The sequence below is a fragment of the Bidens hawaiensis genome, unplaced genomic scaffold (genome assembly GCF_021521415.1).
Source record: "Bidens hawaiensis isolate Kalapana, Puna unplaced genomic scaffold, B.hawaiensis_p1.1 tig00000142_1, whole genome shotgun sequence".
NCBI classification, from domain to species: Eukaryota; Viridiplantae; Streptophyta; class Magnoliopsida; order Asterales; family Asteraceae; genus Bidens; species Bidens hawaiensis.
The window spans coordinates 4,917,025-4,989,113 of NW_027491019.1; positions in this window are offsets into that span (position 1 = coordinate 4,917,025).

Sequence of the window (72,089 nt, forward strand, 5' to 3'; positions counted from 1 at the left end):
CGGAAACTGATTCCGAGTACACCTCTATGTTTACCAAGTCTGAAGGAAGGCCGAGTACACTGCGTACTCGGAGACTGAAGTTTAATGAAAAGCCTACCCGGAAGACCTGTTTTACACATTGTATAATTTTTGAATATGTAAATTGAATATGTACTATCGGATAGGGTTTCTAGAAGGAATGACAGCTGTCCTAGGTTGGCAGGCCTATAAATAGAATAATTAGGGCACGCCGCCAGAAGAAGGCAATATGAGAGACAGAGAGGATAAGACCGACACAATGATTAAGAGAATATTTTGTGTGTGACGGATGTCCTAGGATTCCTCCTAAACCCTAATCGATTATCCTTTTGTATGATTAACGTTATATAAATGGAAATATTTTGAGTGAATCCTTCGTGTGTCTTCGTATTTTTAATATTCATTGCAACCGTATGTTTGTTATTGATTCCGCCTTTAACAAACGGTCATCTTTCTAAACATAGTAACCCGTCATTAACTCGCTTGTCAACACGATTATTTTTGTGTGAGTTATGACATGATTGATTAAGATCCGATCCTGACAAGTGGTATCAGAGCCTATTGCTGCTATTTTTGAAAAGATTGTTGCTGATTAAGTTTTGAAGAAGAATGACGTAAGCAGAGCACTGTTCGATTGATTTGTGACGTCAGAAGCTCTGTTCTTCATTTTTCTTCCAGATCTACAAGTTTTAGGTGTTTTCTTTTCCTTATTTCACTTAAAGCTTTGATTTTTATTGTTGAATCTTGTTCTATTCATATCAGACACCTCAGATCTAAGAATTTATTCTCAGATCTGATTGTTTTAATCTACTTTTGATAAGATCTTAACTTTTGTTTTAAGAAAATGTCTGGATATGAGGAACAAGAGGTGTCTACTAATAAGATACCTAGATTGTATGGTCAGGAGAACTTTACCAAGTGGAAAGTGCTTTTTGAGGATGCTGTTTGTTATAATGATGTGGATATGTGGAATTCTATCAAGAATGGACCACAAGCTGCTGTTGAAGAAGGTGCTAATGCAAATGCTATTGCTGCCATTAGAGAGAGAATGAGAAAGGTTGATGATAGGGCATTGGCTATGCTCAAACTTGGTCTGTCTTGGGAAATCCTCACAAAGGTTGCACATCATCAAAGTGCTAAGGCAATGTATGATGCAATCCTTGAGATGTATGAAGGGAACACTGAATTGAAGAACATTAAGAAGCAAAGACTAAAGCAACAGTTAGAAAGATTCAAGTATAGAGATGGTGAAAGGTTGAAGTCAATACTAGATCGTTTTCTGAGTATTGTGAATGAGTTGAGAACAACTGACTATGTAATGACTGACTTTGATTTAAATACAAAGTTGCTCAACTCAATGCCAAAAGAATGGTATACTGCTTGCAAATTCATCCTTCAAAAGCAAAATTTCAATGAATTGAAATTGGATGATGTAGTATGTTTTCTTCAAGCTGCTGAAAAAGGAAGAAAATATAGAAAGCCTGAATCTGTTGATCAACTTCCAAAGTATCCTCCAGTTACACATAAAATGAAAAGAATGAATAAGCAAATGAAAAGAGAACATGTTTCTTTTGACATTGGTGAAAAGAAGAATGTGTGTTACAATGCTGTCAGACCTCCAAGCAAAAAGTTTTTGAAAAAATTAGAAAAGAACAAGAAAAGGAAGGTAAATAAGGAAGAAATTGATATAGAATATATTACTCCTATTTATCCTATCTTTTCAAGTGTTGAAGACTTTGATATGGGAGAGGTAGAAACTGTTGAGGAATATGAAAGAAGGAAGTCAAGATATAGAGAGAATGAAGATGATCAACCACTGAACTTGAAAAAGGTTGTCTTTGTTAAAGGAAATGTGGAAAGAAGTGACATTAGAATGGCTGAGTTTGTACCATTCTCAATTGATTTTGACAATCTGAAAAACAAAAAGACAATTGGTGTAAGAGAGCCCAAACCAAGTGAAAGATTCAGGAGACCAAAATAACATGAAATGTTCAAAAGAAAGGTGTGGTGTAGAAAGTGTGATGAATATGGACACCATACTGATTCATGTAATGAGAGACTCAAGTTTCAGCCATTTCATGTCCCAAATGGAACAAAGTTTGGTCAAGACTTTGTTCTGTACAAAGAGAAGTATGCCATGTATTTGGGAAAGGGAAATGTGAATAGCATAGAGACAAGAGTTGAAGTGAAGGCTGAGACCAAGAAGAAGAAGCAAATGACTGAGAATGTGAAAAGAAGTAAATCACCTCAGAAGCAAAAGCAGGTGATAATGAGGAACCAGTCATTGAAATTTACCAAAAATACTCATTCAGTCAAGTCTGATGAGTCACAAGAATCATCAGGCAGTGAGAAATCAAAAATAAAAACTGTATATCAAAGAAAGAAACAAGCTGTACTCACTGGTGATGAAAAGTTCTTGTTAAAACATGGATATGAACCACAAGGTTTCACATGGAAACCTAGAACTGAAGCTAAAATTGAAGCTGTGACTGATGTAAGAGACTTCTCAGAATCTAAGGACTATGTCTTACAAGAAAAGAGAACTGCCTCAGTTGAGCTTGACAATTCAGCTTCACTTGTCAAGACACCAAGAGCGTGTGGTTATGAAACTGACCATTCAGACAACTTGGAGATCACTCATGAAGATCCTGAACCTACTACACTCACTTCCCAAGCTGCCACTAAAATTGACACTGATAAGTTGCAAGTTGAAGAAGCTTGCATCTCATCACTGAACTAATCAAATTTCTCTTTGTGCAGGAACAGGCCTCTCCATTGAATGATATATGGTATATGGATAGTGGTTGTTCTAGGCACATGACTTGTGACAAGAGGTCACTTGTGAATTATGTAGAGAAGTATGAGGGTCCAGTTGCCTTTGGGAGTGATGAAAATGGAGGAAATATTGTGGGTAAAGGGATATTGACAAATGGGAAGGTGTCTTTTGACAATGTCTTTCATGTTGAGGGACTACAATACAATTTGTTGAGTATATCTCAAATGTGTGATAAGGGTTACAAAGTCAGTTTTGATGATTCTCATTGTTTCATCTTAAAACCTAAGTTTGTGATCCCACCTGAAATGATTATGATGATGGCACCAAGAAATGGCAACTTGTATGAGTTGAATATGAAAGATGCTATTTCAAGAGGTGGTGCATGTTTTGTTTCCAAAGCCACTGAAAATGAATCTAAATTGTGGCATAGGAAGTTGTGTCATGTGAACTTAAAGAATATGAATAGACTGGTCAAGGGTGAATATGTGATCGGTTTACCTACAAGAGAATTTAAGTCAGATGATCATTGTGACTCATGTCAGAAGGGAAAACAACACAAGTCTACTCATAAGACAAAGCTCATCAACTCAATTGATCAACCACTTGAGTTACTTCACATGGATCTTTTTGGTCCTGTGAGTGTACCAAGTATTGGAAAGAAAAGATACTGTTTGGTGATCATTGATGACTATTCAAGATATACTTGGGTTTATTTCCTAAGTACCAAAGATGAGACTGCTGAGTTGATTAAGGGTTGTGTCACAATGATTGAAAACAAGCTGAATAAGAAAGTGAAGATGCTGAGAAGTGACAATGGTACTGAGTTCAAGAATGGTGTTATGGAAGAATTTTGTGCTATGAAAGGAATACTGCAACAATTTTCAGCTCCAAGAACTCCTGAACAAAATGGTGTTGCAGAAAGGAGAAACAGGACATTAATAGAAGCTGCAAGAACCATGCTGGCTGATGCTAACTTACCTGTCACATTCTGGGCTGAAGCAATCAACACTGCTTGTTATGTTCAGAACAGAGTGCTTGTGAACAAAAGGCATGATAAAACTCCATATGAGATTTTCAACAATAGAAAGCCTTACATCAAATTCTTCAAGCCCTTTGGATGCAAATGTTTCTTATTGAACACTAGAGACTATTTGAACAAGTTTCAAACTAAGTCACTAGACTGTTTCTTTGTTGGATATTCTACTCACTCAAAGGCTTACAGAGTTTATGTGAAAGATCACATGAGTGTGATAGAGTCATCTGACATTATTTTTAATGAGAATCAATTCAACACAGTCAGTGGTGCAACATGGCTATTTGATCATGAAAAATTGATAAAGTCATTCAAGATTTATTCTGAAGACTTTGATGATACATTCTACAAGACCAGTGTACTTGAAGAAAATAAGAAGAAAGAACTGAACTTAGAAGAATTGTGGAAAAAGGTTGCCAGGAAAGAAAAGGAATACACTTTTGTGAATAGCTCCTCAAAGAATGACATTGAACAAGATCAGGAAATGACAAGTCAAAATAGTACTGATGTACAAAATGATCATGTTCATAATGGGAGTGACACAGGCAACAAATCAAATGAAGATGAAGCTGCAACAACTGCAAGATTTCAAGACTTGTTTCAAAGTTTGAATCTGGGAAACAATGGTGCATCCACTTCAAGACAAACCAATGATGAAGCACCAGAGTTTCATGATGCAGAAGCTGATTTGATCATTGAAGAACCTGAAATCAATGAAACAAATCTTGACACAAATTTGTCTACTAATATGATAATACAAACTCCTACTATTGAAAAGAATCATCCTGCTGAAAATATCATTGGTGACCTGTATGAAAGAGTAACAAGGAGTCATTCTAAGATAGCTAACATCTGTCTGTACTCTTGCTTTCTATCCCAATTAGAACCAAAGAATATTTCTCAAGCTTTAAAAGACAATAGTTGGGTAGAGGCAATGCAAGAGGAATTGGCCCAGTTTAGAGATTTACATGTATGGGATCTTGTAGACAAGCCACATGACAGATATGCAATAGGAACCAAATGGGTGTTCAGAAACAAAAGGGATGAAAGGGGTTTAGTGATTAAGAACAAAACTAGACTTGTAGCACTGGGATGTCTTCAGAAGGAAGGGATAGACTTTGAGGAAGTGTTTGCACCAGTTGTAAGACTGGAAGCCATAAGGATTTTTCTTGCATATGCTGCCTCAAAGAACATTAAAGTATTCGAGCTTGATGTCAAATCTGCATTCCTTAATGGAAAGATTGATGAAGAAGTGTATGTGATTCAACCACCAGGTTTTGAGGATCCCATGTATCCAAACAGGGCGTATAAGCTAAACAAAGCCCTTTATGGTTTACATCAGGCTCCTAGAGCATGGTATGATGAGTTATCAACTCATTTACTTGAAAATGGCTTCACAAGGGGAGCCATTGACAAGACACTCTTCTACAAAAGACAAGGGTCAGATTTGCTGCTTGTACAAGTCTATGTTGATGATATCATCTTTGGATCTACAAATGAAAATATGTGTTTGGAGTTTGAAGAGGTGATGAAGTCCAAGTACAGCATGAGTTCCATGGGTGAAATGAATTTCTTTTTGGGACTGCAATTTCAACAAAAGGATGAAGGGATCTTCATTTACCAAGCTAAGTATGTGCAGGACATTCTGAATAAGTTCAACTGTCATGACTACAAGGCTGCCTCAACTCCAATGGACACCAAAGAAAAGATGATAGCTGATGAAAAGGGGGAGTCAGTTGATGAACATGAATACAGAGCAAAGATTGGATCTCTGATGTATCTGACTGCAACAAGACCAGATATCATGTTTGCTGTGTGTGTATGTGCTAGGTTCCAATCAAATCCAAAAGTCTCCCACATGAATGCTGTGAAAAGAATATTCATATATTTGAAGGGAAGGCCAGACTTAGGGATTTGGTATCCAAAGAACCAATCCTTTGATCTGATTGCATATACAGACAGTGATTATGATGGATGCAATATGAGTAGAAAGTCAACATCAGGGGGATGCCAGTTTTTGGGTGAAAGGCTAGTGTCATGGCAATGTAAGAAACAGACCACAGTGTCAATCTCCACTGCAGAAGCTGAATATGTTGCTGCATCTGCATGCTGTGCACAAGTTCTCTGGATTCAGAATCAGATGCTGGACTATGGTTTGAACTTTCTAAACACCCCTATTCTGATTGATAATACTGCTGCATATTTTACTGTTAAGAATCCTGTGCAACATTCTAAGACTAAGCATATTGAAATCAGACATCACTTCATCAGAGTTTGTAGTGAAAAAGGTTTGATTGAAATGCAAAGAGTTGATACAAGTGATAATCTGCTGACCTATTCACCAAACCACTTGATAGAACCAGGTTCAACATTCTTTTGAAAGCCCTGGGAATGATCAACTCTGATGAAATCTGATTAAGGATGTATGCTTAGTTGTGTACCTCTATGTGCTACTTGAATATTTAAGAAGAGGTTATACAAGTTGAATATGTTGCTGAATATGCTGCTGAATATGTTTTTTAAAATGCTTTGATTATGTCACTGTTTTGATGTTAACTGATAGGTGTTTGGGTAACTATTTGTGCAATTTGGTTGAATTTGATGATAATCCTTGACTATCTTATTAACTGATCTGATGTTATGATAAGTAATTTGATTTAGGTGAGATTAATTGCTTCTATAATGTCATGAGTAATCACATGTTTATGGTTACTTGAATATGTTCTTAATCTGATCTTCTAAATTTGTTATGGTAGAATAGACATTGAATGAATTACAGTCTGTTTTTCTTGATGATGTAAGAATGATTAAGATTTGAGTATGTGATGCAACTGTTTATGTCAAAAAGTGTTTTTATGTCAAAATTAAGTGATTTAATGAAATTGATAATGAATTTTGCATAAATACTATATTTTGGTCAAAACATGAGCAAGTTGATTAATGGTGTAGAGATATGATAAGATTATTCAGTTCAAGCTTTTAAGAAGCTTAAAAGAAGGATTTTTTAAAAGGGAAAGATCTCAAACAGTTGTTTTTGCTGAAAATTATGTCATTTGCCCAGTTGGAAGGACATGCACTTGTGTATGTTTGGTCCTTAAATCTCTATAGATTCAAAGGATAGCCATTGACCTGAAAACTGAATGCATTTGGGGCAATTATGACTTGTTTCTTATTCCTTCACTTAAAACTATGTCAATAACTCTGACTTTGAAAGGACATATATTCACATGTATGTTTGGTCCTGTTTGACCACTTTTGGTTAAAACAGGATAGCCATTAACCTGACAATGAAGAGAAATTTGGGTGATTGAATATTAAACTGTATTTATTGGGAAATGATAGTACATTGACTACTTAGCTGATCATATGGAATTATTAGGCTAAAAAGGCCTTAGTATAGTCATTAACATGTATGGTTGCTTTCCCATGATGATGTAAAATTTAAGGTGATATAAACCTATTGAATATGCTAATCTTTATGTGGAGATGCATAGTTGTTTTGTATGTCTCAAGATAGATCTCTCCGAATGATATGGCTGAAAAGTGATTACCCAGTCATACACAAGCCTGTTGTTATTTGGTCAACCAAAATGAAACATTTTTTATATGACAAAGAACATGTTTTTAGAAAATTTGAGAAAATATCAAAAAAAAAAAAAACAAGGGGAAGAATGAATAAATCAACCAAAAGTTGATAAGTGTTTTAAATATTTTATCAAACAAGAGGGTTACAACAAGAACTACAAAGATGTTGACAAAATCTGTCTCATCTTGAATGAAAGGCATGTTGCTAACTGTAAGACCAACGTTCAACCTCTATACATGTTTGAATATCAAAAGTCCAAAAATACAATAAGTTCTGTCATACAAAAACTATTTTTGACAAAATACAGGAGGTTGGAGTCAAATTGGGGTGATCTGGGGAAAGCCAAATAAGCTTTGAGAAGAGATATGAGGCATCATAGCACAGTGTTGACCATTATTGCATTATGCTCAAATTGAACCTTAATCATATCACCAAAGAGATGAAAATCATGCTAAGTTTATACCTGCTGTTAACCTATTTAAGTTGTCATAATAATGCTGAGAGTGAAGTAATGAGATAGCTACTTAGTCAATATGATCCCATTCCTGAGATCTTTTCAGTGTATAAAAGAAATTATTTTGAAATGAAGTATAACTGAAATTTGATCTCTAAATGCACCATTTGCTCTTAAACTATGTTCTGAAATGATACATAACTTAGAAATTTCTTTGAAAAGCGGTTTAAGTCAAAAAGTGTTGCATTTTTCCTAAAATATTCTGAATATGTAAGTTCGAGTAAGGTTTGATGATTTCTAACCTTCTCAAGCACAAACTGTTTAAATATGTATTTTTGGGTAAGGTTATTGAATTATAACCTTTCCAAGTACAGAATAGTTGATTATGTTTGAATATGTAAGTTCGAGTAAGGTTTGATGATTTCTAACCTTCTCGAGCACAAACTGTTTGAATATGTATTTTCGGGTAAGGTTATTGAATTATAACCTTTCCGAGTACAAAACAGTTGATTATGTGTAAATATGTTGTTTCGGGTAAGGTTTGACAATTTTCAACCTTTCCGAGTAAGCTTAGTCATTTCTGACTAACTTTATGATTTTCGAGCATGCTTTGAAGTGTTTACACTTTATGGGTAGAGTACACTGTTGTACTCACTTCCCGAGCAAGCTTGAAGTCTTGAGATGATTATGTGTTGAAATAGCTAACTGTTAACAAGAAACTCTTGTTTCGAGTAAGCTATGCACGTTATATGTTAGCTTCGAGTAAGCTATGCATATCATATGCTGATTGTGTTTTCAAGCAAACTTTGTGAACTGAAGTAAGTACACCGAGTAAGCTTTGTGTGAATATGTTGTTAGGAAAGGTTTGTTAATCTTTCCGGGCACGCTTAGATGTTACTGTTTAAGTTTGTCATTTTTCGGGTATGGTTTGATATGATAAGTTCCCTCGAACAAGGGCATACCTGATTATTGAATGTGTGTATCCTAGCAAGCTTAGTGCTGACTTAGGATTTTTGAGCAAGCTCTATGAAATTTTAGACTATAGCACACTTAAATGTTTATGTGTTTAATTTCATTCCGAGCATGCTATGTGATATATGTGTTTATGATCTCTTTGAAATTATAAGTGTTTTCGGGCAAACTTTGTTTTCCGAGCACACTTTATATTTTGGGTACACTTGTGTTCCTTAAATATACTTGGTAATTTTCAAAATTTAACTTTTCGAGTACATTGTCTGCTAGAATTTAGTTTCGAGCACACTCTGTATTATATGAAAGTTATTCGGGTATACTTTGCATAAGATTGTTGTCCGAGCACACTTTACATTTGAAAGAGTGCTCGAGCACAATCTTCATACAAGTATACTTGAATGAATGCATTGATTGAATATGTGAGTTAGTATGATGAAATTGTTTAGACTCATACTTGAATGAATACGTTGTTTGAATATGTTAGTGATTATGATTTTTAGGGTTCATGCTAGATAAGTTTTAATTTGAATTTGAGAAATTTTTGGGAGGATCTTAATTGATTCTTAGTAAGAATGTTTATTTGATAAATATATTTGATTATTTGTCTTGTGATTTATTTCTCAAGAAATCAAGTATTTCGGGTAAGCTTTATTCATTATGTCTTAACTTTAAATTAATTTTCTTGATCGAGCATGGTTTAAAAAAAAAGTATTCAGGCAAACTTTATATTCAAAATGAAAATCTTTTCGAGTAATGTTTGACCGAGTAAGGTTTGTTAGTGGAAGAAGATCGAGTAGACTTTGGATAAATTAATTCTTCGAGTAAGGTCTTATGATTTTAAATGAGATTAAATGTTTTTAATATATCAAGTGGATAACGTTACTGGTTGACAGCTAGTAATTCACAAGAAGACAAAAAGCATTTAAAACTCACTTTCAAAATGTATAAAAGAGGGACTTAGGCAAATTTCCTCTACATTATTTCCCTCTATCTCTCTCCTTCCACTGCAAATCTCTCTTACTAAGAAAAATAACCGACTTATCGAATTCAAGTTTAATCCAAACCCTAATTTTTATCAGCCACTAATTTCCGACTCGGTAAGCATAAAATTTTATGTTTTCCGATCACGATTAGATTATTATTGTGACTTGATTATGTATTCGAGTACTAACACTCTGTTTATGTGTTTAGGTTATTAATTTGTCGAAGAACAGGTTCTTGAAGATTTCTATCTTTCTTCTTCATTTTTATAACTTGAAATTGTCAAAAGTTTTAAACTTTATGTCTAATTTCACTTTGAATATGTTTGTTTATGTTTTACAGATATGGCAGATAACGAGCCAAAGTATGTGTTTGAGCCAAAGCACAACATGTGCGCACTACTACATGTAACACCAGAGAATGAACCGATGGCTCGGATGATCGTATGGATGGCACGGTCAAACATTAGCTTTGCACTCACTGAATGCCCGATTATCTACAGAAATCACTCTTTGGATTTCTGGAGATCAGCAGAGCTTATTGAAGACGGTAATGAAAGACGAATCGAGGCAACCGTGGCCAGACAAGAGATACAGATCACTGAAAGAGTGATCAGAAGATGTTTAAGACTGAATGACGATGATCACAATCACATCAGCTTCGATACAAAGCATCTGTTGAAGATTTTCAGAGAAACTATGGGGTATCAAGGAAATGTCCATGAGGGACAATTTCAGAAGGGCTTATTTCCAATGTTGTACAGATTTCTGATTCATCAGATCATACATGGATTTGCTCCGAGAAAGGGATCATGGACTCTGATGAGTCTTGATCTAGCAAATGCCACCGTTGGAACAATCTATGATCTGCCATTTAATTTTTCCAAGATGATCTTTGATGGGCTAGTGGGGAATCTAAAGAAACCGGAAAGAAAAAGATTTTTACAGTACCCGAGATTCCTGCAGATCATATTCAATAGCACACTACAAGATTTACCAACAATTGGAACCACCCATAAACTGCAAGATCCCGATGCCTACAAGAGAATAAAGAATCCTGGTGTCTCTAACAATTTTGATGCAAGTATTCCATTTGAAATTCTGCCATGGTTATTAAACCATGATCTGGCTGTTATGCCTGTGCCTGAGCTGAGCTCAGAGGAGGAAGAAGGGAGTGATGATGAGAGTGCTGGAGGAGACTCTGATGATGATGGAAATGATGGGGGAGATGGTTTGGAGATGGAGATGATGGCACCAGTACAGGGGGAGCAACATGAAGAACTTGAACAACCTATCCCAACACTACCACACTCACCACCACCAACCTCACCACATCAAACACCACCTCAATCATTCAACTTAGACCAACCTGAAACCTCCACACTGTTGGGTTTTATACAAGTTTATCAAAGTCAAGTTAACCATATTTAACTAGAAAACGCAACGGAAGCTTAGATTTTAAATCTAGTTATGAACATACCATTATGTTAAAATCAAAACCCAATGAACAAGGATCAAAATTACAAGAACAATATGCTCACAAAATGTAAATGTACCTTCTTCTACCTTTAGAAGAATAAGTAAGATATTGAAGATGATGGTGGATGAATGGCAAGCCTCCAAAGAAGAAGACCTCAAGATAGTGATACCCCAAGCTATTTGTGACAACACCAATTTGATTGCTAGGATTTATGAACACTTAAACAAGCTCACCAAGCTCTCCCAAAATCCCCTCTTTGGCCGTGAGTTTTGGAGGAGGAATAGAGAGTTTTTGTTATTTTTCTTTCAACTCACTTTAATTCAAAATAACAAAAGGAGGATACATTTGCATGTCTTTTGATTGGAGGTCTATATGGAGGTTGTCAACACAAAAGGACAAAATATGTTTGGACAAAACTACCACCCACATGGGTGGCCGGTTTTACCTTTTTTTTTCCTTTTTTTTTTTTTTTGTGTTTTTGTTTTAACCATTTAAAACATCTCCTAATTATTTTATAAAACTTATTTTATAAAATGTACATGCATTTACATAATTATTTAACCAATTAAATAATTAATTTATATAAACAAATTACCCAGATAATTTATTTAAATCCTCAACTGTGTTTGTTTAGAAAACCAATTTTCTAAACACGTAGTGTTCGGTATTCATTTAAATGACCAACTCATTAAAAGAATACATTTGGTGTCGTCTAGCTTGTTATTGGGTATGACCCGACTTGGATCAAACACAGTTAGCCACATTAGTATAAGTATGTGTCTCGGGCATACGTAATTCCAACAATCTCCCACTTGCACGAGATACATAGAAAATTAATGCAAGTGGTGAATACCGCCTAACAACAGTTCACCACCCCTAATGTGTTTGACGAAGTGCCATTCAATAACATCATCCCTTCAAGTCCCTTACTTGATATGATTTAGGTGAATCTATCATTATATCCCTTTGTTACTAGATGTCATGTTGAATCTAAGAGACATAGGTGATCATTCTCTTTACAATTCAACTTTATCAGGCCTTAGACATCTAAACTCTCAACACATAAGAGGAACAAATTCCGTCTTGACTGTATACGCCTCTCACTATCACTTTATACTCCACCTGAGCTCATCCTTATGTACCATCTTTTACGAATAGCGAAGGGGAGAGTCAAAGTGTAATACTCGGTGAAAATCAAGACCCAATATACATCTCAGGTCTAAGGATAATATGAAATTCTCCTTTACTCAAGGTTACTAATGATCAAGTCAATCGACTCCATGTAGTAATATTGAGAGCGGGTCAGTCCAATATTTGTATCCCACAAATATCTATGAACTTTGGTAGCAATCCTATGCTCCATATTCATTCCTTATGAATATCTACCAATCCTAGTTCATAATAGTCTTGCTTCATATTTGTTCCCACAAATGTGATCGACTACGGACTTTTAGAATAAGATAACTTATTCATGGATTAAACATGCAAAATTAGAATTTAACTCAAGATTCCATAATCATATAAAAGAGTTAAATTACAAAAGTCTTTTAAACTTTAATACAAAATAGATCAAATCCAATTACTAGAATATCGAAGTCCTAAGCCACTCGCATGACGTTCATGTTTCGGTCTTTCTAGGAGCTTCGTGAATGGATCCGCAAGATTTTGATCAGTTCCAACTTTGCGAATACATATCTTTCCCTTTTCAACTTCATCCCTTATGTAGTTGAATCTCCGCTCTATGTGTCTAGTCTTTTGGTGCGAACGAGGTTCCTTGATTTGTGCAATCGCACCCTCGTTGTCACAAAAGATTTCTAGAGGGTCTTGAATGGAAGAGACCACCCCTAGATCAGTAATGAATTTCTTCAACCATGCAGCTTCCTGAGCTGCCAATGAAGCGGCGATGTATTCTGATTCTGTAGTGGACAATGCTACCACTTCCTGTTTTGAGCTCTTCCAAGAGACAGCTCCTCCATTAAGAGTGAACACATACCCAGATTGTGATCGAGAATCATCTCGATCAGTTTGGAAGCTCGCATCCGTGTAACCTTTTATAGCGAGTTCCTCCTCACCAGATCCATATATCAGAAACATATCCTTAGTTCTCCTAAGGTATTTCAATATGCTCTTAACAGCCATCCAATGACTGTCTCCTGGATTCTGTTGGTATCTGCTTGTCATGCTCAAAGCGCATGACACATCCGGTCTAGTACATATCATCGCATACATGATGGATCCTATAGCAGAAGCATATGGGATTTGTTTCATCATGTTTTGCTCACCCTTTGAGCTTGGACATTGAGCTGAACTCAATATGGTCCCTCTTTGAATAGGTACAAAACCTTTCTTGGAGTTTTCCATCTTGAACCTTTTCAAGATTTTATCAATGTATGTACTTTGGTTCAAACCTATCAAGCGCCTTGACCTATCCCTATAGATCTTTATTCCCAAAATATAGGCAGCTTCACCAAGATCCTTGATGGAAAATCTACTTCCAAGCCAAGCCTTAACGCTTTCCATGGTTGGAATGTCATTTCCAAATAGTAGAATGTCATCGACATACAATACTAAGAAGGTAATTATACTCCCACTAGCCTTTTTATACACACAAGCCTCATCAGCGTTCTTGATGAATCCAAAATTTTTGATTTCTTCATCAAAACGATGATTCCAAGTTCTAGATGCTTGTTTCAATCCATAGATTGATTTCTTTAACTTGCATACCTTTTTAGGATGTTTCGGATCGACAAAACCCTCAGGCTGAACCATATAGACATCTTCCTCAAGATATCCATTTAGGAAAGCGGTCTTGACATCCATTTGCCAAATTTCATAATCATAATGTGCAGCTATGGCAAATAATATCCTAATAGACTTAAGCATTGCCACAGGCGAAAAAGTTTCATCATAATCAACCCCTTGAGTTTGAGTGAAACCCTTAGCTACAAGTCTTGCTTTATAAGTATCCAAGTTTCCATGCATATCAGTTTTCCTTTTGAAAACCCACTTACTTCCAACAGCTTTGGAGTTGAGTGGTGGTTCAACCAATTCCCAAACTTGGTTGTCATACATGGATTGCATCTCAACGTTCATGGCTTCAAGCCATTTGTCACAATCATTCTTGGACATTGCATCACGGTATGTGGTCGGTTCATCCGAATCTACCACGTAGCAACCTTCTACAAAAAATCCATATTTTTCAGGTGGATTGCTAATTCTACCAGATCTGCGAACGTTTTGTGTGTTTTGATCAACCACTTGATCACTTTCAACAACCTCTTGTTGAGTGCTAGTATCAACCAATTGTGTATCATCTTGTGATTCTTGATCCTCATCAAATTTCACTGTTCTACTATTAGTTCCTTCCTCAAGGAACTTAGTTTCCAAGAACTTACCCTTTCGAGCAATAATAACATTTTGCTCACTAGGATCGTAAAAGTAATATCCTAAATCATCTTTAGGATAACCTATAAAGATACACTTAGTGGATCGGACTTCTAATTTGTTTGGGGTGTATTGCTTTACATAAGCTTCACAACCCCAAACTTTTAAGAATGATAGCGATGGAGCCTTTCCATGCCATACTTCAAAAGGTGTCTTCTCCACTTTCTTGGTTGGAGCCATATTCAATATGCGAACAGCGGAAAGTAAAGCATAGCCCCAAAATGATAGAGGTAAAGTGCTTCTAGCCATCATCGATCGAACCATATCTAATAGGGTACGATTTCTCCTTTCAGACACACCATTATGTTGTGGTGTTCCAGGTGGAGTAAGTTGTGAAATAATTCCACAACTCTTAAGATGATCTTGAAAAACACTACTTAGGTATTCACCTCCTCTATCACTACGAAGTACTTTGATTGTGGTTTTGAGTTGTCTTTCTACTTCAGCTTTGAAGTCTTTGAACATTTCAAAAGCTTCATCTTTGTGTTTCATTAAGTACACATAACCATATCGACTATAATCGTCAATAAATGTAATGAAGTATCTTTCACCATTCCTAGTCATTGGTCTAAAAGGACCACATACATCCGAATGTATGATACCCAATAATTCTTTTGACCTTTCAAAAGTCTTATTAAAGGGTTGCTTTGTCATTTTGCCTTGTAAACAAGATTCACATACATCAAATGAATCAAACTCATTGGTTTCTAGAATACCACTCTTGCGAAGAGTTTGCATGCGATTCTTGCTTATATGTCCAAGGCGACAATGCCAAAGATAGGAATCACCCAAGTCCTTCTTGAGTTTCTTGGTGTTGACATTATACATTGAACTACTATGTGACATACCACTTTGATCTATTTCATATATACCATTCATGGGTATAGCTTTAAAATAAAATATGCCATTCATCAAAACATGAATATCATAATCAATAAACTTAAGATCAAAGCCACATTGTTTTAAAAGGGACACGGAAATAATGTTTCTCCTTAACTTAGGAGCATACAAAACATTTTTCAAAATTACTTCCAAACCACTTGGAAGCTTTAACATGTAGTCTCCTTGAGCTTGGACTTCAACTCTTGCTCCATTGCCCATAAAGAGACTAATGTCCCCTTTGTTGAGTTGCTTACTTCTTTTGAACCCCTGCAACAAATTGCAAATGTGAGTTCCACATCCGGTATCAAGTACCCATGTATTTGAAGAAATAACATTTAGTTCAACATATATAGTAAAGATAATACCTGAGGTTTGCTCCGCATCCCTCTTATCTTTTAACGCTTTGAGATAGGTCGGACAATTTCTTTTCCAATGACCTATCTCTCCACACTCAAAGCATGGATCTTGCGTCGCAACCTTTTGCTTCTTTTCCTTCGGTTTGTAGGGCGTGATGGCTTTCCTCTTTCCCTTTCCTTGGACGTGGCCCTTGCCCTTAGCAACACTTGCTTTGGGGTTGGAGTTATGTCCCCTTTTGCCTTCATTGATTGTTAGAACGGGTAAAACCCTTTTACCCATTCCCGCTTCGGCTGTTCTTAGCATTGCGTGAAGCTCACCAATGCTTTTGTCCCACCCGTTCATGTTATAGTTCATGACAAAGGTTTCAAACCTTTTGGTCAAAGAGTTGAGGATCAAATCCGTAGCCAACTCATTAGAGACGGGACAATTCAACCTACGAAGCTTTTCAATGTAGCTTTTCATCTTTAGGACATAAGATGAGACGCTTTGTGTTTCCTCCATACGACATGCATGAAACGCTCGAACCGTTTCGAAACGTTCCGCTCTAGCTTGTTGAAGGAACATTTCCTTCAATTGAGTTATCATGTCGTATGCCCCATGATGCTCGAAATCCTTTTGGATTTCGGGAATCATAGTTCCCAACATGAGGCAAGAGGCTTGCACCGAATCTTTGGTGTACTTAACCCAATCGTAATAAGCCTCCTCATCTTCCACGTTAGGCTCGTCGGGAATGGGATCGTCTAAGACATATGATATCTCTTCTTGTTTGAGAACTATTCTCAAGTTGCGATACCAATCCATAAAATTATTATGGTTTAGACGATCCTTTTCAAGGATGGTTCTTAAGGATAGGTTACGGGTGTTATGGGTAGAGGTGTTTGCATTGTTAGCGGCCATCTACAAGATTTAACAAAGTTTTATTTTAGTATTATAAACAATTTAATTATTAATACCCTTTTATTCCAAATTTTAAAATAATAATTAAATTCTAGAATCCAACGATAAATCAAATTTCGGTTAGGTGACCTTTATCCCGTTATTTGATTTAACAAGGTAGTCAACCTTGACAATTGCAACCCTTTGCAACTTCTAGAGGTATGGGACCATTCGAAATCCTTATTTCGTGTTGGCATGTTTATCCCATCAACACCATTGGACCCCATGCTTAGGTGACCTTTATCACATGGTTTCCAATTCAAGTCGTCCTACTTGTATAAACATGTAAGATTAACATACAAGTGGTTAGGTGACCTTTATCCCACAATTATGTTAATATTACCTTAAGTATATTAGTTTGCTCTAAAATGGTTAGGTGACCTTTATCCCATTTAAAGTTTCCTAATACGTTAAGTGTCTTACAAAAGGGTGGTGTTAGACTTGTTTCCTTGGTAATTATGAAAAAGGGATTTTTAAGTTTTCCAATATTCTAGTTTGAAAAACATTATGCCATATCCTAACATGCATTTAGTAATATGGCGATTTTGAAAACCAATTTTCAAGGTTCTAGTTATAATAAAACCAATTTTATTATATGTGAGTAATCGCTTAGTTTTAATAAACCCATTTTATTAACTAATTGACGCGATATTACCAAATATATATTAGAACCCGTTTTATGCTAGTTGTCGTTCCTATGTGACGGTTTGGATATCCTAATATCTATCAACCACACATTACATAAAGTAAAACAAACAACCAAGCATACATGCAAAATATAGTCATAACCGAGAACCGCTAAGTTTGACCATACTTGTTAGCCGAAACAAGTATAGGTCATAAGTCTCACCTAAGGGACAAAACATGACACAAGGATGGAATGTTGACTCCCACTTGACCTTGCATCCAAATGCTTCAAGTATCCTTTCCAAGTTGTTGTGTTCTTGTTGGGCTTGTAAATGGGCTCCAAACTTCCAAAAGTCTTCTTGGGCCCAAGAGTGAAATTTATGGGCCTAATGGGCTTGAATCCCATGATGGGCCGGTGAGGCCCAACAAGCCCAAAATTTCGGTCCAAGGCCCAAATCCACCAATTCTTGCATCTTCAATTTTTTACAAAATGTATCCTAATACATATTTTTCTAAAAAAAAAGAAAATGCAACTAATCTATTTATTACATACCAACTTATGAATAAATAAATTACATAAGCCTAAGATTATGAATTATTACAACCATATTGAATAATAAACATAATCAACATACACAAACAACAATCAACACATCCAAGGTCTCGGTTTCGGTTATGACACAATCAAACATACCAAATGTTCTAAGCATGCAACCTAAGCAACCAATGCCCAAAATCACCAAAAGGAATCGGCCCCCCCCCCCCAAGAGGCTACGGCCCATCCCCCCCCCCCAAAATTTTTGCAATTTTGATATTTCAACATCCAAATGTTAAATGGTTTCCTAAGATCTTTGCATGCATGTCAAGATCTTACAAAACCATGAGGGGTAAAATCCACCAAAATTTCGGACCCCTTTTTCACCCATGAAAAACCCGAAATCTATGAACATGCAAGGAGCATAAGTCCTTGTAACCGGCTCTGATACCATTGTTGGGTTTTATACAAGTTTATCAAAGTCAAGTTAACCATATTTAACTAGAAAACGCAACGGAAGCTTAGATTTTAAATCTAGTTATGAACATACCATTATGTTAAAATCAAAACCCAATGAACAAGGATCAAAATTACAAGAACAATATGCTCACAAAATGTAAATGTACCTTCTTCTACCTTTAGAAGAATAAGTAAGATATTGAAGATGATGGTGGATGAATGGCAAGCCTCCAAAGAAGAAGACCTCAAGATAGTGATACCCCAAGCTATTTGTGACAACACCAATTTGATTGCTAGGATTTATGAACACTTAAACAAGCTCACCAAGCTCTCCCAAAATCCCCTCTTTGGCCGTGAGTTTTGGAGGAGGAATAGAGAGTTTTTGTTATTTTTCTTTCAACTCACTTTAATTCAAAATAACAAAAGGAGGATACATTTGCATGTCTTTTGATTGGAGGTCTATATGGAGGTTGTCAACACAAAAGGACAAAATATGTTTGGACAAAACTACCACCCACATGGGTGGCCGGTTTTACCTTTTTTTTTCCTTTTTTTTTTTTTTTGTGTTTTTGTTTTAACCATTTAAAACATCTCCTAATTATTTTATAAAACTTATTTTATAAAATGTACATGCATTTACATAATTATTTAACCAATTAAATAATTAATTTATATAAACAAATTACCCAGATAATTTATTTAAATCCTCAACTGTGTTTGTTTAGAAAACCAATTTTCTAAACACGTAGTGTTCGGTATTCATTTAAATGACCAACTCATTAAAAGAATACATTTGGTGTCGTCTAGCTTGTTATTGGGTATGACCCGACTTGGATCAAACACAGTTAGCCACATTAGTATAAGTATGTGTCTCGGGCATACGTAATTCCAACACACACAACACACACAGTCCCCATCCATCACTGAACAACTCACTTATGAACCATCCCTACAACCCCACCCTCAAGCCAACAAGATAACACACTTCAAAGAAATATTGAACTAATGTTGGAGAATGATGAATTAAAGAGGAGAGTTGAGGAGGTTAGGGATGAAAATGTTGAGTTGAGAAAAAAGAATGACGAGCTAACAAGTGAAAATGAAATATTGTTGAAAAAGTTAGCTGATGCTGAATTAATGATTCGAACCCTGGTGCAGGAGGTTGAGAAGACCTCAGCTGCCCCAAAACAGGGGGAGAATATGGATCAAAATGAGATGACTAATGCTGAAAGTGCTGAGAAGATTGATGGTTTGAAACTGATTATGAATGATTATGATGTTAGTGATGAGAATGAAGAAGAGGTGTGTGAAGAGGAAACAAACAAAAATGTAAAATCAAATGATGATGAGAATGTGATTACAGAAGAGTTGACTGATATTGTGGATGAGGAGATGACTGTAGCGAATGTGAATGAGAATGCTACTACTGAGGAACTGATAAACACTGAACCTGAAGATGATCAAGAAGTTAGTTCCAAGAAGGCAGAGCATGATTCGGAATTAGATCAACTGTTCAAAGAAATTGATGAATATGAAACTAGTGATGAACAAGAGAATGAAGAGCAGTTGAGAAAAAGGAAAGAAAAAGGCAAAGGGATAGCAACAGAGGATGAGCCTGCTGTATATGTTGAGAAAGATGTATCCTTTGTGGATATTGCTGCTGCTGCTGCTCTTGCTGAGAGAGAAAGACTTATTAAAGAATCAATGGAAAGGGAAGCAATTGCCCATTCCTTGACTGAAGAAGAGTTGGCACAGTAGGACTTATTGATCAGACAAGCCAACATTGAAAAAGAACTGACTGAAGATGAGGCTGATCAAGAAGTTATTGAAGTATTGATTAAGATGAAGAGGGTTGAGGAAATGGACAACTCCTTGGGCACAGTGGTCAGCATGTTCCAATCCAAAAGTCAAACATCAGAAACTGCTGCTGAACCAACTACTGATATAATTCCTGAAGAAGAAATTGGTGAGTCAATTGCAACTATGGCTGCCAAGAAATGGGTTGAACAAGTAAAAGAAGACATGAAAAAGAACCCTACTGGTAACTGGGGAGAAAGAAGATTTGAAAAGACTTATCAAAGAAGAAAGAGATCTGCTGAGCAGACTAATGATGAACCAATCAGGGCAATCCCCTTGAAAACACTGAAACCAGGAGAAAAACTACCAGGGGTCCCTGATGTTGATGTTACTGAACCAGAGCATCCTGCCTCTGATGAACCAAAAATAGATGCCATGAATGATCTATCAGATGATGAGGAGGATGACTCTGAGGAGTCTGATGGAAAGGGTGATGACAACCCTGATCAAGGAGGTGAAAAAGTTGGCACAAGCTCTACTGCTGAGACCCCTCAAGCTGAAATGACTTATATTCAAAGGGGCATAATTGAAATAAATGCAGAAGAAGTCTTAAAGAAGGTTGAGAAAAGAAAGAAAAACACTGTGCAATATAAAACTTTTTTGAAAGTCAGAGGCTATCCTGAAGCTGCATTGGAAAAGTACACTGCTGAACAAATTCAAGATCTTTATAATAGTGAGAAAGAGATAGTTGCAGAAAAGTTTGTGAAACAAAATGATAAGATGGAATTGGAAGAATTAAAAAAGAAATATGATGGCATGTGTGGGTATTTGATTGAGAAAGGCATGAAGCCTGAGGTTGTGAGAAATCTGAGCAAGGAGGCAGTATTTGACCAGTATTCCAAATGAAAAGAGAAAGAGTTAAAAAGGGTCTATACTGAGAGCTCAATTATGAAAGAAACTGATGGTGAGCCACCTGTGAAGAGAAGAAGAATCAGGACTGTGAGGGAGAAAGAGAAGGAACTAGAAAAAATTGATGAAACTCCTATCCCTCAGCCAGAACAGCCTGAGCCTGAGTCTGATGAAGAGAAGTTCTTGCCATGGGAGAATGAGTAAATGATAAACATCCTCAGGAACATAATGATACATCAAAGAGGCATGACTGAAGCTGATTTCAATGCCCTGGAAAAGGTTGATCTGAAAGACTTATTTTATATCCAGAAGGCAGAATGGGAAAAGGCCTTAAGGGAGGGTGAAAACCCTAGGTATTATGCAGATGGCAGGTTTGTACCAGCCAGATCTGCAAATACAGTGGGAATGGCAAAGATGTTGAATGAGCTTCACAAGCATGGGGTGAATGTGAGAGAGCTTGAAAATTTACCAACTGAAATGGTGGAGGCCACATACAGAAAATTCTTTAATTTGGGTCCTGAAAAGCCAAGAAAGTCCATTTCTATTAGACCTCCATTTCATCAGAGATTCCCTAGAGGAAGAGGTCATGGTGGAAGAGGTGAGTCAAGTAGCTCTGCACAACAAAGATCATATGGACCACAGTCTGGTGTGGATCTACCAAGAGTGCTTTACTATGACTCAGTTACTGATTCTTTGAAAGTCATAATGGAAAGTAGGCAGTTACGGGAGATTGTTGTAAGAAATGACTTCAGAGAATACAACGAAGAACAACTAAGAAGAATGGAGTCACTTCACTTATATGATTTCAGGGACAGAGACAGATCAGCAGGAAGACAAATGAATGACTTATCTAAGTATCTGCAAGAACAGGCTGCTGATGGGTTCAAATTTTTGAAAGAAAAGAGAAGTTGGAGACTGATCCAACTTCACAAGTCAAAGAAGTCAGAAAAACTGAAGAAAATGGACAGGGCTGAACTGAACTACCAGATGAGAGTCCGAGATCAAAATCCTCTGTCCAACATGGAGACTTGTATAAGCTTGGGAAGAAGGATGAGAAGGCCAAATTACACAGTACAGAAGAACGGTGTCATTACAGAAGTTGAATACAAAGAAGACACTGGCTACTATGTGCTGAGGAACTCAGATGGGAAGGCCTTGGCGACAATAAAGAAGGATGCAGATCTGACATGCCTACATAATGATGATCTTACTGATATAAGAGACTTGGTGATACCAGAAGGACACACTCACTACCAAGTGCTCAATATATTCAGAGAAAGAGCAGCATCTGTGATCCAGTTGAGAAGACAAGCAGCCTACAATGAGAGGAAAAGACAAATGAGATAGACTAGGCTTTGCTTTGTAATGTCTTCGGACAAATCTTTGATTATGTAATTTTTACTTATGTAATTCAATTATGAAATTTGATGTGTATTTTGCTAAGTGTAAGTAACCATAGAGTGTTTTGGGTCAGCTGAGGTGTTCCAATCTAGGGGGAGATTGTTGGGTCAAGAGTTTGACCCAAATGAGGAGATTTGACTAAAATGAAGAATATGGAAGATTGAAATCTTCTCAACCTCCTCAGAAACTGCTAAGTATTGAACCCGGGTACACCTTGGACCTTCGAGTAAGCTTTTACTTAGCCGAGTACGAGATTTTGCCTTCCGGGCACGGTTTACTTCAAATAATCTTCTTAAGTGGATATCCGAGCAAGGTATGCTTTTTAGTGATTTCCGAGTTAGGTTCATTAATTTGGCATATCCGAGTAAGGTTCACTTTGTCAAGCAGGGTTGTTCTTCAAGACCAAGTATTTTACTCTTCCGAGTAAGGTTTGGTCAAACCAAGTCCAAGAAGCCAAGTAAATGGAAGACCGGGCAAGGTATTCTTTAATAATTATGGTCCGAGTACACTTGATGAGTTGATGGAATATCTCTAAGTTATATCGAGTAAGGTTCTGCTCAAGCAAGGTATGTACTCCCGAGTACGCCTTATCAATAAGTTATTCAACTGACAATGAGCCGAACAGGATCATAGAAGAACAAGGTTGCTCGTAAGGATTTGTCGAGTAAAGTTTGATAAGTCCAAGAAGATTGAAGTCTACTCGGTGAATATTTTACTTGGTAAAATATTTGTTAAGTAAAGTCTACCCGGAAACTGATTCCGAGTACACCTCTATCTTTACCAAGTCTGAAGGATGGCCGAGTACACTGCGTACTCGGAGACTGAAGTTTAATGAAAAGCCTACCCGGAAGACTTGTTTTACACTTTGTATAATTTTTGAATATGTAAATTGAATATGTACTATCGGATAGGGTTTCTAGAAGGAATGACAGCTGTCCTAGGTTGGCAGGCCTATAAATAGAATAATTAGGGCACGCCGCCAGAAGAAGGCAATACGAGAGACAGAGAGGATAAGACCGACACATTGATTAAAAGAATATTTTGTGTGTGACGGATGTCCTAGGATTCCTCCTAAACCCTAATCGATTATCCTTTTGTATGATTAACGTTATATAAATGGAAATATTTTGAGGGAATCCTTCGTGTGTCTTCGTATTTTGAATATTCATTGCAACCGTATGTTTGTTATTGATTCCGCCTTTAACAAACGGTCATCTTTCTAAACATAGTAACCCGTCATTAACTCGCTTGTCAACACGATTAATTTTGTGTGAGTTATGACATGATTGATTAAGATCCGATCCAAAACGACCTGACATCTCATCAACATGAATCACTTTGCGTGGATTCACATTTGAAAACATGATGTGTGTCTCATCATCACAAGGCATGGGTCTTTTCAGAATTTCTTTAATCACAGGAACAGGTTTGACTTGTTCCTTGATAAACGGATGAAGATTTTATGATTTCTTCATTCCATAATTTCTTACAACATGACCTTGTTCACCACATAGAAAACATGTTCTCTTGTCGACACACTCACGTTGTGGTTTGGCAGAAACTTGTGCGATAGATGATTTATGAAACACACCAGGAATAGGTCCTTTGTTCAAACCATCAAACGTAGCAGATTTCTTTTTCATGTAAAAATCAAGATTTGAACAGTTAGAAAAACTCTGTAAAGTGTCAGTTCTAGTTGAATTAATAAATTGAACTTTCTTATCAGATTTTAACAATTGTTTGGCTTTGACCAAAGGATCTGTTATGTTTGATGTTTTGGAATTAACAAATGCAAGTTCAAGATCTTGTATCTTGGAAGTTTCATTTTGAAAGACGCTTTCTATCAATTCGGGTTTGATAAGATTAAGCGGAATGTCTTTCTCAGTGAATACTTTGCTAATACCTTTCAGTTTAAACACTCGACCAGTGTTGTCTTCGAAGGAACATGATTGATGAAACACAACAAATCCTTAACAGAAATCTTTGGTTTTGCTGATTTCTTAACATTAACCTTTGCCGATTTTTCTTTGTTCACTTTAGATTTATTTAAACCATACACATCCTCCTCAAATTCATGAGGTTCACACAAAATGTGTTTAGAACGTGGAATGTTCTGGTTTTTGTGTATGATTTCAGGTTTAATTACATCATCAATGATTACCTTATCATCATTCTCAACAAAGACCTTGTTACTTTGAGTATGAGATTTCTGAGTTGAAGATCGATCAATGATGTTGTCTTTTTAACGAATTTGGGTTTTTCCTCAATGATGGCTGGTTTCGAAACAATTTCTTCCTTTCCCGCAAACGGATTTGAAGAATAGTCATCATGAAATGGTGGAGGAATTTCAACAAAACCCAAACAATTCTTTGAACCTTTTTGCTTACTAGATACTTCAATGATTTCATTTAATAAAAATAAATAATTTCGAAACATGTCTATTTTACTTTTCAAATCAAGAACCTCATTTTCAAGTTCAGTTATCTTAGTACTATGTTTAAGAATCTCTTGAAATTGTTTATCATTAATGGTCACTTTTACTGATAATTCTGCTTCAAATCATGATTACTTATAGACAGACCCTCAATTTTCTCCCTAGCTCTTTCATTAGTGAATCATTATTAGCATTAAGTAGTCAATTCTAGACTTAATAGTTTCATATTTAGAACATATCACATTTTCAGATAATTTAGTAGAAGAAGAACTAACCTTGTCAATTTAGCAATGCATGAAAAAGAAGATGGTTGCATATTTCAAGAATCATCTGAATACGATTTTGTCTTATTGTTAAAAGACAATTTGTTCCCATAAGAATCTTGAAAACTTTCAGTCTGCTCAACGTAGCCAGATTTGCTTGATTACCATTACACAGAAATCTTTGAGTCCAGTCAGTTCCTTCAACCGTGAGAAGAACTTATGACCCTGAAGCTTTAGACGAACTCTCTCTAGAAGTCTTTTCAGGAGAATCATTGACCTTCTTTCCAGAATTTCTATCTTGATTTCGAGGACCATTATACTCCTTCTTTGGCTTATCACATTCCTTGGCAAAATGACCAAACTCTTGGCAACTGTAACATTTGACTTTCAGTTTATCAAAACCAACTCGTTTGTTCAGAGATGGTAAATATTTACAAGTTCGTTGCATAAAATTCTTCACCTTCCTAACAATCATGGCCATATTCTATTTGAGATCCATTAAATCTAGATCATCAGGATCCATCTGATCATAGTCTTCATCAGTCAATTCACTTGTAGCAATCTTGCTACCCACCAAATTTTCATATGATGTCATGAAAGCACTAAGGAAAGAAAAATTTTATTCAACTTCCTTCATGTTAACACTAGGTGGTGTAGTGAAGCTATTAGAAGTAGTTGACCCCCCATAATTGTTATTAAACCCAGAAGCCATGAAGCATACATTAGGATCACTATAAGAAGATGACCCCTCTTGTGAAGTTTGAATGAGAAATGCAGTGATTGGAGGTACAGAACTACTCAAAGGCAAACAACTTCCATACAATGTCGGTTCTTGAGTTTCTTTTGATGATTTTTGACATTTCAAGTCATACTCTCTATCTTCAATCTTTTGCATAAATTCCATTGCCGTGAGATCATCATTCTTAAAGAAACTATTCTCTTTTAGTACCATGAGAAACGTTGAGTAGGAACTTGGAAGCGCATTTTTCACAGTATCAATCTTAGCACTTTCATTTGGTTCCATTTTTAACTTATTCATTTCAGCAATCAAATGATTAAAACGAGTTAACATTTTCTCAACAATCTCCCCTTTCAATAGATTAAAGTTTCGGAATTAGAATTTCAACATCACCTTTTTAATCTCTTTACTATTACCCATACTTCTCATTCTGATATGTTGAAACAGAGATGCACAAATTTTAATACTTCCCACTTGATGAAAAATATTGTCAGGTAATGCAATCGTTAAAGTGGAATATGAGTTAGTATCAATCTCTAAATCTTTCTTCTCCTCTTGAGAGTATAAAGTAAATGCTTTCGATGTAAATCCAGTAGTCTCATTACCAACCATAGGAACAATGTACACATTGTCAAGACAACGTAAACAACCAGGGTATACATACCCTAAATGTGCTCTAAAACGTGGTTCCCATTTAGCAAATTCACTAAATTTCATCAAACGTGGACATTTCGAATGAGATCCAATTTCAGCATCAAGATGTAGAATTTGTTGCATCAACACGTTCTGAGAAGCCAGTGCATAATAACCAGTCATCTTACACAAATAAAAGTTTAAACCTTGACAAAATTCAAACTTAAGAACTTAAATGAAAATTTGGTAACGAATGAGAATGCGAATGAAGATGAGTGATGACGAATGATGAATAGTAGCGAATGACAAATAAAAAGTGACGAATGATGAGTACTAAAAGCTTTAACGAATGACTGATAAATGAGTTAATGAATGAAGTAGAGAATGAAGTAGCGAATGGTTTAATGAATGAAGTAACAGATGCTAACGAATGATGTTCACGAATGGTTGACGAATGTGGTTGAAGAATTGTCACACCCCGACTAGGTAGTTGCGGAAGCGTAATACGGGAATGTAACAGATAACACTGGTATCAACAACATTGTTTATAAGGAAATTCATAGCTAATTTACATCATAATACATGGGTTGGTACTAAGTTTACAAACTAGATGTGAAAAACACATAACCGGTTTACGAGCTTCTTATATAGTATTACATCTGCGTCTATTCACAGCTATTCAACTTTCTTCCTAACACCAAGCATGTAAGCAAATCATTCCACTTTTGCTTTACCTGAAAAGCATGTTAAAACGGGTCAACTACGTCTAGTTGGTGCAAGTTTCACGAGTATCAATGAAATCAGTTCACGAGTTTGTAAAGTTTACAGTGTGAATGTATGTATGTCTGTGTATGATGCATTATACTAAGCCACAAGTGAAACCGAAACGAGCTATACTGCATGGCCTCTCCTGCCCATGCACTCCTGTTGGCATTTAACAGCCAATTTGCCCCATGTATGTACTATGTCTAACACCACATAGCAGTATGTAAATATATAATGACAATGTGCAACTGGTTTTTACATATGTTCCGGCTTACCCCACCGGCTCTGTCACAGTTGGGTTTGTCAAACCGATAGTACTATCCACACGCCACCGGCACAAAGTTAATCACTTGTGTTTGTGGGGACTTGTCAAGTGTTAGTACTTAGATAATCCACATCATCACACGTTTTCAAGTATAACAGTTTATGTAAACATGCTTTTCACCCCAAAAGTTCGTAACACAGTTTAGAAAGTGGGGGTCGTGAAACTCACCTTATCGTAGTTCGCACAGAAATCACGTATCAAATAGTCAGATGTCTCGTTTATAGCCTGATTCCTATAAACGGTATCGTATTGTTATTACTAGTACAGTGTTTAAGCTAAGTCGGGCTGTATAGATAATCTGGGTATAGCTGTTAGGCCCAGAACATGACCATAGTCTTAGATTGTGACGTTGTATACTATGAAATGTTTAAAACTGGATTTGGCTCAGTTTCACCGTTTTCCGAGCCTAGCTCAGTTAATCGTTTATACGTTTCGGGATTAGGTAAGATCACATCAAACTTAAGTAAATATATTGATTGATAAAACAATTTGATTTATGAAAGAATTTTAAGGTTTCGGTGTCTGGTTTGATTGCAGGGTTCGTTTCCGTTTTTACACGGGTTTGATTATACAAAACGCGTACAATCCACCCGAATTGTCCGGAATTCTCGTAAAAAGTTTGTTTTTATCAATATCATTCAAAAATATGATCTTTAACCACTTTTGACATTTTGACATACCAGTCAGTCCGTTAAACACAAAACTGCCGGTTTCGTTAAAACAATTATAATTTAAATCTTTGATAAATCATAATTAAATATGTAATTATATATAAATTATGTAAATTTTTGTAAAAATACATTAAGACATGGAGAATTTTATAAAAATATTTCCAGAAATTTTATGATTAATTATTTATTTATAAAAATTCATTTAATAGGTTATAATCGTGTAATAAATGGCCCGTTTATATCAAACGACCTCCGAAAAATCCGATAATTTTTACCAATGGCCTTAATGTGATTACATAGCCCCTGCAAAATTTCCAGAACCTAACTCTTTTGACAAAATGCCTTTTTGTGCGTTTTTCGGCTGTTAAAATTTGGTTAAGCCATGATCACACAAACCATACTTAGACATTTCCAATGATTCCCAAACTTTACCAGTGATCTTACCATCACATATTAAACTCCAAAACCAAGTTTCATAATTTTTCAATATGTTTAGCTATTTTTCCCAAATAAACGCTCATAAACGGGAATAAATTCACCAAATATTCTCCGTTTATCGAAAAATTACCAAATTTGAACAGGGACTCATTTATATGATCCCTAATGTCCCTGAAAATTTTCACAAGCTAACAACAAGCACGTCACAACCTAATACTAAACAGCCCCTAAACGAGTATTACGGGTTTACCTTGTCGGTTTTCGATGAATTTTGCTAGCTTAAACGACTTTCCGGGTCTCGGGTTGCAAACTCAGTATATCTACATATCATGTAACATCAAACCAAGCATAAATCATCCATGTAACAGCCTTGATAATTAGGGTTTCGGTTTTGGGTTCAAACCGAACTTTCTAACCGTAAAAACGTTGTATTCATGTTCTAATCCGCGTTTTTGACCAAAAAAATATATGTTCCAGGTTTGTAAACATGTTTAACATCAACACATAATTTTACTTGATTTTTAGGGTTTTTGGATGGTTAAACATGTTTAAAACTAATTAAAACATGTTTATATATTAATCATATACATCAAACTTTGTTAAAACTTTATGGAATTTGATCTCACCTTAGGGTTTGAAAGGATGTTGAGAGCACAGGGGTTTAGAGCTGCTGGACTTGAAAATGTGTTGTATGTTGTATTGAATGAAACAAACTTAGGATGTAAGCTTTGTATTAAAAGGTGTGATGTTTAAAAAAGGGGGGCTGCCGATCGGACTCTTGGGAGGCCCTTAATGGGCTGTTTTGGCCCATTAAACTATACACACAAGCCCAAACATGAAAAGCCCATTTTAAATTTAGTTCGGGTCCGGTTTTGCACAAGAAAATTAATTCGGGTGTAAGAAATAGCGTAAAAACGAGTGTTTTTCAGCTTATTTTTGTAAAATAAGAAAAACGTACTGACTCGTTGTAAAATTCCAAAATATTTTCACGGATTGCTTAGAACATGTCATATAAGTGTTTTATAAATCTTTTTCGGCTTAACGGATGCTACAATGCTTGTTTTGATATTAACGATTGCGTTTAAGCTTATAGCGTATCGATAAACGAAACCTTTTTCGTTTAAAGAGTTTTAAACGTACCGAGGCCTAAATATCAATATGTTAGCCTCTATAACATATATAAGACTCGTATATGACCCCTCAGTATGTATACGGGTCATAGTTAGTATCAGTCGGTTACTCGTTTAAGCACTACGAATTAACCGATTTATCGTTTACTTGTTACGTAAAGAATATAGTGTACCTCGTTTTGTCATGAATGTCACATTCTCCCCCCGTTAAGAAATTTCGTCCCCGAAATTTAACGTGTCATCGGTTTTCTAGGGAACAGGTGTGGGTATTTCTTTCGGAATTCGTCCTTTCGTTCCCAAGTATATTCGGGTCCTTGTTTTGAATTCCACCGAACTTTTACCAATGTAATTTTGTTGTGTCGTAACTGTTTGGTTTTCCCGTCTACAATTTCTACCGGTTCCTCTACGAAGTTGAGTTTTTCGTTGATCTGAACATCTTCCAGTGGTACTATTGTCGTTTCATCAGTCAAACACTTTTTCAGATTCGATACATGAAACACGTCGTGAATAGTGCTCAGTTCTAAGGGTAGTTTTAATCGGTAAGCTACGGGACCAATTTTTGCGATAATCTCAAAAGGTCCGATGTATCTCGGGGCTAGTTTCCCAGTCTTTCCAAATCTTATAACACCCTTCCATGGCGATACTTTTAAGAATACCTTATCACCTATTTCAAAAGATAACGGTTTTCTGCGAATATCGGCATAACTCTTTTGTCGGTCACGGGCAGCTTTCAATTTTTGTTTAACCTGGTGAATCTTATCGGTGGTTTCCTGAATTAAATCGGATCTTGAAATTTGAGTATCACCCACTTCTGTCCAACATAGTGGTGATCTACATTTCCGCCCGTATAGAGCTTCATAAGGTGCTGCTTGTATGCTACTGTGATAACTGTTATTGTAAGAGAATTCAATGAGCGGGAGGTGTTGATCCCAATTCCCTTTGAAGTCCAGTACACAAGCACGAAGTAAATCTTCTAAGGTTTGGATGGTTCGTTCAGATTGACCATCGGTTTGGGGATGGTAAGCCGTACTTAGGTCGATTCGGGTTCCCAAGGCTTCTTGTACTGCTTGCCAGAAATGTGAAGTAAAGTGACTGTCTCGATCGGAAATAATAGAAAGAGGTACTCCGTGTCGAGATACTATTTCATCGATGTAAATTTGAGCAAGTTTTTCGGTGGTGTAGTTGTTACGGATGGTAATAAAGTGTGCGGATTTGGTTAATCGGTCCACAATTACCCAAATTGCGTTGTGTCCTCGAGAGGTTTTAGGAAGGTGTGTCACAAAGTCCATGGTAATTTGTTCCCATTTCCATTGTGGGATTTCGGGTTGTTGTAACATTCCCGAAGGTTTTTGATATTCCGCCTTTACCCTTGCACATGTTGCACATTTACTTACATACACGGCTATATCCTTTTTCATACCAGGCCACCAGTAAAATTCTTTAACATCCTTATACATCTTATCAGTACCTGGATGAATAGAATATTTGGATTTGTGTGCTTCATCAAGAATCAGCTTTCGGAGTTTATGAAGTGTTGGAATCCAGACCCGGTTTTTGTAATAATATACTTCATCAATTTTCTTCTCAAAATTCCTTTCATTTCCATGTAGTTCTTCTTTTTCTAGCTGATCTGCCTTCAAGGCCTCATCTTGTGCAACGCGAACTTGTTCGGTTAGGCTACTTTGAACAATCATTCCGAGTGCTCGTACCCTTAATGGTTTGATTCTGTCTTTTCGGCTTAAAGCATCAGCTACTACGTTGGCCTTACCCGGATGGTATTTAATCTCACAATCATAATCATTTAACAGTTCTACCCATCTCCTTTGTCTCATGTTTAGCTCTTTCTGATCGAATATGTGTTGTAGGCTTTTGTGATCAGTATAGATGGTACATTTAGTGCCATACAAGTAATGTCTCCAAATCTTCAATGCAAAGATAACTGCTCCCAATTCCAAATCATGGGTCGTATAATTCTTTTCATGCACTTTTAATTGTCGGGAAGCATATGCTATTACTTTCTTTCTTTGCATCAGTACGCATCCTCAACCTTTACGAGATGCGTCACAATATACCACCAATTCATCAGTTCCATCTGGAAGGCTTAATATTGGAGCCTCACATAACTTCTGTTTTAACGTTTGAAAGGCCATTTCTTGTTCTTCTCCCCATTCATATGCTCGATCTTTTTGAGTTAGGAGGGTTAGAGATTGTGCAATACTTGAAAAGTTTTCAATGAATCTTCTATAATACCCGGCTAGTCCTAAGAATTGACGAATTTCTCTTGGTGACTTAGGCACTTGCCAATTCTTAATGGCCTCAATTTTACTTGGGTCTACTTGGATTCCTTGATGGTTCACAATGTGTCCTAAAAACTGTACTTCTTGCAGCCAAAACTCACATTTGGACAACTTTGCGTATAACTTCTCTTGCCTCAATAATTTTAAGATTTCCCGCAAATGTTGTTCGTGTTCCTCCTTACTTCTCGAATATATCAAAATGTCATCGATAAACACTATAACGAACTTGTCAAGGTAAAGTTTGCAAACTCGGTTCATGAGGTCCATAAACACTGCAGGTGCATTTGTAAACCCAAACGGCATAACCAAAAATTCATAGTGACCATACCGAGTTCGGAAGGCTGTTTTTGGTACGTCTTCTTCCTGAATTCTCACTTGATGATAACCAGATCTAAGATCAATTTTTGAAAAATACTTCGCACCTTGGTGTTGATCAAACAAGTCATCAATTCGAGGTAAGGGGTATCTATTCTTTATAGTCACTTTATTCAATTCCCGATAATCAATACACATTCGAAAACTCCCATCCTTCTTCTTTACGAACAACACTGGTGCTCCCCACGGTGAGTAACTAGGGCGAATAAAACCCCTGTCCAGTAATTCTTGTAACTGGTTGGACAGTTCTTGCATTTCAGAAGGCGCAAGTCTATAAGGTGCCTTAGCAATGGGTGCTGCTCCCGGTATCAAGTCAATACGGAATTCAACTTGTCGGGTCGGTGGTAAACCAGGCAACTCGTCGGGGAATACATCTGAATACTCGTGTACCACTGGGATGTCTTCCATTCGTTTTTCCTCGGGTTCCTTAACTGTTACACTCGCCAAGTATAAAGTACAACCTTGGCGTAAATATCTCAATGCCATAAGTTGAGATATGAGAGGCAGTACCGTACCAGATTTCTCACCTTGAACAATCATAGATTCATCATTCGAAAGAGGTATCCTAACGGTCTTATCCTTACAGACAATTTCAGCTTTATACCTAGATAGCCAGTCCATACCGACTATAACATCGAAACTTCCCAGTTCCACTGGAAGTAAATCAATAAGGAATGGGTGGTCGTTTAAGATAAGGGAACAGTCTCGGACTATTCGGTTAACAAGTATAGGCTTACCGTTAGCGAGTTCTATAGTATATGGTTTTGTTAGTTCACTAACCGGCATATTTTCTAAAGGTAAGAAGTTAACAGATATGAAACTTCTATCGGCGCCCGTATCAAACAAAACTGAAGCATACTGACCCGAAACTAAGAATGTACCTGTCACCACATTCGGATCATGACGCGCTTCACCCGGTCCTAATACAAACGCGCGTCCCTTAGCTGTGTTGGAGGTTGATGCTTGTGCTTGATTCTGCCTTCTCACTGTACTCGGGTTCAAATTAGGGCAGTATCTCTGAAAATGTTCCGTACTGCCACATTCATAGCAGGCACGGAGGTTCGTGGTAGGTGGGGTTTGTTGGTTGAGTTGTGGGCGGGTTGGTTGAGGTCGAGGGAGTTGAGTTGATTGCGGTGGACGGTTAACAGTGCTGGTGGGGGTTCTACAGTTGGGGGCATAGTGTCCCGTTCTTCCACACTTTTGACAGATTATCGGTTTGCAATCACCCACATGATGAAAGTTACATCTTCTGCACTTCGGTAACGTCCCTTTATAGGTCTCTTGTTTTACATTAGAACTGGTCATGGCATAACTTCGGGTATTTGGACGAGTCCGCTTATTTTGAGGGTTTCCTTGTATTCTTGTCCCATAATCAGTTCGTTTTAAACTTGTTGTTTCACCTGGCATCCTTATCACTCCACTTCTCATCAGGTCAAAAGTAACGACACCCGTTTGAGATACAGCACTTTCTAATGTCGGGTGGACAACTGAATTCACTATACTTCTCACAGCAGGGGTCAGTCCCCAGATATAACGTTCAATTCGTTTCGCTTCCGGTGTAACTAACCACGGAACTAAGCGGGACAGTTCGTTAAAATGATTCGTGTATCCCACATGGTCTGCTCCTTTCATTTCCAGATTCCATAACTCGTGTTCCAACCTCTGAATCTCACTTTTAGGACAAAAATGCTCTAGCATGAGGGTTTTTAATTCAGTCCATGACATACGATTAATAGCATCTTGTCCCCTTATTTGGACTACCGTGTTCCACCACATCAGCGCTTGGTCTAGAAACATACTGGTAGCATATTTGACCACGCGGTTCGGTGGACACTCACTGATATTAATTACTGATTCGGTCTTTTCTATCCATTTGACCAGTCCACTAGGTCCTTCAATACCCTTAAACTCAATCGGTTTACATGATGTAAATTGTTTGTATGAGTACTCCTGACGCGGGGGTTCTCGGTTATTATTATTGTTAGTTGTGTTAACAACTGGTACAGGGTTCGGGTTCGGGATATTATCAGGGTGCACAACAGGTTCTGGGTTCCCAGTGACATTCATAGTTGGGAGAGTGTTATTATTATTTATGACATTATCAGTATTCACCGGGGTAGTAACACCCGGGGCTACGTTAGTGTCCGGCGGAGGTGTATTAACAGTGGCCGTGGTGGTGCTCGTAGGTTGATTAACAGTATTGTTAGCACGTATGCCTGCAGTGACTTGGGCTACAATTGTTGGTATCACTGCTTGTAGTTGACGAGCAATCATTGCGGCCACTTCCGCCTCAGACAAAAGGTTTGTTTTCTTCGGGGCCATTCTATAGAATAATCAATATCATTTCACTATGATCAGCACAACTTTACGATATTACACTTTCACAACACATAACTATGCCAAAGAAAACACGTTTGTATTAATTATAATCATTACTGTACATATGCATCCAAAATCAGCGCATAGGCTTAACCTGGTATAGGCCAGCGCTTGTATATGCGTATCAAAATTTGTCACTAAGTGACATGTAGACTTAACCCGATAAGGGCCAGTGCTTGAAATAGTACTAAACCACAAACAACTCCCAAGCCAGCCCAACACGCTGTAACAAAATGCTGCTTGGGATATCAAAAGACTATATACATAAGACCAGACTACTAGGTCCTATCCATTCTTTGCAACATGAAACCACAACCAAACAACAGCAGCCACTAGGGCCGCATTAACCGCTAAACACGCCCCCAGTAGTATCATCGCTCGATCCTGACGCCCGTGGCTGTGAGCACTGGATCTTTGTACAATTCTGATTTCCTGCTGCATATACCTCATGTGATCATACATATCGTGTCTATGCCGATTTAGGCTATTTATCGTATGTGAGTGTTCTAAGAGCTGATCAGTTGCTAAACCAAACCATGCTGAATCAGAATGACGAGGTGGCTCGGGTACCGGGGTGGGTAAACCCCAAGTAGGAATAGGTATCTCTGTTACCCGGACACGCGATGTTTCTCCCCTATGGTACGTAGATCGAGGTGGGGAAAAGGTGTGCTCAGGTGGACGCACTGAAATGCGAGCAGTCTGACGGTTTCTAATGGTAGGTGGGGGTACTGGTGCATGCTGTACAGGTGGAGTAGGGGATCTGGGTGCTCTAACAGGTGAACGATAAGCACTAGTAGCTCCCTGTTCTACTACATTCCTAGGGGATTCCCTAGGGGGGTAGGTGTCACAACGATAACCCGATAAGTCGGGTTGGTCTGGGGGTACTTCGCGAGGAATTACCGCGTTTGCACCTTCTTCTATCTCCTCTGGTTCCTCCTCAGTTTCTTCTTCCGGATCCTCCTCCTCCTCCTCAGGCCTTGCTGGTAGGGCATTAGGTACACGATCAGTGGATCTTGACATATTCCTGCACAATGGTTAGTGATAAGAATAATATCCTTCTATATTAATCATAGTAAAATACATGCAGGTATTATATACATAAGCACAAATAATCGTTTATATACACAAATATTTATTTATTATTATATTTTATACATGTATGTTGCTGTTTTTACCTATTCGATTGTTTATCGACTTCTTCTCGAATTTCCTCGTACAAACAAGTCTGTTATTACGTTCCGGACCATAATAACCCACTTGTCCATTCGCGTTCATCACGAGAATCATTCGTGTATATTATTTAATATTATTTTATTCCCAGAGTTAATCGAGCCTACGGTTATCTTAGGGTATCCTAAGGGACATCCTAATTCTTTATAACCAATGGCTCTGATACCAACTTCTGTCACACCCCGACTAGGTAGTTGCGGAAGCGTAATACGGGAATGTAACAGATAACACTGGTATCAACAACATTGTTTATAAGGAAATTCATAGCTAATTTACATCATAATACATGGGTTGGTACTAAGTTTACAAACTAGATGTGAAAAACACATAACCGGTTTACGAGCTTCTTATATAGTATTACATCTGCGTCTATTCACAGCTATTCAACTTTCTTCCTAACACCAAGCATGTAAGCAAATCATTCCACTTTTGCTTTACCTGAAAAGCATGTTAAAACGGGTCAACTACGTCTAGTTGGTGCAAGTTTCACGAGTATCAATGAAATCAGTTCACGAGTTTGTAAAGTTTACAGTGTGAATGTATGTATGTCTGTGTATGATGCATTATACTAAGCCACAAGTGAAACCGAAACGAGCTATACTGCATGGCCTCTCCTGCCCATGCACTCCTGTTGGCATTTAACAGCCAATTTGCCCCATGTATGTACTATGTCTAACACCACATAGCAGTATGTAAATATATAATGACAATGTGCAACTGGTTTTTACATATGTTCCGGCTTACCCCACCGGCTCTGTCACAGTTGGGTTTGTCAAACCGATAGTACTATCCACACGCCACCGGCACGAAGTTAATCACTTGTGTTTGTGGGGACTTGTCAAGTGTTAGTACTTAGATAATCCACATCATCACACGTTTTCAAGTATAACAGTTTATGTAAACATGCTTTTCACCCCAAAAGTTCGTAACACAGTTTAGAAAGTGGGGGTCGTGAAACTCACCTTATCGTAGTTCGCACAGAAATCACGTATCAAATAGTCAGATGTCTCGTTTATAGCCTGATTCCTATAAACGGTATCGTATTGTTATTACTAGTACAGTGTTTAAGCTAAGTCGGGCTGTATAGATAATCTGGGTATAGCTGTTAGGCCCAGAACATGACCATAGTCTTAGATTGTGACGTTGTATACTATGAAATGTTTAAAACTGGATTTGGCTCAGTTTCACCGTTTTCCGAGCCTAGCTCAGTTAATCGTTTATACGTTTCGGGATTAGGTAAGATCACATCAAACTTAAGTAAATATATTGATTGATAAAATAATTTGATTTACGAAAGAATTTTAAGGTTTCGGTGTCTGGTTTGATTGCAGGGTTCGTTTCCGTTTTTACACGGGTTTGATTTTACAAAACGCGTACAATCCACCCGAATTGTCCGGAATTCTCGTAAAAAGTTTGTTTTTATCAATATCATTCAAAAATATGATCTTTAACCACTTTTGACATTTTGACATACCAGTCAGTCCGTTAAACACAAAACTGCCGGTTTCGTTAAAACAATTATAATTTAAATCTTTGATAAATCATAATTAAATATGTAATTATATATAAATTATGTAAATTTTTGTAAAAATACATTAAGACATGGAGAATTTTATAAAAATATTTCCAGAAATTTTATGATTAATTATTTATTTATAAAAATTCATTTAATAGGTTATAATCGTGTAATAAATGGCCCGTTTATATCAAACGACCTCCGAAAAATCCGATAATTTTTACCAATGGCCTTAATGTGATTACATAGCCCCTGCAAAATTTCCAGAACCTAACTCTTTTGACAAAATGCCTTTTTGTGCGTTTTTTGGCTGTTAAAATTTGGTTAAGCCATGATCGCACAAACCATACTTAGACATTTCCAATGATTCCCAAACTTTACCAGTGATCTTACCATCACATATTAAACTCCAAAACCAAGTTTCATAATTTTTCAATATGTTTAGCTATTTTTCCCAAATAAACGCTCATAAACGGGAATAAATTCACCAAATATTCTCCGTTTATCGAAAAATTACCAAATTTGAACAGGGACTCATTTATATGATCCCTAATGTCTCTGAAAATTTTCACAAGCTAACAACAAGCACGTCACAACCTAATACTAAACAGCCCCTAAACGAGTATTACGGGTTTACCTTGTCGGTTTTCGATGAATTTTGCTAGCTTAAACGACTTTCCGGGTCTCGGGATGCAAACTCAGTATATCTACATATCATGTAACATCAAACCAAGCATAAATCATCCATGTAACAGCCTTGATAATTAGGGTTTCGGTTTTGGGTTCAAACCGAACTTTCTAACTGTAAAAACGTTGTATTCATGTTCTAATCCGCGTTTTTGACCAAAAAAATATATGTTCCAGGTTTGTAAACATGTTTAACATCAACACATAATTTTACTTGATTTTTAGGGTTTTTGGATGGTTAAACATGTTTAAAACTAATTAAAACATGTTTATATATTAATCATATACATCAAACTTTGTTAAAACTTTATGGAATTTGATCTCACCTTAGGGTTTGAAAGGATGTTGAGAGCACAGGGGTTTAGAGCTGCTGGACTTGAAAATGTGTTGTATGTTGTATTGAATGAAACAAACTTAGGATGTAAGCTTTGTATTAAAAGGTGTGATGTTTAAAAAAGGGGGGCTGCCGATCGGACTCTTGGGAGGCCCTTAATGGGCTGTTTTGGCCCATTAAACTATACACACAAGCCCAAACATGAAAAGCCCATTTTAAATTTAGTTCGGGTCCGGTTTTGCACAAGAAAATTAATTCGGGTGTAAGAAATAGCGTAAAAACGAGTGTTTTTCAGCTTATTTTTGTAAAATAAGAAAAACGTACTGACTCGTTGTAAAATTCCAAAATATTTTCACGGATTGCTTAGAACATGTCATATAAGTGTTTTATAAATCTTTTTCGGCTTAACGGATGCTACAATGCTTGTTTTGATATTAACGATTGCGTTTAAGCTTATAGCGTATCGATAAACGAAACCTTTTTCGTTTAAAGAGTTTTAAACGTACCGAGGCCTAAATATCAATATGTTAGCCTCTATAACATATATAAGACTCGTATATGACCCCTCAGTATGTATACGGGTCATAGTTAGTATCAGTCGGTTACTCGTTTAAGCACTACGAATTAACCGATTTATCGTTTACTTGTTACGTAAAGAATATAGTGTACCTCGTTTTGTCATGAATGTCACAAGAATGGCTGACGAATGAGTTTATAATGAATCAGCTACAGTGACGAATGAGTTTGTTATTCTGTTGTAACAAACTTGGCACGTGGCATTTATTTGTTATACTTTAACAGCGAATGACCAATACCCATGTCACGAATGATCAAGTGTATCATAACAAATGAGCATGTGTTTTATCAAACCTTCAAATCAATTTCTAGATCAGGAAATTTTCCAGATTCAAACTTCAATCCAAACTTATCCAAACTTATGGATTAATCGCTCGATTCTACACCAAATTACACAACCAACTGCTCAAACAAATCGTCTCAATCCCACGAACAAATCCAAACCATTTAGATCATCCAACAACTTACCAAACTAAGTCCGAAACCGATAATTCAATAACCAAACTACCTTGTTCCGTACTAACCCGAAATCAACACCAATCCATATCAAACTCACTCAATAATCCAATTCCAGTACCAATAACTCTTACACTATCAAATAAGAATCCAAACATACTCAATCCAATATAAAATTATCAGACAGACATCTTAATTCGATGAAAATTGCAAAACAGAGTATCAGATCATATTTTAGCAATCAAACAATGAATAAACCTTTAATTCATAACAAATACCTTAACAGAAAAATGGTCTAACCCTGGATTAGCTCTTATACCACTTGTTGAACACTAATTAGAGCTCCAATCAACAGAATCCGTCATATTGATTAACCCACCCGAGGATCTAGTTATGTGATATACGTTATAAGATTTGTATAGCTTAATAATATTAATAGAAGTGTTGAGAGGACAGATAGAAAGAGTAACAGTATGTGAGACATTAATTTAAGAACACTTAAATTATGTGAGGCATAACAGCCTTTATAGAAGACGAGTTGCCATTCGTTACACATCTTGTAACGAATGGCCTTCATTCGTCTTCATTACATAAGATACCAAAATGGTATAGCGAATGACTCAATCGCTATACCCCATTCGTCAACATTCCATGACGAATGGATACAATAAATAACGGCTAAGGTCCATTCGTTAAACATCGTTAACAAATGGACATATAACTATAATGATTAAGGTTCATTCGTTAAACATTCTTAACGAATTAAACATAATATAATGTATGGGTCTTAATTACTAAAATGCCCTTTTACGTTAAAATTATAATAAACTACATAATCGATTACAAAGACTCGAGACGAAAAAAATCGTGCGCTAACATAATTTACAAAAAAAAGCATGAAATTATTCCTAAAAACAAATCAAATGGCAACAACACTGACACGATCATAAATAATATTTGGATTTAATTTGTTAATTAAGTAAAGTTATCTTTTATTTAGTTTAATTACTGTATTGTAGTTAGGTTTTTTTGTTGTTTATCTTTTTCTATTTTTGTATATTTGTTTTCCTATATATTTTAATCTTCGTTTGAGAAAGAATATGAAAAATAATCAGAAAATGTGTCTCAAGTTTGGTTTCTCGTCTTCACTCTTGTTCTTGAAGCCTAAACCACTTTACGGGTCTATCGGGAGATTGACCATCTCGAATCGATCTCTATTAATTTGGTACTTTCATAAATCGTACTCATGTCTCCCTTGTCGCGTGATGGTCTGATCATGGGCTTGGTTGAGGGACTCGACTGGTTGCTGCAACATAATGCCACCATGGCCGTTCAACAAGCCACATACATTGAAGCTCTACATACCTACACCACATCCCTCGCGCCCGACATCACCAAATTTACCACCTCGGATCAACCAGAGCCATCGCCTCCAACTCCAACAGTTGCAACAAGCATAATACCACCACCAATAACCTTCCCAAAAGTAGCCAATCAAACCAAGGCCCCCATCTCCACAATTAACAAAAACCTATCCGAACCAGCAACCCCACAACCACCATGACCCTTATCTATGCTGACACCCAAAAAGATCATTCATTTGGCTTTCTTTGTTAACAAGAAAAACCAAATGTCTTTAGAAATAAAACCACCACCTAGTGTAATTCCCATGCAATATATCCCCACTTTGAACAAATTCAATCTTAAAATCTCAAACCATTATTCAGCAAATCATGCAACACTTGAAGCCGGTAACATTCAATCAAAATCGAAACCAACGCACAAACCAGAGCCAACCCCAGAACCTTTCCACCTTCCATCGCACCGCACGAAACCCCGAATCATCGCTCGAAGGTGAAGTTGGGAGAAGGGAGTGGCGTCCACCATGGTATCACGTCGCAATTGAGCCTAATTCCATGGGAATACGCAAATGCCAATCACCTTGGCGAGCCATTGTGACTGTACCGAATGAAGATGGAAGAGTCGAATGGCAACCAACATGGAAAACACCATCCATTTTTGAGGACAAGGAATTGATATGATTATAAATATTATTTAAATTGAATTGATTAATTAAGTTTATCTTTTATTTAGTTTCCTTATTGTATTATAGTTACGTTTTCTTATTGTTTATCTTTTTTATGTCTTTGTTTTCCTATATATTATAATCTTCGTTTGAAGAAGAATAAGAAAAGTAATCATCAAATTTTTCTCAAGTTTGGTTTCTCTTATTCTCTCTTGTTTTTTGAGCCGAACCCACTCTACGGGTCTATCGAGAGATTGACCATCTCGAATCAGTATATATCAAACATGAATATGAAACATTGAAACATTACCTTAGCATCCATGATCAGAAGTTATAGTAACCACTCTTATCCGTTAATGGAAACATGCAAAACAAAAACACTAAAAGTATGAAATTTAGATATCAATAATGTTAGGATGAGAAAAGAGATAAGGAAGATTGGAATCTTCTCAACCTCTCTGAAAATGGCTAAGTATGAAACTGATGTGTGTCTAATGATGCTTTTTCTATGGAACTCACAACTAAGATTTAAATTTATAAAACGAAGCTCCTAACGAAACCACACACAACCGGAAAGTGTACCGATCAAAAGTATTAAAGACCTAAGAAGTCCGAGTATTGAACACAAAGACACGTGAAAACGCCTATGATAACTAAACCGTACACAATACCTTCCTAAATATAATATTTTTTTAATTTGATTTTTAATAATTAAACTTACTTGACCTAATTTACTTTGACTAAATTAATTAACCTAACTTAACGAGACTTGATGAAACACTTAATGAAACCTAGAAGCTTAACTGACAATGGAGAAAACGTCTACCTAGGTAAGAATCATATTGAAGGTCCAACAAGTTAATGGATTGAATGATCTCACGACACCGGTATCAAAGGATGACACAACTAAGGTTCGCTCAACATAGCTAGATCACCTCTCGGTCTCACTAATAAACTGTCACACCCTCAAAATACACTAACGGAGTTTTACAGTCAGAGGGTGTGAACTAACAGGATCGGAATCATTAGTTATAATCAAAAACCATATTTAAAGTTTTCAAAACCAGCAAGACATCAAGTCTTAAATGAAATGCAGAAGCGCAAATTATAAACCAAAAAGTTGCGCCACACAGGACGACTTAAAAACCCAAGTTATCAAGATAAAATTTAAAGAAGTTTTTTTAAAGCAATGGTGTTATGCGAATGCATGTACTATACCGCGCGCCCGCCTTGGCTACCTGAGAATAACATACTAAAAGTGTCAACACAAAGGCTGGTGAGTTCACAAGTTTATACAAATAATTTAATGCGTTTGCGTTTCCTTTTGCGTTACCAGATAGTGCTAACTCAATTATATATCAATAGGTAGCTAACCTATCAAGCATGTGTTACCAAGTGTTCGACACCGAATCTGACTGTTTATCAATTGCCTTGCCACCATGTCAACCACGACCATGGTAATGTGTTAGCCAAGATTACACCCACTCGACCTACAGTCGAGTTTAGAGTTGGGTGGGGTTTGTCAAACCCAGTAGTACTACTCAACAGTGACTCGCTATTATTCAAATATTAACCGGTTCGATGTTGTGAAGGACTTTGGTTGGTTTGTTTGCCACTTAGTCTTACAAGTGATATATAAAGAATAACAAAATCTAAAGCGTGGATTATGTTATCTCCCCCTAATAAAAGCGTTTAGAAAGAGTAAAAAGGGGCTGTGAAACTCACTCTTTGCGAATATAACAAAAATAATCCGAGAGAGGTGCGTGTCACAAAAAATCCTCACTGGTGCTCTAAAACATAAATGAGATTTTCTAAGTATTTACACTACGAGTGAGTCTCTAGACTTAGTACATAAAACTTATGCATGTGATACGTTTCGTGTTTCGTTTGGGAAATAGGTGCGAGTCGACAAACACGTTGGTGATATGCTATATGCGTGAACAAATATCGTGTCAAGTGTTACTATTGTACATTACTAGTAAACTAACTCCAACAAGGGGCAATTAAGTCATACACATAAAAAATATCGATCAACTATGCACTTTTCATGTTAACTTAAGTAATTCAACAGCTATTTTACCTAGACAGATTTTCACTCGACAAGATTACTCTATTTAATAAATAAATACACATCTGATAAATCACCAAAAATCGTCACCGACACTTGAGTTAGGTTTCTAAAAATATTTTTATTATATTTTTATCATATACGGATTTCTCACAATGATCCAAACATCACTATAAACACACATCAGTCATTATCATGTGCAACAAAATGTTATTTGTTATTCCCGTTACATGGTAAATCCAAGTAACGTAAGACCAATTGGGTTAGACTTCTAACTCAAAACATTAACTTCCAGAAGTAGAATCAACCCCATTGGTCGTGTCATATATGAGATATCTTAATCACAAAACATCCTCCCCGTAAGCTTCCCGAATCAGACTTGCACAACAGATTTGTAAAATAATAAAAACTAACCTTTACACGTCCAAAAATTACAAGTTCAGACTTTAGAAACTAGACTCGACCTACTACGTCATAGAATCAACAATCACGTCCAAATACAATATTAACATCGAGTTACAGCCGTTTAAACACGAATTCAAGAATCTGTCCAGCATCAGTTTTCATCAAAACTCAACATACAATTAACCTATGACTAACAATCATGCATGTAACCCTAATTCATTAACAAACAACATATATAATACACTTAGGGTTTATGATTATCATGTTAAACCATGCATACAAGTTAATATAATGGATTAAAGAAGTGTTTAATTACCTAGTTAGCACTTTAACCCTTAAATCCAAGCATGAATAATATTTGTATGTGTGTGTGGTGTGTGCTTGCGGTCGACAAGAGGAGAGGGGGAGAGGGCAGCCGTCGATCAAGAGGGAGGGAGGGAGAAAGGGTTAGGGTTTGATAATAAGTTGTTTATATAATTAGTTAAATATATTACAAGTTACACATTTCACCCTAAACTTCTAGTTTAATTTAATTCTAGCATAACTAGTCAATTACATCCATAATATGATGTTATACATCCAAGCACTCATGTACACATATAAACGTAACATGTAATTATACCAAGTACTTGTTTATAATATTTATCTTTTGTTCCCCAATGGTGTGAGTCGACTCGTGTGTGTTTCGGTGAAATTCCGAAAGACTACTTGTGTAGTGATTGTCATGCGTCATTTAAACCCTAATTTAAATGTAATAAGATATGCGTCACAGTTCGTGTTTTCTTAAGTTTGAATTAACGGAGTTCGGATTAACGGAGTTAACCTGAAATTGACGAGTTTCACGTCATTCCCATGTTGAAAGATTTTTCGTCCCGAAAATTTGTGTCAAGTCGCGATGGGTGTCTGAAAAAGACAAAAATTTTCAGTTTGTCACATCATCACCATGTAGAAAGAAATTTCGTCCTGAAATTTAATTCATACCTCTGGTGTTTTCTGACGGTTTGTCGGCTTTCTCGGTTTTGGGTGTTTGGTTAGCCCTTCAAAAAGGTGAGGATACTTTTTCATCATTTGATCTTCGCGTTCCCATGTGAACTCTGGTCCACGTCTCGAGTTCCAACGAACTTTAACGATGGAAATTTTGCTGTGTTTGAGTGTTTTGGTTTCCCAATCCAAAACTTCGACTGGTTCTTCGATGAAGCGTAACTGTTCATTAACTTGCAACTCGCCCAAAGGAATCGCTTGTGTTTCGTCAGAAAGGCATTTCTTCAAGTTGGATACATGGAAAACGTAATGTACACCACTGAGTTCCATTGGTAAGTCCAGTCGGTACGCTACCGGACTAATACGTTCAGTTATCCGGTATGGGCCAACGTATCGTGGGTTGAGTTTGTTTCGCTTTCCAAAGAGAACTACACCTTTCCAAGGTGAGACTTTCAGTAAAACCTTGTCATCCACTTGGAATTCCAGAGGTTTTCAGCGCTTGTCGGCGTAACTCTTTTTTCGATCTTGTGCTGCTGCCATGCGACCTCGGATTTGGACAATATTTCTGAGGTTTCGAGCACTAGTTCTAGGCATGTGATTTGGTTGTCACCCACTTCTGCCCAGCAAAGAGGTTATTGACACTTTCGTCCGTACAACGCTTCAAACGACGCTGCTTTAATGCTTGCGTGGTAGCTGTTATTATACGAAAACTCTACCAAGGGCAAGTGGGGTTCCCAACTTTTTCCGAAATCCAACACGCATGCACGCAACATGTCTTCCAAGGTCTGAATGGTGCGTTCACTTTTCCCGTCCGTTTGAGGATGGTATGCTGTGCTCATATCAAGGCGGGTGCCTAGTGCGCTCTGTAGTGACTTCCAAAAGTGTGAAATGAAACGAGAATCTCGATCAGATATGATTGAGACATGCACTCCATGTCGAGAAACTACTTCTTTCATGTAGATGGAAGTCAGTCTTTCCATTTTTTCCGATTCCTTGATCGCTAAGAAATGCGCAGACTTCGTCAACCGGTCAACGATCACCCAGATGGTATTGTATCCAGTTGGTGTTTTGGGTAATTCCATGATGAAGTCCATGGAAATGTGTTCCCATTTCCATGTAAGGAGTTCCAGTTGTTGTAACAGTCCGGATGGTTTCTGATATTCTACTTTGACTCTTGCACAAGTTAAACATCTGCTCACGTAGGTGGCAATGTCGGCTTTCATGTTTGGCCACCAGTTAAAGTGCCTTTAGGTCATGATACATTTTATCTGAGCCAGGGTGAATGGAATATCGGGATTTATGTGCCTCGTCCATCACCAGATTTCTCAAGTCTCCGTATCGAGGGACCCAAATCCGGTTTTCGAAATATCGGACTCCGTCCGACTTGGTTTCAAGTTGCTTATCCATGCCCCGCATGAGTTCTGATGGGAGGTTATCGTCTTTCAAAGCTTCGAGTTGAGCATCACGAATCTGATCAGGTAAGTTAGCATGAATCTTGAGTTGTAATGCTCGCACTCGTCTAGGATTATCGATTTCTTTTCTGCTGGGAGCATCGGCCACTACATTGGCCTTACCAGGGTGGTACTTTATGGCAAAGTCATAATCCTTAAGTAGCTCGACCCAACGACGCTGTCGCATGTTCAACTCCTTCTGATCGTAGATATGCTGGAGACTCTTGTGGTCAGTGTAAATGGTAAACTTGGTACCGTCTAAGTAATGCCTCCATATCTTAAGAACAAACACCACAACTCCGAGTTCTAAGTCATGGGTCGTATAGTTCTTCTCGTGGATCTGTAGTTGTCGAGAAGCATAGGCTATAACCTTCTCGAGTTGCATTAACACGCAACCAAGACCATGTATCGATGCGTCACAATGCACCTCAAAATTTTCCGTTCCCTCGGGGAGGGCTAGGATAGGTGCACTACAGAGTTTTGTTTTCAACAGTTCGAAGGCAGACTCCTGCGCGTCACCCCAATTGTACTTAGTACCCTTGTGTGTCAGTGCGGTGAGGGGTTGAGCAATCTTTGAAAATCCCTCGATGAAACGTCGGTAGTAGCCAGCCAGTCCTAGGAATTGCCGCATCTTAGTCGGAGTCTTAGGTGCTTCCCTGTTTTTGATGGCCTCTACCTTGCCTGGATCGACATGGATACCACTCTCATTGATCATATGTCCTAAGAAGTGAACCTCGCGAAGCCAAAATTCACATTTCGAAAGCTTTGCATACAATTGTTTCTTCTTTAGCAATTCCAGAATTAACCTCAGGTGTTCTTCATGGTCGGCCTTGTTCTTGGAGTAGACGAGGATATCATCTATGAAAACGATAACAAACTTGTCGAGGTACGCCTTGCATACTCGGTTCATGAGGTCCATGAATACGGCTGGTACGTTGGTTAAGCCAAAAGGCATAACCGAAAACTCATAGTGACCTTACCGAGTTTTGAATGCCGTCTTTGAAATGTTCTCTTCGCGCACTCTCAATTGGTGGTAACCAGATCTCAGATCGATCTTCGAGTAGTAACTCGATCCTTGAAGCTGGTCGAAAAGATCATCAATTCGGGGTAGGGGATAACGGTTCTTGACCGTCACCTTGTTCAGTTCCCGGTAGTCGATGCACATGCGGAAAGTACTGTCCTTCTTTCGGACAAATAGGACAGGGGCTTCCCATGGTGATGAGCTGGTTCGGATGAAACCTTTATCCAACAAGTCTTGTAGTTGAGTGGACAACTCCTGAAGCTCCGCCGGTGCGAGCCGATACGGGGCTCGTGCTATGGGTGCAGCACCGGGGGCTAAATTGATTTGGAACTCGACTTGTCGTATGGGTGGGAGTCCTGGTAAATCTTTTTGGAAGAATTCCGGAAAATCGCGCACAATAGGTATATTTTCGATCCGCTTCTTTTCCGAGGGTTTCTCAATTACCTGAGCTAAGATCGCCGGATGACCCTTTCGTAAATATTTCCGTGCCTTCATGAGGGTGATGATGCTAGTGGTCATGCCGCTCTTCTCGCCCTTTATCGAGATGATTTCGATGGAAGGAAAAGTGATATGAACAATCTTGTCGTGGCATATAATCTCTGCTCTATTCTCGGATAGCCAGTCCATGCTGACAACAACATCGAAACTACCAAGCGTAAAGGGTATGAGGTCGATATCGAAAGTATGACCTAAAGTTTCAACTTACATTTCGCTAGTACATGAGTTGTTTCTCTAGACTTACCGTCAGCTAATTCAACCGGAAACATAGTATACAACGGGGTTGGAGTTAAGTCTAAGAGTTTACTAAAGGCTTTCGATGCAAAACTCCTATAAGCTCCAGTGTAAAACAAAATAGAAGCAAAACAGTCTTTCAAAGGGAACTTACCGGTAACCACATTCGGATTGCTGCGGGCCTCACCCTATCCAATGACGAAAGCTCTCCCTTTACTACCGTTTTCGTTACTGTTATTGCCTCCACTGATCTCATTCTGCTTCAGTTTTGGACAATCCTTAATGAAGTGACCCTCCTGACCACACTCAAAGCACCCTTTCGTTGTTGCAGGCTGTTTAGGAGCACCTTTACCCGCTAGGTCTCCCCTACAGTCCTTGGCCTGATGACCCAACTTGCCGCATCGCAAACACTAGATACGGTCGCATGGGCCAGCATGGTGATAGTTGCACTTGATGCATTTTGGGTACTTTCCAGCATAGCCACTCGAGCCTTGTCCGCCACCGTTGTTGTTGTGGATCCCTGATTATTGAAGTTCCGAGTGAGTTCGGGTCTACGGTGGTGTTGTTGCTATGGAGGATTCGATGATGAGGACCTGGTATTTTCAAACTTTATCTTTCCATTCCAAGAGTTGTTGTTGTTGTTGTCAGTGCTTGAGTTGTCACGCTATTTAGATGTGGAACCTCTAGGTGGTAACGCACATTGTGCCACTGCTTGACCCGTCAGCTTGTGGGCTATTCGGATTGCTTGCTGAATAGTAGTCGGTTTGGAAGACATCACCATACCCTGAATCTGGGGTACCAAACCATCAATAAACATCTCGATTCTCTTACTTGGCGGATCTACCATCCGCGGAAACATCATCGCCAGTTCGTGGGAACGGATGGTGTAGGCTTCAATCTCAGAGCCCACCATATTTAACGCCCAAAATTCCGATTCCAGCTTCGAAATTTCTTCTCTAGGACAATACTCTTCTCTCATCATGTTCTTGAATTCATCCCAATTCATAGAATTTGCCAATTCCACACCAAGAATCTTCACATTAGAGTTCCACCAGGTGAGGGATGAATCTTGCAGCGTTCCAGCAGCAAACTTGAACTTGCTGGCTGGTGGACAGTTGCACATCTCAAAGGCTGACTCTGCCTTCTTGGACCAACGCAGGAAACCTCTGGCTCCCTCAGTGCCCTTAAACGAATTGGGTTTACAGTCTAGGTATTTTTTGAAAGTATAGACTCCGGCTTGACCTCCGGTCATGCTGCATTCGGATCAATTTACGCCTCTAGTGTCTCGCAACGAGCTAGAGCTACTGCTGCATGGCCTCTTGCGTCTCTAACTTCATCCTGCAAGTTTATCATCTCTGATTGCATCTTGATCACTAGATTCATTAGCTTAAACATGAGCCTGAACTTCCTTCATGGCTTCAGTCAGGTAGGAAATTCTCTTCCTAGCCTCAGCTCCATCCCCTAGCAATCTAGTAACATTCACTCTCGTCGAGTGCATAATGTCGACTTCACGATCCAAACAGGAGGCTAGAGCTGCGAAAGCACGCTCCATTGGTTCGGTTATGGGTGGTAGCGTGTTGAAGGATATAGGACAGCCCGGTAGAGGTAGTGGGGGAACTTGCTCATGGTAAACCATACGCTCGATCAGACTCGGGTACCAACTCCAGTTTCCATTGTCGTCGTACATTTCTCCAGATGGGTGATGTCTCTTCGGCGCAGGGGCAACTAGTGCCAGGACTACTCGGGGAGGTGATGAGTTGGGTAGCTGCGGTTCCTTTCCAGGGGCATGAGACACCGGGTCGGATGATGATGATGATGGCGTCGACATCCCTACAGGATAAGTCGTGTATGCGCGCGTATGAGTGAATGAGGTAAAGAGATAAAGAAAACGAAGGACTAAATATAATATATATATTTATATATACAGTGCGTATAATTATAACTAATGGGTCGTTGCGGTTATAGACTAGTATGAATGCATTTCTAGTTCTCTACAGCCAATGGCTCAGATACCAATCTGTCACACCCTCAAAATCCACTAACAGGATCAGAATCATTAGTTATAATCAAAAACCGTATTTAAAGTTTTCAAAACCAGCAAGACATCAAGTCTTAAATGAAATGCGGAAGCATAAATTATAAACCAAAAATCTGCGCCACACAGGACGACTTAAAAACCCAAAGTTATCAAGATAAAAATTAAAGAAGTTTTTTTTAAAGCAATGGTGTTTAGCGAATGCATGTCCTATACCGCGCGCCTGCCTCGGCTACCTAAGAATAACATACTAAAAGTGTCAACACAAAGGTTGGTAAGTTCACAAGTTTATACAAATAATTTAAAGCGTTTGCGTTACTAGATAGTGTTAACTCAATTATATATCAATAGGTAGCTAACCTATCAAGCATGCGTTACTAAGTGTTCGACACCGAAGCTGACTGTTTATCAATTGCCTTGCCACCATGTCAACCACGACCATGGTACTGTGTTAGCCAAGATTACACCCACTCGACCTACAGTCGAGTTTAGAGTTGGGTGGGGTTTGTCAAACCCAGTAGTACTACTCAAAAGTGACTTGCTATTATTCCAATATTAACCGGTTCGATGTTGTGAAGGACTCTGGTTGGTTTGTTTGCCACTTAGTCTAACAAGTGATATATAAAGAATAACAAAATCTAAAGCGTGGAGTATGTTATCTCCCCCTAATAAAAGCGTTTAAAAAGAGTAAAAAGGGGCCGTGAAACTCACTGTTTGTGAAGATAACAAAAATAATCCGAGAGAGGTGCGCGTCACAGAAAATCCTCACTAGTGCTCTAAAATAAAAATGAGATTTTCTAAGTATTTATACTACGAGTGAGTCTCTACACTCAACACATAAAACTTATGCATGAGATACGTTTCGTGTTTCGTTTGTGAAATAGGTGCGAGTCGACAAACACGCTGGTGATAAGCTATATGCGTGAACAAATATCGTGTCAAGTGTTACTATTGTACATTAATAGTAAAATAACTCCCACAAGGGGCAATTAAGTCATACACATAGCAAACATCGATCAACTATGCACTTTTCATGTTAACTTAAGTAATTCAGCAGCTATTTTATCCAGACAGATTTTTACTCGACAAGATTACTCTATTTAATAAATCAATACACGTCCAAAAATCACCAAAAATCGTCACCGAAGCACACTTGAGTTAGGTTTCTAAAAATATTTTCATTATATTTTTATCATATACGGTTTTCTCACAATGATCAAAACATCACAGTAAACACACAGTAGTCATTATCATGCGCAACAGAATGTTATTTGTTATTCCCGTTACGTGGTAAATCCAATTAATGCAAGACCAATTGGGTTAGACTCCTAACTCAAAATATTAACTTCCAGAAGTGGAATCAAACCCATTGGTCTTGTCGTTTATGAGATATCTTAATCGCAAAACAACCTACCAGCACGCTTCCCGAATCAGACTTGCACAATAGATTTGTAAAATAATAAAAACTAACTTTTACACGTCCAAAAATTCAGACTTTTAGAAACTAGACTCGACCTACTACATCATAGAATCAACAATCACGTCCAAACACAATATTAACATCGAGTTACAGCCGTTTAAACACGAATTCAAGAATCTGTCCAGCATCAGTTTTCATCAAAACTCAACATACAATTAACCTATGACTAACAACCATGCATCTAACCCTAATTCATCAACAAACAACATATATAATACACTTAGGGTTTATGATTATCATGTTAAACCATGCAACCAAGTTAATAGAATGGATTAAAGAAGTGTTTAATTACCTAGTTAGCACTTTAACCCTTCAATCCAAGCTTGAATAATACTTGTATGTGTGTGTGATGTGTGCTTGCGGTTGACAAGAGGAGAGGGGGAGAGGGCAGCCGTCGATCAAGAGGGAGGGAGGGCGAAAGGGTTAGGGTTTGATAATAAGTTGTTTATATAATTAGTTAAATATATTACAAGTTACACATTGCACCCTAAACTTCTAGTTTAGTTTAATTCTAGCAGAACTAGTCAATTACATCCATAATTTGATGTTATACATCCAAGCACACATGTATACATATAAACGTACCACGTAATTATACCAAGTACTTGTTTATAGTATTTATCATTTGTTCACCAACGGTCTGAGTCGACTCGTGTGTGTTTCGGAGAAATTCCGAAAGACTACTTGTGTAGTGATTGTCATGCGTCATTTAAACCCTAATTTAAATGTAATGAGATATGCGTTATAGTACCTGTGATCTTAAGTTTGAATTAACGGATTTCGGATTAACGGAGTTAAACTGAAATTGACGAGTGTCACACAAACCCTAACTTACACTTAATTGATTTTAAGAACAAACCGAGAAACGAATGCTAAGGTGTTCTAATGCCGACTCACCTCTCAGTCTCACCGACACACGACCCTAATGTAAACGTATACTACGCAACCAAGGATAGAGGAACAATTTTGTTTAACTTAACTAGATAAACTAATCGCTCGCAAACCCAAATCCGACAAGAACCGAACCCGCTCTCGCGCAATCCTAATCCTAACAAGTAAAAGCTATGAGACGACTTTATTTCCTATCACCTCTCGGTCTCTAAGAAGGTGCTTAACCCGCTGAATTCAATCAATTAACACACTCAACAAAACCCTACGGTTGATCTACCGCAATCAAACTCTAAACACAAAGTAAAGAATCAAAGAAGCTACAATCAATCAAAACTAATTCAACCAATCGAAGCAAGAGGTTTACGAGTATAATTAATAAAATCACAGCCACTAAACACATCCTAATTCAATATTAAACCAAACTCTCAATAGAAAATCAAGTCATATTGATCAAGCAATCCATTACACTCACTAAAACCTAACAATAATCATCTATCCTAGGTAGAACTAACAAGTTTAGCCTATAATAATTTTTGGACAGCATGTATAACTCAATGTAAACACCATATTAATCATCACAAACAACATTAAAATCATTCAAAAATCTATGATATTCAATAACAACTCAAACCCTAACTCAATTGCAAAATAATTCAACTTTAAAGATCAAAATCCCAAGAGTTATTAACACTAACAAGAACACAAAGTTTATGAATGTTATACTCAAGATTAGGGCTGAGATTATTGATGAGATACCACCCTAGCTGCTGTCCAAAAACGTCCTTAATGATCTTCTTCTTCTCTTGGCTCAACACAATTCAAAAATCATTTTTGGTGATGAAGGGGCTGCCCGATCGGAATTATTAAGGAGTTAGGTTCTTAATTTTTGGATTGCTTTTTTTCTTGTTGTTTGCTGCTCCCAATTGCTGCCCACGTGAATTATAACCAGCCATACAAATTAAATTTGTGTGTTTCCTTAAAACCAACAAGGTTGTTGGTTGAATGCCGACCTAAAATCCTAGAAAACAACAAACTTTTTTACCTTTTCTTCTTAATTTCCGATCGGGATTTCTGCCAAGAAGTTTAGGGTTTTTTTCTTTTGTGTTATAATATAATACGGTATAAAAGGCTTTTCTCTAGCGGGCATGGGTCGGGCTTTGAGTTTTGTCTTGTTAACTTGATCAAAAAGGCCTCATATGTCTTCCAAAACACGATCTTTTTCTCTTTTAAAACTCATAACCTACAACAAATATTAAACTTTGTAAGATCAAGTTAAAACGAGTTAAAAACATTATTTATTATATAACTAAGTCATTAAAAGATGATAAAAAGTTACGGAAAATAAGTGTGTTTTACAACACATCAGAAACCCAGCATACTCAGGCCTCTCAACAAGCTTATACTAAGTCTAACAAGGTATTTTGCTATCCCAACAAAGTTATCTTCTGGAATTCCTCTTAAGTGATAGAACGAGCAAGGTTCACTTTGTCTAGCAAGATTGTTCTTCAAAGTCAAACAAGGTTTGTTTCATAGCAAACTCTTGACTAAACCAAGCTAAAACCAAGTCTTTTGGAAGAGCTAGCAAGGTTTATTCATAAAGAATTTACTTAAGGACTTTTAACGAGCAAGGTTCAACCTCGATCAAGCTACAGTGTTACCAGCACACTTGGGTATATTCAAATAAGTTAAGTTAACAATAGGTTGAAGGGATCTCTGAAGAACAAGTTTGCTCGTAGGATCTTATCGAGCAAAGGTTGATATGGTCAAGAGGATTGAAGTCTGCTAGATGAATATTTTCTAAGGATAATATTCTAAGTAAAGCTTACCTGGAGAACTATTCCCCATCACACTTAATGGTTACTAGGTCTGCTTGTTTAAGACAAAAGCCGCAAAGCTTGCTCGAAGACCTGTTTACACTTAAAATCTTTCGTAATATATTATTGAATATGTTTCCATCATTAGGGTTTCTAGACAGAATGTCAGCTGTTAGGGTAGGCCTGTAAAAGGAATAATTTAGGGCACACCTATGACACATGGCTAGACACGTGAAGTGCATACTGAGCGAATATTATGACTTGACAAGTGTCTCCCTCATTGTATCCTTCATAAGATATATGAAAGCCTTTTGAGTTACTTTGTTTGTTTGTTACTTTTCTGTCTGTTAAGCAACACTAAGATTATTATTGCTTCCGTTTTAAATATTCTTTTGTTTTTTCACAAAATAGTATATTCTTTTGTCCTTTAATATTCTTTTGTTCTTTTCCCTAGTAACACGTGAGTGTGGGTTACGACCATGAGCGATTGAGCTATTGAGTGAGCTATAAGAGACCGACAAGTGGTATCAGATCTTGAATCTACTATTTTTGTGAAGAACTGTTACTGAATATTGTTGATTTTGAAGATGAAGAGTGACGTCAGCTGACAACTGTTACATTGGTTTGTGACGTCAACTGCCCTGTTTTTTATTTTTATTAGATCTACAATATTTTTGAGGTTTAAGAGTGTCTCTTACTCAGATTTGTATTAAAGTTATTACCTTTGTTAAAGATTTTGCTCTTATCCATCCAAATCTATCAGATATGAGGATTTGATCCACAGATCTGATTACTTTTTCAAATTTGCTAAGTTTTTCATTTAAATTTGCTAAGTTTTAATTTAAAATCTTATTCTAAAATACCAAAAATATGTCTGGATCAATGGATGAGCAAGAGGTTTCTACTAACAAGATTCCTAGGTTGTATGGACAGGAAAACTACATCAAATGGAAGGTGCTATTCGGAGATGCCGTCTTGACAACGATGTTGAGATGTAGCACTCGATTAAGAATGGGCCTTATGTGTTGGATGGAACAACAAACAATAAAACTGTCGAAAGTCGAATGAAAAAGAAAGATGACAGAGCATTAGCAATGTTGAAGCTGGGTCTATCATGGGAAATCTTGACCAGTGTAGCTCATCATAAAACAACCAAAGCAATGTTTGATGCTATTGTTGAAATGTTCGAAGGCAACACCTAGTTGAAGAACATTAAGAAGGATCGATTGAAATCAGATCTTGACCGTTTCAAGTTTAGATAAGGTGAAAAACTGAGGTCTGTGTTGTGGAGATTCGTGAAAAGTGAATGAAATCAAAACATCTGATCTAGTAATCACTGATTTCAATTTGACCAAGAAGTTATGATCATCTCTTTCGGGTGAATGGTACACTACTAGCAAATTCATTAGAGAGAAGGTGAATTTTCCCCAATTGAAGCTAGATGATTTCATTTGCTTTTTACAAGTAGCAGAGCATGAGATGATAGAGAACAACATGATCAAAGAAGACAGACCAAGTTTTCAAGTGATAAATTCTCTTATAGCACTCATGGGAAATCTGTCCACAAAAAATCAACAACAGATTCCCATCATAGAAGAGCCAAGTGAATATGGTGGTGACACACCAAGGGGATTTGTTGCTGACAATGCAAACAGTCAAGGTGGACAATCCAGATTTAAGTCCAATTGATTGATGACCATGATACATCCTCTATGGCCAGTGGACATGGTCCTTTTGGTGGTGGAAATGTTAACCAAGGAAATGAGTATCAGCACTATTTTCAATGTTTACTGAATCCTATAATGCCGTTGTTGGTAAGAATCTAATTCATACTAGTGTGGTTCAAGAGGATCTTTAACAAAATGATGCTGATGACTTAGAAGACATGGATTTAAAATGGGTAGCTGCTATGTTAGCTTTGAGAATCAAGGGATTGTTCATTAGAACTGGAAGGTCCTTTGTCTCAGATCCTAATGAGAGAATAGAATTTGACAAGTCAAAAGCAATCTGCTACAACTGTCAACAGGCAGGACACTTTGCTAGGGAATTCCAGAACAACAATACAAGAAATCAGTATCAGTACCATAATCAGAATCAAGGTCAATAGAGGAACTTTAACAACAACTACAACAACCAACAACCACAGAATCACCAACAAGTAATTCCCAACATCATAACTTTCAAAGAAATAGTTAGAACCCTACAAGCTCCTTCAAACCCTAACAGAAACAATGCCAACCAACCAACCAAGAAACCAAGGAAATGTTGCATTAGTTTCACAACAAGAAGGAGGATTTAATTGGAGCAATCATGCTAGTGACATTGAAAAGGAAAATGTGGCATTCATGGCTAAAATAGAGAGTGAAGCCGAATCCTCTTCATCTCAGGTACATTCAAATCCCTCAAAACTTGAATTACTTGAAATGAATGAATCATTAAGAATTATAGTGGGAAAGTTACAAAGTGAGTGTTTTAAAAAGCAAAGTATGATCAATGTCTATGAGGCAAGTGACTTGACTTATGAGGAAAGAATCAAAAGTTTGAAACAAGATTGTATGGACAACTATATGAAACAGTCAAGATATGTCACTGAAATAGAAGAATTGAAGAAGATGTTTCTTGATGAAAAGTTGAATAACACTACACTTCAAGTTGAAAATGATTTTCTAAAAATTTAGTTTCAACTGGAAATATTTGTGGGAAATTAAACAAGATCAAGTAGGAATATAAGTACAATGTTGTTTCTCCACCTTTCAAAGACAATTACTCATTGAATGTTGATAAGGAAAAGAGAAATGCCTACATTGATCACTTTAGAGAAGTGTTTAAAGAAAAGGATTAATTTATTGAAAATTACAAATTGGTTGAAGTTGATGACAAGGGTGAATTTGTGATGAAAGAAGAAGTGAAAATTGAGAAGAATTTTGAGATTTCTGTTGGTGTGCAAGTGTCTGAAGATGATTTTGATGAAGACTGTTTGAACAGAGATGATTTAAGTGATTCAAGTGATCAATGTTCAAGTGATAATGGTTCAAAAGATAAAAGAAAAAGCAAGCCAAGTCCACCAAGAAAGATTCCTTTGTTACCAAAGATCACACCCAAGATGAGAAAACATCATGAACAAATGAGAAGGGAACATGCGTCATTTCACATATGTGGTGGAACAAAAGTCAACTATAATCAGCGAAGCCTCCAAGTAAAGAAGCATTAAAAGAGAAAAAGGTTAAGAACAAGAAGAAGACTAAAGAAAATGTGAGCAGTTTAACCCTGTATACCTTGTTTTCTCAAAACAAGAATTATTTGATGTTGGTGAAGTAGAAAGTGTGAAAGAATATAAAAGTAGACAATCAAGGTTTAGAGATAACTCAAATGATGAACCAATCAATATGGAAAGGATAATGTTTGTCAAAAGTTCAGTTGAACGAAAAGATATCAAGATTGAGGAATTTGTACCTTTCTCAATTGACTTTGATGGTCTCAAAACTCAAAAGACTATTGGATTTGATCCCCCAAGACCAAGTGACGGATTCAAAAAGGGGAAGTCAAGTGAGAGCTTCAAAGGAAAAGTTTGGTGCAAGCATTGTGATGTGTATGCGCATCACAATGATTCTTGTCATGAAAGATTTACATTCAAGCCATTTCATGTTCCAGATAGAACCAAGTTTAGGCAAGACTTTGGTCTTTACAATAATAAGTATGGTGAATATTTGGTCAAGGGCAAGAAGCCATCTGATGATACTATTAGAAAGGCTGAAGTGAACAGTAAAAAGAAAACTGAAGTTACTGATAAGAAAGAAAAGAAAATAGTTGAAGAGAAGAAGGCTCCAATGATCAAACAACCTATCAGAATAAAACATGATAAGACTCTTAAGAATGTGAAATCTGTTGACCAAGGGAAGTCAAAAGAGGGCGAAGAAAAGGTTAAAAGAGAGATGTTTAGGAGAAAGAAATCAAGAAAGTTAAATGGTGATGAGACATTTCTTTTGAAACATAGGTTTGAACCTCAAGGATTTCTTGGGAAACCAAGAAATGAAACAAAAGTGACATGTGAAACATTAGTGACAAGTGTGAAGAGAGAGTTTGTCATTGAGGAATGCACTAGCATAGTTCCATATATGGGAATACCATATGAAACTGTTTATGATTCAGATGATACTGATGAATCTTGTGAAATTGTTTATGAAGATCCCCAACCCAATGCAACAACTGCTAATGTTGCTGACGATTTGCAAGTTGTTTCAGCTTGTATTTCATCCCTTAACTGATCATTTCCTTTGATTTGTGTGGGAACAGTCAACACCAATCAATGATGTATGGTATATGGACAGTGGATGTTCCAGGAACATGACATGTGACAAGAGGTCACTAGTGAACTATGAAGAGAAGTTTGAAGGACCTGTTGCATTTGGGAGTGATGAAAATAGAGGGAAGATTGTGGGGGCAAGGTATTCTAACCAATGGCAAAGTGTTATTTGACAATGTATTCTATGTGGAAGGATTTCAATATAATCATTTGAGCATCTCACAAATGTGTGATAAAGGTTATAAGGTTGGATTTGATGATTCTCACTTTTCCATCCTCAAACCTAAATTTTTAATTCCTCCAGATATGATTATGATAATGGCTCCTAGTATGAATTCAAAATGAATGATGCAGTTTCTAGGGGTGGAACTTGTTTTGTGTCAAAGGCCACTGAAAGTGAAACCAAATTGTGGCACAGAAAGCTTTGTCATGTTAATTTAAAGAACATGAACAAACTTGTTAAAGGTGATCATGTAATTGGTTTACCTACAAGGGAGTTTAAGCTTGATGACAAATGCATTTCATGTCAGAAAGGTAAGCAGCACAAGTCATCACACAACACACAACTTGTAAATTCAATTAAACATGTACTTGAAATGCTTCATATGGATCTTTTTGGTCATGTGAGTGTTCCTAGTATAGGGAAGAAAATATATTGCTTGGTGATCATTGATGACTTTTAAAGATATACTTGGGTTTATTTTCTAAATTCGAGGATGAAGTTGCTGAGTTGATCAACAGTTGTGTTACAAGGTTTGAGAACCAACTGGATGTGAGGGTGAAAGTAATGAGAAATGACAATTGGATTGAGTTTAAGAATGGAGTGATGACTGAATTCTGTCTTGCAAAAGGAATTCTCCAACAATTCAGTGCTCCTGGAACTCCTGAACAAAATGGTGTAGCTGAAAGAAGAAACAAAACACTCATTGAAGCTGCACGAGCCATGTTAGTAGATGCCTATTTTCTGTTACATTTTGGGCAGAAGCTATCAACACTGCTTGTTATGTTCAGAACAATGTTCTTCTCAACAAAAGTCAAGACAAGACTCCTTATGAGATTTTGTTCAAAAGGAAACCCTACATCAAGTATCTCAAGCCCTTTGGATGGAAGTGCTCATTGTTGAATACCAAAGACTATTTGAACAAGTTTCAATCAAAATCTTTAGATTGTTTCTTTGTTGGATACTCCACACACTCAAAGGCTTATAGAGTATATGTGAAAGATCACTTGAGTGTGATTGAATCTTCTGATGTGATATTCAATGAAAACCCGTTTAATACAGTTGATGGAGCATCCTGGTTGTTTGATCTTGAGAAGTTAATCAAGTCTTTCAAGATATATCCTGAAGACTTTAATGAAACTTTGTATAGAACAAGTGTCCAAGAAGAAAGGTTAGAAAAGAAGGTTGACTTGGACAAAGTATGGTCAAAAGTTGCTGACAAGAATATTGAATACTCCTTTGTTAAAAATGCTTTTGATTATGAACTAGAATGTGAGCAAAATGACAATCTTGAGCAACCACCTATTCAAGAAAATCCTATCATGAATGATGAGCAAACTGACAATCAAAATAATCAAGAGCAAGTTGTCAACATTGAAGTGAAAACTGATGAACTGTTTGATCAAGAACTAGATGAAAGACAACCAGACTTTGAAGCACTGTTTCAAAGTTTGAATATTGAAAATAATGTTGCTTCAACTTCACAACAATTTGCTGAAGAATCACCTAAAGTGAATGATGTAACAACAAATACAATCATTGAGGAACCTGATCTTAATGATACAAATCTGGATTCAAATATGTCTACTGATCTAGTTGTGCACACTTCCTTTGCTGAAAGAAATCATCCAACTGAAAACATCATTGGGGACATTAATGAAAGAGTTACAAGAAGTGCATCTGAAACTACAAATATTTGTTTGTACTCCTTCTTCCTGTCCTAAGTTTAACCCCAAAACATTGTTCAAGCTTTAAAAGACAATAATTGTGTGGAAGCAATGCAAGAGGAGTTGGCTCAATTCAGGAATTTACAAGTGTGGGAATTTGTGGATAAGCCAAAAGGTAAGTATGCCATTGGAACCAAATGGGTTTTCAAAAATAAAAAGGACGAGAGAGGAATTGTGATGAAGAATAAAGCAAGACTAGTTGCAATAGTATGCTTACAAGAAGAAGGAATTGACTTTGAGGAAGTTTTTGTACCAGTTGAAAGGCTAGAGGCAGTCAGAATCTTCCTAGCTTATGTTGCTTCCAAAAATATAAGAGTATTTTAACTTGATGCCAAATCTGCTTTCTTGAATGCAAAGATTGAAGAAGAGGTGTATGTGACTCAACTTCTAGGTTTTGAGGATCCTAATTTTCCAAACAGAGTCTATAAGTTGAATAAAGCTCTATATGGACACTCATGTGAAGATGATTGCTGATGAAAAGGGCGAGCCTATTGATGAACATGAATACAGAGCAAAAATTGGATCTCTAATGTACCTGACTGCTTCAAGGCCAGACACTATGCTTGCTATTTTTGTGTGTGCAAGGTTCCAATCAAGTCCAAAAATGTCTCACATGACTGTTGTCAAGAGAATTTTTAGATACTTGAAGGGGAAGCCTGATTTGGGGATATGGTATCCAAAGAACCATGCCTTTGATTTGATTTCTTACAATGATAGTGACTATGATGGCTGCAACATGACTAGGAAGTCTACTTCTAGAGGATTTCAATTTCTGGGAGACAGGCTGGTGTCATGGCAATGCAAGAAGCAAACTACTATGTCAATCTCCATTGCTGAAGTTGAGTACATTGTTGCATCTGCCTGCTGTGCACAAGTCCTTTGGATTCAAAATCAACTGTTGGACTATGGTTAGAATTACTTGAACACTCCTATCTTTATTGACAATACTGCTGCTTTGTTCATTGTTAAGAACCCTTTCCAACACTCTAAGACCAAGAACATTGAAATCAGACATCATTTCATTAGAGATTGTAGTGAAAAAGGACTTATTGAAATGAAAAGAGTTAGCACTAGTGACAACTTGCCTGACCTATTCACCAAGCCACTGGATAAAACTAGATTCCACTTTCTCCTGAAAGCTTTAGGAATGACCAACCCTGATGAGGTCTGATTAATGATGTGTGTCTCATTGTGCTAACTGATTAACTTTGATGGTCTTGTGAGTAAAAGTTGTGACAATGTGCTTGATTATGTGAATGATATTTTCTTATGTGTTTTGAATGACAATTTGTGTGACTTAGGTGTCTATGATACTTTTGTTTAAGTGAATTATGATAATATCTAGATAAGTGTGTTTGCTTATGATTTGAAATGATAAATATGTGTGCTTATCTGATAGTCTTGATTGTTTGGATAATCTGAACTGATGAAGTGATTAGGATATGATAGCCTTTGCATAATCTGTCTTGGATGTACATTGTGTTAAGTTTGCTTGTTTTAAATGTGTCATCAATGCTTTGATTACTCCTAAATATGTTACTTAATCCTTGTGTCAAAACCGAGTATTTGTGTCAAACTTGTATGCTCAAAGAAATATTTTGCAAAAGAAGTTTTTCCAATAAAAATGTTTTTGACAAAATGAGAAAGTTGTATGGTGTTGAGATATGATAAGATTATTCAATTCAAAGATTTATAGAAGCTCAAAAAGGATATTTAATGAAAATCGATCCAACCTTTGGGAAATGATAGTATATTGATTATTTGTGTCAATCATATGGATCTAATTGGCTAAAAAGACTATTAGTGTAGTCATTAATATGTATTGTTGCTTTCCATGATGTGTAAATACTGAGGTGATATAAACATAATGAAAATGCTAAGCTTAATGTGGAAATACATTGTTGAATATGCATGTTTCAAGATAAATCCGAATGATAGACATAAAAGTGATTACCCAGTCATACACGAGCCTGTTGGTATTTGATCACCAAAATTGAAGCATCTTATGAATATGACAAAGAACAAATGTGAGCAAAATTTTTATTCAACCAAAACTTGATCTATGTTCATAAATTTTATAAGAAAATACAAACATGAGGGTTAATTATAGAACTACAGAGGTGGAGGCAATAAAATAAGTCCTTTAACATCTCGAATGAAAGGCATGTAAGTCCGAACTGCGTGGCATGTAAGTCCAACGTTCAACCTCAATATGTTTGAAGTTTTGAAAAGAAAAATTCAATAAATTTAAATGTTCTGTCATGAAATATATTTTGACCAATTATCAGGGGGTTGAAGTCAATTTGGGGTGATCTGGGAAAAGCCAAATAAGCTTTGAGAAGAGATATGGGACATCATAGTGCAATAAGTATTATTCATTTTATATTATGCAATCTAATTGAACACTTAATTATATCGCCAATATGTAATGAAATTCATGCTAAGTCTAGACCTGCTATTATCTTGCCTGGTCAGTCATAATAATGTTGAGAATAAAGTATTGAAAGTTGACTTAATCAATATGATCTAATGTTAAGATCTTTTCACAAAAGGATAGAAAATGATTTGATAGGAAATAAGATTGAAATTTGATCTCATTATGCACCATTTGCTCTTAAACCTTGAACTTTAATGATAGAACTATTTGAAATATGGTTTATGTCAAACAGAGTTGCATTTTAACTTAAATATGTTTGGATATGTAATTTTGAGTAAGGTTTGATGTTTTTCAAACTTTCGAGTAAACTTAGATGTTTTTATTTGAAGTTTATCTCATTCGAGATACTTGATGCTTATTTGTACTTAAAAGAATCATTCATGTAATATCGAGCATACTTTGATAAAGTTATACTTTCGAGTAAACTTGGATGTTTAGAAAGTTGTCTTTGTCAAGCACACTTGTTGATTCTGTGATACTTCCTTAGTTATGCCTTTAAATAATGGTTTCAAGTAAACTTGGTTGTTTTAGTTGAAATTTGTGCTTATCTAGCATACTTTATAGATTTGGATTAAAATGCATGATATTTTCTGAAATTTCAAGGGTTTTCAAGTAAACTTTGTTTACCGAGCAAACTTCATGTTTAGAGCACACTTGTCAATTGGTAAAACATTCCAAGTGTTCTCCCATCATACTTGATAATTTTACAAAACCTCATGCAAACTTTACTTTTCGAGTATACTTTGTGCTTAGAGCACACTTGTATATCAAATGATAACAAGTCTTCTCTAGCACACTTTGCACTCTTGAAGTATTTTCGAGCATACTTTACTTTGAAGTACATTTGAATGAATATTTGTTAACTTTTTCCGTTTATAAGTATAATCGAGTAAGGTTTGTGAAGTTCAGATATTCGGGCAAGGTTGACAACTAGAAATACCTTTAAGTTATTATTTTGGATTCTTTATTGATTCCGAGCAAGGCTGCCTATTTGATAAATTATACTTGATTATTTGCCTTATTCTTGAGCAATCTTATATATTCGAGTAAGCTTCCTTCACTTTATCCACTTAGTTTTATATTTAATTACTTTAAGATATCTGAACAAAATCTGGGACGAGCAAGCTTTGAAAATGAACTTTAACTAGCAAGCTTTGGAAATGAACTTTATCGGGCAAGCTTTATGCTAGAATATTTAAAAATTGATTTTTTGGCACTATTCATGTTGAGTCAAAGATTTGACTTAAAGGAAGTATGAGGAAGATTGAAATCTTCTCAACCTCCTCAGAAATCGTTAAGTATAGAACATAGCATACTTGGACATCTGAGCAGGTTTTACTTATCCTAGCAAGGTATTTTGCCAATCGGGCTGGATTATCTTCTTGATGTTTTCTTTATTGTTTATCCGAGCAGGGTTCACCATGTCTAGCAAGATTGTTCTTCATTGCCAAGCAAGGTTTGCTTCCGAGTAAACTCTTGGCTGACCAAGCTTTTGAAGCCAAGTACTTGGAAGATCTAGCAAGGTATTCATTAATAAAACAGTGGTCCGAGCATGCTTGATGAAAGTTGATAAAGAATTATCTTAAGGACTTATCGGGCAAGGTTTAACTTCGAGCAAGCTACAGTGTTACCAGCACACCTTGCTTCGCTAATAAGTTATTCTCTAGCAAAGAGTTGAAAGGACCTATGAAGAACAAGTTTGCTCATTAGATCATATCGGGCAAAGTTTGATATGGTCAAGAAGCTTGAAGTCTGCTAGGTGAGTATTTTCTTAGGAAAATACTCTAAGTAAAGTCTACTCGGAGAACTGTTTACCAGCACGAAGCCTACTCAGAGAAGAGAAATATCATAAAGTCTATCCGGAAGACCCGTTTTTTCACTTAGTATTGTTTTGAATATGTAATTTGATTATTTACCAATAATTAGGGTTTCTAGAAAGAATGGCATCTGTCAGGAGGTGGCATGCCTATAAATAGAATATTTTAGGGCACGCCTCCTATGGATTTTTGGCAGGCTTCACACTTTTCAGGCCTAAAAGAATATTCCTGATTGAGCGTGACGGCTGTCATAGGATTGTACGGATAAACTTTCCAAATAAGAAACCCAAATCGATTAACATTTGTACGAATCATTTATATAAATGAGAATCTTTTGAGTGATTTTTTGTGTTTGTTACATTTATTAATCCTTAAGCAACAACTCTGTTTGTTTCTGATTATGTCGTTAACAAACAGATTTCTTACCCAAATTAGCAATCCATCATTAACCTTCTTGTCAACACATTTAATGTGTGGGTTATGACTTTATCGTGAGTGTGAGCGATTGATACTTACGAGACCTGACAAGTGGTATCAGAGCTTGTTTATTGCTATTCGGGTGAAGTGTTGTTGCTATTTGAAGAACTGAAGAAGAAATATGACATAAGCAGAATACACCATTGAAGTATGACGTTAGCTGCTCTGTTCTTCATTTCCTTCTAGATCTATAAATTACCGGTGTTTTCTTTTACTTTTTTTGTTTAAAGTTTGCATCTTTATTGATTAATCTTGCTCCAATAGAACCAGATATTGTCACACCCCGACTAGGTCAATGCGGAAGCGTAATACGGGAATGTAACAGATAACTCTGGTATCAACCACATTGTTTATAAAGAAATTCTACAAACTACTTTACATCATATTACATTGGTAGGTACTAAGTTTACAAACTAAGTGAAAAACACATAACCAGTTCGTGTGACTGCTTATTCTTTAATATATACTAGCGTCTATGTACATCGATTCACTTCCCTTCTAGCACCTAGCACATAAGCAAATTATTCCAACTTGCGCTCACCTGAAAAGCATGTTAAAACGGGTCAACTACGTCTAGTTGGTGAGTTTCAAGTTTCATGAGTACGAACGAAAATCAGTATACGAGTTCATAAAGTTCACAGTATGTATGTATGTATGTGTATGATGTTTTTATACTAAGCCACAAGTGAAACCAAAACAAGCTAAAACGCATGACCACCATTTCCCGTATACTCCCGTTGGCATTTAATAGCCACTTTGCCCCAAGTATGTACTATGTCTAGCACCACATATCAGAATGAAATATGTTTAAATGACAATGTGCAACTGGGTTAACATGTTCCAGCATACCCTGTGACAACTGCTAATTTTCAGGTTAACTCCGTTAAGTAAACTCAGTTAAATCTCGTTGACTATGTCTGTAAATCCAGTTAGTTAGGTTAACTACGTTAATGAAATCTTATACATGTAGTGTCATGTATGCATACATTGAGTTAGTCGTTTCGTTGGTAACCTAAGTGAGGGTGACTAGTTATTGATAACTAAAATAATAAACTTGTCACACATGATATGTTACATGTATTATATATGATAGATATAATTGTGTTACATGTATAATATGTTACATTTTAGTTGTTGTATAATTAAAATAATACATATGATATATTGCATGACAATTAGGTAAATGAACTATTAAACCTTAGGCTAAAAGATTACTTAAAAAATACTTTTTAAAATTGTAACATGTCACAAATTAAATAAAATAAAGTTTAATAAGATTGATGATGACTTAATGAGGGTGTAAATGAATGTGTAAAGAGGATTAAATAACAATGAAGATTAAAACTTTTCTTGTTCTCTCCTTGGCCGTCCAATTCACACACACATACACAAATTATATTTTCTCAAAATCTCTCTAAAAAATCATAAACAATTTGGTGAATTTGGAAGAAAGAATATTGGATTTTTGAATCAAGCAATAGGTAGTATAGTTTAGTACACATTATTGTGTATATTTTGATTTTTAATTCATGAAAACCTAGTATCCAAATAATCGAAATTGTGAAAATGAACTAAGAATAATCAAGGTTGATTGTTAAAAGAAATTTTGTGTCTTATTATAAAAGAAAGGATGAAAACCTCTTTGTAAATAAATATTATTTTATAAATCTGTAAAATAATGAAAGACATGATATTTGATTGTATAAAAATGTTCCTTGATGATTAAATATCATAAGGATATAAGAATCATGATTTTTATGACTTTTGGTTTAAATCTGCTTGTTGACAGATTCTGTGTTTTAGATTGTAGATTGAATAACTTGATGATACGTTGGTGTTTCTGATTAATTTTTGATACTATGATTAAGTACATTGAATATAGTTTTAAAAGAGTCAAGAATCATAATTTTTGGACTTTTTTTGACTAGGTTTTATTAATTTACAAAATCGTGTTGCAATCCTGATTGAAAGGGAAATATTTTGAGTTGTGTTATAAATTGCATAACTTGATATTAAAAATAGATATGGGTGTGATTCCAATTCTGGGATGTTATAAATGGAAGTAGGAATCTAACCCAATTGGTCTAGCATTAATTGGACAAAGATAAAATATTTGACAAATATTTGTGTACTGCTATGTTAAAATAGAGACTGAAATTAGGATGTTGTAGAATGTGAATATTCTGTATGTTTTGGTGAATTGAAAATTGTAATAAACATATATGTTATACCTAATACTTGTAATGATATGTGTGAATTATTTGGTAATTTAATAAGAAGTTTTGGTTGGTTGGAAAATTCAGTTTTGATAATTGAAAACTTGTTAAGGATGATTAACATATTGGTTTGTAAAAATAATTGTTTGTTGTAACTAATGATTGAGATCCTAGTTTGTCACGCGCCTCGCGGTAAAACCCCCCATGTGGAAATTGAGGGTGTGACATACCCCTCCGGCCCTATCAGTTGGGTTTCTCAAACCGATATTACTATTCACACGTCATCGGCACGAAGTTAATCACTCGTGTTTGTGGGGACTTTCAAGTGTTAGTACTTAGATAATTCACATCATCACACGTTTTCAAATATATAAGTATATGTAAACATGCTTTCCACCCCAAAAGTTCATTAAACAGTTTAGAAAGTGGGGTCATGAAACTCACCTTAGAGTAGTCTTGATCGGTTACGCGAGTAGTATGTATAATGTCTCGACTATAGCTCGTATCCTATAATCGGTATAGTACGGTTAACACTAACACCGTTTTTAAACTAAATCGGGCTGTATAGTTGGTCTGGGTATAGCTGTTACGCACAAAACATGACCATAGTCTTAGATTGTAACGTTGTACGTTATGAAATGTTCAAAACCAAATTTGGTTCAGTTTCATCGTTTTCCGTGCCTAGCCAAATTGATCGTTTACGCGTTTCGGAAATAGGTAAGATCACACAAACTTAAGTAAACATACTGATTGATAAAATGAATTAATTTATGAAAGAATTTTGAAGTTTCGGTATCTGGATTGATTGTAGGGTTTGTTTCCGTTTTCATACGGGTTTGATGATACAAAACGCGTACAATTCACCCGAATTGTCTGGAAGTCTCATAAAAAGGTCATTTTTATCAAATTCATCCAAAAATATGTTTGACCACTTTTGACATATTGGCATACAAGTCAGTTCGTTAAACACAAAACTTCCGGTTTTGTCGAAATATATATAATTTAAATCTTCAAATAATCATAACTATTTATGGAATTATATATAAATTATGAGAATTTTAATAAAAATAAATTAAAATATGTATAAGTTTATAAAAATATTTTCAAAATTTTCATATTCAACTATTTATTTATAAAAATTCATTTTTGTGTTATAATTAACCGATAAATACCGTGTTTATACCAAATGATTCCTGAAAAATTCGATAAATTTTCTATTTGGTCAAAATACCATAAAACAACCCCTGTAAAATTTCCAGATTCTAATTCTTTGGCCAAAATACCGTTTTGTGCATTTTTCGGCTATTAAAACTCGATATAAACGCAAATGAATATACCATACATAGACATCTCCAAATCGTCCCAAATTTTTCCAGTGATCTTATCATTAAATTTCGGGTTACCAAGCAAAATTTCATAATTTTTTATGGAGTTTAACTATTTTTCCCAAATAAACGCCAATAAACGGTAATAAATTCGCCAAATATTCACCGTTTATCAAAATATTACCAAATTTGAACAGTGACTCACATATGTTATCCATAATGTCCCTGAAAAGTTTCACAAACTAACAAAAAGCACGTCACAATCGAAGTACAAACAACCCCTAAACGAGTAAACCAGTAATTACCTTGTCGGTTTTCGATGGTTTCAACAACTCTCCAGGTCTTGGGTCACAAAGTCAGTGTATCTACATATCATATCATATAACACAATACCGAGCACAAATCATCCATAGTCCAACCTTTTTAAATAGGGTTTCGGTTAGGATTTCAAACCAAACTTTTAAAACGTAAAAACGTCATATTCATGTTCTAATCCGTGTTTTTGGTCAAAAATCCATATATTCCTGTTTTATAATCATGTTTATGATCAAAAAATGTTTAGGTGATTTTTTAGATTTTGGATGGTTAAACATGATTATCACTAATCAAGACATGTTTATAGGATTATAACTTGATCAAAAAATGATTAATACTTGTTAATTGGACCCATACCTTGATGGTTTTTGTTTTGTTTCGATAAGCTCTGGTTGTTTTGTTTCTTGGTTTGGAATGTGTACACATCAATAAGGTAACATATATAAGTAAAAAATATCAAAGGGTGGTTTCCCTTTTATTTGCGGCCGGAAGAACGGAGGGTCCATTGGGCCTATCTTTGGCCCATTGATGCCTTGTTTTGCATGCCAAGGTTTGGTCTTGGTCCAAATTTTAGTTCGGGTTTGGTTTTTTGCGAGAAAAATAGTTCGGGTTTGATAAACAGCGCGAAAACGGACGTTTTTCGACTCAGTTTTGCAAAATAATAAAAACATACTGACTCGTTGTAAAAATCCAAACTATTTTCATGAATTGCTTAGAACATGTCATATAAGCGTTTTATAAATCTTTTTCGGCTTGACGGATGCTACAATGCTCGCTTTGATGTTAACGATTGCGTTTAAACTCAAAGCGTATCGATAAACGAAACCTTTTTCGTTTAAATGGTTTTAAATGTACTGGGGCTTAAATATCAATATGTTAGCCACTATAATATATATATAACTCATATATGACCCCTCAGTATATATACGAGTCATAATCAGTATCGGTTGCTTACTCGTTTAATCGCTACGAATAAGCCGATTTATCGTTTACTCGCTACTAGTGAATAAAGAATACATCGTTTTGTCACGAATGTCACATTCTCCCTCCGTTAAGAAATTTCATCCCCGAAATTTAATGTATCAAGGGTTTTCTTTTTTTGGAAACAAGTGTGGGTATTTCTTTCGGAATCCGTCCTTTCGTTCCCAAGTAAATTCGGGTCCTTGTTTTGAGTTCAACCGAACTTTTACCAATGAGATTTTGTTGTGTCGTAACCGTTTAGTTTTTCCATCTATAATTTCCACCGGTTCCTCTACGAAGTTTAGCTTTTCATGTACCTGAACATCTTCCAGTGGTACTATTGCCTATTTATCAGTCATACACTTTTTCAGATTCGACACATGAAACACATTGTGAATAGTGCTCAGTTCTAAGGGTAGTTTTAGTCGGTAGGATACGAGACCAATTTTTTTAGCAACAATCTCGAAAGGTCCAATGTATTTCGGGGCTAATTTACCGGTCTTTCCAAACCGTATAACAACTTTCTCGGAGATACTTTCATAAACACCTTGTCGCCTATTTCAAAGGATAACGGTTTTCTACGAACATCGTCATAGCTCTTTTGTTGGTCACGAGCGGCTTTCCGTTTTATTTTAATCTTATGAATCTTATTGGTTGTTTCTCAAATTAAATCAGATCTCGTAATTTGAGTATCACCCACTTCTGTCCAACAACGTGTTGATCTACATTTCCGCCCGTATAATGCTTCATAAGGCGTTGCTTGTATACTACTGTGGTAACTGTTATTGTAAGAGAATTCATTGAGTGGGAGGTGTTGATCCCAATTCCCTTTGAAATCAGTACACAAGCACGAAGTAAATCTTCTAAGGTTTGGATGGTTCGTTCAGATTGGCCATCTGTTTGGGAATGATAAGCAGTGTTCAGGTCTATTCGGGTTCCCAAAGCTTCTTGAACTGTTTGCCAAAAATGTGAAGTAAAGTGAGTGTCTCGGTCTGAAATAATCGAAAGTGGTACTCCGTTTCGGGATACAATTTTGTCAATGTAAATTTGGGCGAGTTTTTCGGCATTGTAGTTATTACGGATCGGAATGAAGTGGGCAGATTTTGTTAGTCGGTCTACAATTACCCAAATTGCATTGCGTCCTCGAGAGGTTTTGGGAAGGTGTATAAGGAAAACCATTGTAATTTGTTCCTATTTCCATTGGGGTATTTCTAGTTGTTGTAACATTCTCGAAGTTTTATGATGTTTCGCCTTAACACGAGTACAAGTCACCCCTTTACTAACATAAGTGGTTATATCTTTCTTCGTACCAGGCCGTCTATAAAATTGTTTCAAGTCTTTATATATCTTGTTAACACCTAAACGGATAGAATTTTCATGAATTTACTCTGTAAGGCTAGTCTATTGGCCTTGCCTGGATGGTATTTAATTTCATAGTCCAAATGGTTTAACAATTCTATCCATTTTCTTTGCATCTGTACACATCCTAAACCT